This window comes from Pyrus communis, chromosome 17 (genome assembly GCF_041283825.1).
Source record: "Pyrus communis isolate YQ-2024b chromosome 17, ASM4128382v1, whole genome shotgun sequence".
NCBI classification, from domain to species: Eukaryota; Viridiplantae; Streptophyta; class Magnoliopsida; order Rosales; family Rosaceae; genus Pyrus; species Pyrus communis.
The window spans coordinates 14940490-15012578 of NC_142581.1; the positions used below are offsets into that span (position 1 = coordinate 14940490).

The 72089-nt window shown below is 36.3% G+C and overlaps 1 protein-coding gene, 2 long non-coding RNA genes and 2 pseudogenes across 11 annotated transcripts; all 5 read left to right on the top strand.

Annotated features, from left to right (window-relative positions):
• The first annotated feature begins 8436 nt into the window (after nt 1–8436).
• Nucleotides 8437–15764, top strand: LOC148689529 (uncharacterized). Its single transcript, XR_015958599.1, has 8 exons — nt 8437–8823; nt 8958–9111; nt 9595–9663; nt 9762–9853; nt 10195–10247; nt 14142–14254; nt 15170–15216; nt 15456–15764. It is a non-coding gene; the product is annotated as an uncharacterized LOC148689529 (long non-coding RNA).
• A 437-nt stretch (nt 15765–16201) lies between these two features.
• LOC137749197 (uncharacterized) lies at nt 16202–19083 on the top strand (annotated as a pseudogene). The gene is made up of 6 exons (XR_015958598.1): nt 16202–16760; nt 16883–16923; nt 17734–17897; nt 18015–18118; nt 18214–18377; nt 18466–19083. The product of XR_015958598.1 is annotated as an uncharacterized LOC137749197 (transcript).
• Nucleotides 19084–19228: 145 nt separating this feature from the next.
• LOC148689530 (putative hydrolase C777.06c) lies at nt 19229–21460 on the top strand (annotated as a pseudogene). The gene is made up of 8 exons (XR_015958600.1): nt 19229–19762; nt 19795–19871; nt 20007–20127; nt 20342–20418; nt 20542–20597; nt 20725–20783; nt 20856–20902; nt 21024–21460. The product of XR_015958600.1 is annotated as a putative hydrolase C777.06c (transcript).
• A 25612-nt stretch (nt 21461–47072) lies between these two features.
• LOC137708555 (protein indeterminate-domain 7-like) lies at nt 47073–50403 on the top strand. Of its 7 annotated transcripts, none has more exons than XM_068447656.2 (4): nt 47073–47396; nt 47907–48189; nt 48299–48695; nt 49217–50403. In XM_068447656.2, exons 2-4 carry the CDS (start codon nt 47988–47990, stop codon nt 50196–50198), a joined length of 1581 nt encoding a protein of 526 aa, XP_068303757.2. In that variant the 5' UTR covers nt 47073–47396; nt 47907–47987; the 3' UTR covers nt 50199–50403. The 7 variants fall into 7 exon arrangements, with proteins under 7 accessions (XP_068303757.2, XP_068303755.2, XP_088544517.1 ...); XM_068447654.2 differs by having other exon boundaries at nt 47074–47396; nt 47879–48189; XM_088688391.1 differs by lacking the exon at nt 47073–47396 and adding an exon at nt 47433–47683 and having other exon boundaries at nt 47879–48189.
• Nucleotides 50404–68180: 17777 nt separating this feature from the next.
• On the top strand, nt 68181–69747 carry LOC148689531 (uncharacterized). Its single transcript, XR_015958804.1, has 3 exons — nt 68181–68680; nt 68769–69231; nt 69324–69747. It is a non-coding gene; the product is annotated as an uncharacterized LOC148689531 (long non-coding RNA).
• The last annotated feature ends 2342 nt before the right edge of the window (nt 69748–72089 follow it).

Consider the following 72089-nt stretch of genomic DNA (forward strand, 5'->3'; position numbering starts at 1 on the left):
TTTACAAGCTTCTCAAGGTACTTTATCCATGTGGTGCAATCGTTGGTTGTGTGCCCCGGTTTTCTGTGGAATGCGCAGTGCTTCGTTTGGTCCATCTTGGAGGTGTCCCCTTTCATAGGTGGTGGCATCTTGAACCACATCTTATCCTTGAGGTCACGAAGGATTTAGTTGATTGGGACTGAGAACTTGGCGTACGTCTTCGGTGTCGTGCTTCCCTTCTTCGGGGATTGGTCCCTACGTCTGCTTCCTGGCTTGTTCTTATCATTGAGCGGTTTATCGTTCGCCTTCTTCTGAGTCGGCTCTACGTCTTTGCACGGCTGCTCAAGCGGCTTCTGGGAGCACTTGGCCTTATCCCAGAGGGAGTGCTTTTCTACCAAAGCATAAGAGTTTGCCAAGGTTAAGTTCTCACCCATGATCAGTTCTTCGTAAAGTGGGTGATCTGCTGGGAGCCATTTTCGGAATGATGAGCATGCAATATTTTCACCGCATCCAACAATCTTCGCCTTCTCCGCCTTGAACCTCTTGACATATGTGTAGAGTGACTCCTTCGGGTCTTTCTTCATGTTGAAGAGGTATTTAGCTTCACCATAAACTCTTGTTGCTCTCTAAGTTTTGATTTCACTACGCATGCGTGATATTTGCGTTCACGTGGCATTTTCTTCAACTTTGTATCAATTGACTTTACTCTATTCATCCTTGAATTTATTATTTCTAGTATGCAAACATGATGTATGCTGCAAAAGAAATTCTTCTTCATTGACAATGCAATACTTGTGTTATGATTCAAAGATCTTCATCACTTTCTCTTTCCATAATCTTCTTAAATGCTTTTTCATATTTGGCGACAAACTCTCTAAGATTTGTTGTTGGTGTGACAAATCCACCAAAAAAAGAATTAGTACCCTCACTACGTCTAGAAGTATTCATTCCTGCGAAAAATATTCTACAATTATAAACATGAACCCTAAAAGAACGCATCTCATATAAACTTTTTAGCCACTCGTTGATGCGAGAATTATACGCACACAAATTAAACCCTCTTTTTATCAATTGTAGTATAAGTATAAGTAGGGATCGTTCTGGACCAGGGATTAGGGGGGATTGTTAATCACTTGGATTTGACTCAAAAACGTAAAATAAAGTTTAAAACACTATACTAGACTCAAAGAATGCAAAACTAAACTTTAAAACACTAAGACAAACCAAAAACTCAAAATGCTTTAAAAACACAAACTAAATTGATTTCTAACTAAATTGAACAATAAAGTAAATGGGGATTGAGTTTTGAACGAAATTAAACTAAATGGACAGATTGTATTTAAGGCAGAATGTAAATATGAATGTGATGAAATGGAATGGATGGATGCTAGCCAAGGGGTTCATCTCCACACATGTTATACTTGCATAATAAAATGATTTCCAATTGCATTTCAATAAACCATGAATTCTCAATGCTCCAAGTTAATTAGGTCCACTTAAATTAACTTTCAAATCTTCCTAGCGTTATTGAATTGGATGATTGCATACGACAACCCAAAACATTCCCCACAAGTTCCCTACATGAATTGCATAATAGAGATACAAGCAAGAATCATTACGCTTTATGAAAATTATAAGTGTTGACGAGGCATTCGTTACTATGGAATACGCATGAAACTTATGCCAAGAATTCGTTTAACGCGATTGTTTATAAGCAGCCTCCACTACTTGTGAATATAAGTTCGTAACTATTAGGTGAAACTCACTTATATTCTAGCGTCATATTCATGCATGAAAATTAAGCGTGCACTCTCAATAAACATACGTAAATAAGTTATCAATCAAACGGTTAAAGAAATTGAATCCACAACTTATGAAACGCAATTAGAAGTAATCAAATCAAAATGCAAGCATAAACATATATTTCAAATCCCCCCTTGGCCAAGGGGGGGTTTAGTTCCTCATACGTACAAAACAAAGAGAATTGAAATTAAACATTGAATTCAAAGGAAAAGAAACACCTAAACATTCCAACAACTCAAACTTGAATTGTATGAACGTTTAGGCCCGCTTCTCTTCCTCTTTGTTGTAGCACAAGGTCTAAGGATAGTTTGATGGTGTGAGGAGTATGTGGAATGGAGTGGGGAGTGTGTATGAAGGTTGGATGGTGTTTGGATTGGAAGGGAAGGCACGGCAAGGGTGGTTTGATGGTCTACATTCTGAATATGGAAGAATGAGTGAGAATGTGAATGAATGCATGGGTTTTTATAGGGGGAATGAGAGAATATGTGGCTGCAATAATGATGGAAAAACAGCTAGGAATGGGATGGGAGTGCATGGCAATGATGGGAAAAAAAGGATGGTGGATGAATGATGAAGAGTTGCATGTGGCTTAGTGATTAAAGAATGAATGGATGTGCTGGAATTGGTTGTGAAAAGCTGGAAAAGGGTATGAAAGTGCACGGCATGGGCTTGTTGTTGGTGTAAATGTGGCTGAATGGTTTAATTAATGGGAGTGTGCATGTTTGAATGATTAAAGGGATATGTGGGGTGGCTGGAACAAAGGGGGAAGCACGGCATGGGTTGTTGTTGAATGATTATGGGTGCATGTGGAAGTGCAAAGGGGGAAAGCTGGAAATGGGATGGGATGCATGGAATTAGGCACGTCAATGATGGTGTTTTTCTGTGGTGAATGGTAATGCAATGTGTTTGCATGTGAATTAAAGGGGTGTGAATGATTATGGGATGCTGGAAATCTGGAGTGGAGGTGGGTTATGCACGGCATTAAGTGGAGTGAAATGATTGAATGTTTAATGGTTGCATGTGAATGAATTGGTGGTGCATGTGTTGGCTCAATTATATTGTTGGGAAAGCATGTGGATTAGGTGGAATGTAGGGGGAATATGCACGGCAATGATGGAGAAAGAATGCATGTGGCTGATTTAAAGAATAGGAATGCATGTGATTAAATTGTTTGTAGGGAAAGAATGGGAGTGACACTAGGTTGAATGATGATGAGTGCATGTGAGTTGAAATGCATGTGGAATGAATGAAATGCATTGATATGCACGGCAAAGGAAGTGGATTTTCTGCTGAAAATGAATTAAAGGGTGCATGTGTTGATGATTTGTGGTGCAATGATGAAGAGTTGCATGTGGAATAATGATTAAAGAGTGAGGGGATGCATGGCAAAGTGTTTGTTGTGATAAGTGATAAATGTATGGTTATGGTTATGATAAGGAGATGAATGAATATGTGGTTATGATAAGGAGACAAGGCCCTTCCTTGCATGGCAAGGAAGGGAAACACCAAGGGACACACGACAAGGGTAACAATGTTGGAAGGGACATTGTTTTGTGACCTAGAATAGGTAGGATTCCTTGATATTGCTCAAACAAAAGGTCTTTAGGTCTTCAATTTCGTCTATTCCTTTTGCTCCAAGCATATGCTATCCATTCCAAGCCCAATTTTGCTCCAAAATGCTCCAAAATGCATCTTTTTGCTTCCTTAGCCATATGAACCTAAAAACACACGAAAATGGCTTAAACTACTAAAACAACTATGAATTAACAATATAAATGCACGAAAACAAGCTAAGTAAGTCGCCTAAATATGCTCCTATCACTCGTCGTTTTCCAACCTATATTCTTTCATCAAACGCTTCCACTTTGCTTTAAATCCATCTATCCTATGTCTTTCGAGTACATATTTTCATCTCAATCTTGAACTTGGACTTCTTAAAGTATAAATGTGACAACTTTTCAGCAAACTTCTTCTTGTTATGCCATAGGCATAATCGATGATGAGTGTTTGGAAAAACCTTGGCAATTGCTCATTTCATTGCCAAGTCTTGGCTAGTAATAATTGTAATTGGATGACGTCCTCCCATTGCTTAATGTGATGAAAATTGTATATCATACTTGTTTGTCTTGTGGGTTGTATCGAATGTAACAACCTCACTAAAATAGTGATAAGCCATGTGGGATGGAGCATCCACTCAAAAGAAATTAGTTGCTCTTCCATTTTCTTCACATTGGATTGCATAAAAAATTATGGATTTTTAGCTTGATTTTTCCAAAAATAAGTAAGCACTGACTAAGTATCACCTCCATCTAGTTGTCTATGTAGAACATTTCTCAAGTGGTTATAGCTATCTATATTGCTAAAGCCAATATATGCACCACCAAGAATTGAAGAAACTTTTACGATTGACAAATTTTCTTCATGAAATGTTTTAGTGAGAATTCTAGCAACTTTGGGCATAACTTTATTTGACTTCATTTCCATTCTTCTTTCTGGTGTAACTAGTTTGTGGTTATGAACGTCTTTGAACATTGAAACTTTCCATTTGTTTAACCATCTATCATGCACTGTTTAACCATCTATCATGCACAATTCGCATACTTGCTTTATAACCATATTTCACTGTAGAACAATTCTTATTCATTTTCTTCATAATCTTAATCTCATGTTGTCTATCTTCATTCTCTTATGAAGGCCTATGTATTTTCCCTTGATGTGCACAAACAAATTGTCACTTGTTATATCGTATGAACGACTTGTTGTCTTGGATGAAGATTAAGTTCGAATCCAAAATCCCCCTTGTAGGCCATAATCTTGATAATAGTTTCTAGCCTCTTCCATTGTTTCAAAAAGCATCCCTAGATATGGAGCTTTCAAGCCTTTTAAATTCTTATTTGGAATACTTGTTTCAACATTCTCGACTTGAACCGTGTCTTGTACCTATTAACATATATTAATCATGCTTAATGATCCAAGTTAAAAAATAATGATAAATATATGGATTGTTAAAATAAATAGGGACTGTGGTCATAGGCATTTGGAATTTTAGTTATAGAATAAACAAAAGGCTTAAGTTCCGAACAATCTTAGTTCTCCAGATGAACTACTGACATAAATGATGATGAAGTACAACTATAAACTTTGATTAAAATAAAAACCAAAGGATATTAAATTGAGTACATACTTGAGCCATGGAGGGAGAGTTTGATAAAAAAAATCTACCACGGCCGTCATTTTGAATGAGAATAGATTTTTTTTTTCTTCGAAATGTACGATATTCATTAATAAGAAATGGACGTACATCAATAAGGATAGAGTGCTAACAGAGGTCTTCGATAAAAAGAGTGTCCTGCACCAACATAATTAATTAGGAATTACTATCCTCAATGAGAAGATCAAGAATTACATCAAGGGGTTCCTCAAACCAAGTCAATAACTCAAGCTCAAACGCGCAAGCCTGTGTGCCACCTTGTTCGTCACCCTTCCACTTTGGCAATGAATGAATAATTGAACGCATGTCATTTAGAATGTTTCCAAAATGCGAGGTGTCATCACTTCCTTCATTTTTTAGTCCTGCCATCACAAGCAATGCATCACCTTCAAGAACCAAAGCTGGGAATTGCCATTCCCTGACAAACATAGCCGCGTCCCTTGCTACCATCATCTCAACCAGCTGCAAGGAGCAAATGGCAGTGTGTTGTGTCGCCTTTGCTGCTATAAACTCTCCCTTCTCATTTTGAATCACCACCCCAACACCGCCTACCTCATGTTGTTCATCCCAGGCCAGTGATGATAAGAAAGAAAAGCTTGTTAGGTTTGCATAGGAAGAACGTGAAACGTAATTAGAGTTTTTGTTAGGGAATTGTTATTACCACTCCAAAAATCTCATTCATTCCAAACTTTCTATATTAGAAAAGAAAAATACACTAGTAAGGAGTGTAGAATGAGATTTTTGGAGTGCCAATAACACTTTCCTTTTGTTATTGCTATTCACTGATTAGTAGAAATAAATGAGAAAAATATTTGATTGAAATACTTTCCAAAAAAAGGATTAGATGAGAGCGAGAATTTATAACTAATGATAGATGAGAGAGAAAGAAAATTATAATTGTAAAGTTTTATTTATATTAAATATGTATTTTTAGGAAATAGAAATAAAATTAATTGCCATGTCAACCTACATCTCAATCCTTAAAAATGGACTAATCTAGTAGTTCAAAATTTGTGCAAATATTATGTAAAAAATATAGTGCCACGGTGGATGGATCCCCCAAAACAACAAAAGACACACACACACAAATATGCATGCATACAGACATACATACATGCATGCATGCATACATACACATATATATATATATATATATATATATATATATATATATTTCTGGTTCGTTGTTGATTATTATCTAACAGAGCTCTCTACATCTATATATAGAAATGGTGTGAAGTACAAATGATTTATTGTAGGTGACTCATCCTCCACGTGGTTAGTTGTAAGTGAATTATTCACGCTCATGCTTTAGTATGTTCATGAAATAATCATTATATGGGGTCATCCATAATTATAACATACAAGGTTTTAAAAGATACTAGGCACTAGTCAGGCAGTGAACTGAAGCCTAGCGTCTAGGCATCTAGCGGACTGAGCGGATTTAAGTAAATTTATTATATATTAAATAAATAAGTGTTTGTTTATATTTAAAAAAAAATACATCTATTGGAATGCATAAATTGGAAACATAATGACATAGATTATAAAGTACTAGAACATATTGAAAACATATGAAAGAAGTAAAATGAGTGTTCATCTAAGTATTTAACAAGTCTCTTACAATTTATAATAAAAATAAATAAAATGCAAAATGAAAGTTATCTATTTTCTGTATAAGTGAGAGTCGTGACTTAAGTAGGTACCTAGGTAGTATAAGCGGATGCCTAAACAAATATAGGCGTCATTTCTTAATTTTTAAATGACTAAAGATTAATCAGAGCGATTATCAACCATCCGTCATCGATTTTTTGAACAGTAACAACAAATAATCACTTTTACATGCATTTTACTTGTCAAAAAGATCTTTGATCAGTAGGACAATATTGAGAATTTCCTCTATTTATAAGTAAAGAAAAAGATTCAAAGAAAATCTAAAAGACCAGCCAACGACGTCGTAGCATAACGTACTACATTGTCTCGCCAAAGGCTTCAATATTATTCTCTATTCTAAAACTAGGGAGCAATTGACTGTTCATTGGGCTACAGTCAATTGTTTGCCCCTCGATTTCACGCTATTTACAACAAAACCATCAGATCTGAGCTGGGTTAGGAAGGTAATTCCCAAAATTTAGGGGGTAATTTTGTCCGTAGGATTGAGCCGAATTTCACTTTATTTACAAAATTGCCACCGCCTTTTCTTTCCCTCTTTCTCTCTCCCTGCTCTCTCGATAACCATCCATCAAATCCCCCGTTCTTCCCTTTTCTCACTCTGTAACCCTAGCACCGTTTCTCTCTCATTTCTCTCAAATTCGAGACTTCTCTCTCCATTCTCTCAACCTAGCCCCAGCGCTGCTCACCCGATTCCTCTTCATAATCTCAGTTAAATCCATCGTCATGGGACCTTCTTCCTCAGACCTTCATGTGTACGTTACCTTTTCATCTAAATTAGGATCAGGGTTCTGAAATTAATTTCCCCCCAATTTTCCCTCTCTCTTTGCAATGGAAGAACATCCATCGTCTTCCTCATCTTCTTCTTCTGCTGCTGCTTCGACCAGTAGGAATACTTCAGGCGGTGCTGCTGTTGCTGCCACTGCTGCTATGACGTTTGAGAGCTTCGCTAGTTCGGGAGGAGGACGATGACAATCAGTGCTACCAACACACCCATTTCTAGCATCCGGAGCTGGAGCAAAACCACGAAATCGGCACTTCGTACGGTGGTAATATGCCGATGAGGTGTCAACATGATTACAGATGACACGTGGCGTGGTCCTGCATCATCGTCCTCCTCACCTTCTGGTTCTTCGGTTTGTATCCAATTGTCAGATTATATTTTGGAATTTTGATGGCAATTCATTATTTGATTATCCATAATTTGATGGTAGTTGGATGTTCTGCAACATAACCCATTTTTTTTGCTCTCTATAAAAGTTGTTTTCGTTCTAATTTTACCATTTTCTATTTTTTACTTATAGGCCTGCTGCTTTTGCGGTGAGGAATTTGAAGGATATGTGCTTCTGAGCAATTCCTAGGCACTAATCACTCACCATATCCTTTTCCACTTACTGGGATTTTCTTAGTTTGAACTATTTTCTTCAGTTTAATTCAAAACTTAATAGTTATTTAAAGTGTTTTATCCATTTTTACAATTACTCTCATAAATTGTACCTGATTTGTGGTTCGGTGGGATTGAGGTGATGGGGACGATTCGTGAGGTTGCAGCCATAAGATATAGGGCCTACGCGTGGGGTTTAGGGGTTTCACGGGGGGAGAGTTCCAGAGGGAGGGGGTGCACACGTGAATTGCAGAGGGAGAGGGAGAGGGAGAAAGAGGGGGAGTAGGGTTGCTGATTTGCTATATTCAAGTTCTTTATTTATTTTTTTTTTTTTTTTTTTTTGTGACAGGTTGAGAATGTGAAAGCTTTGCTGGAGGTGGAGGTGAGAAGTTTAATTTAATTCATGATTTATTGTTGTTGTTGTTTTTTTTTTTTTAACTTTATTTTTGTGGGATTGTGCTGTTCTGGGGAAACAATATTAAATTGAAGAAAAGTTTAGATATTTATGTAATTGGGATTTAGAGTAAGAGATGAAGAACTTAAAGTGATTGCAAAATTAAAAGCTTAGAACTTTTTTGATTTGGAAGCTAATTTTAAATTCAGTTAGCTGATTAATTAATAGAGAAGCGTATAATGAATGTGTGATATGTTTTTCACTGCATATGAGCAGACATGAATACTGCTTCAGCGGCAGCAGCTGCTATATGGTAGGGAGCTGAAGAATTCTGAGATGCTGGGTGCTCTTAGTGTCTGAGATGCTGAGTCTGCATTCTACGTAACTTTTCTTGCAGTTACATGCTGATGAAATAGAATTGAATTTTTTCATTCCCTTCTTTTTTTTAATGCAGTTACATTTATATGATGATTTGCAGCATATATTCATCTTTTGGTTTCTAATTCTTCATGCAGTCTAAGCCATGAAGGATTTGATAAACCCACAATTGATAACAATGTGCGGCCGCACCAACGGTTTTGGACAAGGGGTGCCCCAGATAGGATTTAGGAGATTTGGTTTAGGGTTTGCAGAGAGAGAGAGATAGTGGGTGATGGTGAACAGGCGCAAGTATGGTCCCTTAGTCCGGGATTCACTCTTCATCGTCCATACTCTGTTGCATGCTCAGATAATTGTCTTTTTCAATTATATTTTGTACTAAAATCTCTGTTTTTTTATTGTTTCTTGCATTTATATCTGCGTGAATGTGCTGATTGAAAGCCCAAAAAAAAAAAAATCCAAATCTTTTTGTACTGTTTTGTTAGGATAGGCAGCATGGTTTTTGGTTTTTTTTTTTTTTTTTCTTTTTAAATTGATTGGGGGATTTTCTGGCCGTCTATTTATTTGTTTGCCCTTTGGTTTGTTTTTCATTATGGGTTCCCCTCTTTCATTAGAGAGTACAAAAATTCCAAGGGTAAACATCCAATCCCTTGCTTCGCTTTTCTGTCCATAGCTAAGAATTGGTGAAATAAGTGTGGTTCTTGGATCTGCGGTCTGAAATAAGAAAATTGTCTATTCTCTGTGCCAACTAATGTATCTGTGATTTCTTTGCAGGACGCTACTGCAACACTCAAGTCCGTTTGGAAAATGGAGAGCACACGACTTAAGGATCTCGGACCCAAGGTAAAATTTAATAATCTCTGGCTCCCTTGACTAATGTACGCTTGCATGCACTAGATCTGTGAATTTTAATTATGCATTTGCACTCTCTGTGCCAAAAGTTTTTAGATCCGAAGCGGTCAGGATGAGAACGATTTGGAGCAAGTGACTCAAAAAGTTAAACTTCGATATTGAAATTAATGGAAACCCATTGGTATGATTTCTTCATCTGAAATTTTTGATTGCCCAATTGGTTGTTTCATCAATTAATTGTGTGCAAACGTTTATGTGTAATTTTTTTGCTTCTTCCAATTAAATGGTAAGATCAAATTAAGCTAAGAACTTTGGATTTTGTAAATGTTGTGTAATTAAATTATTCATATTATCAATTAATTTTGATCAAACATTTCTGGGTAGTTGTTAATTTCCCTCAATATTTGATAATAATTAAATTAAAGCTGAGAACTTTGTATTTTGTTCATTACCTGCCGTAGATTTTACTTGACAGAGAAAATGTAGTTTCCTTGATATTATTCATGTTTTGTTTTCTTTCAGATCCCGTTGTAATGGGTCTCTTTGGAAAAACAATTCTTAAGACCAATTGTGAGGTTTGTTCTTATATAGTACATGAGTGTCTTTATAATTCTTTTGCATAGTTGTTAGTATTTGTTGTTATGATTGGTGTTGTCCTACATTTTGGCCTGAAGAAAATGAGACACTACTTTTGATAAACCATATTGAGAGTGAAGGAATCTCCTTTGGACCTGGTCATGTTGGAGTATATTTCTACTAACTTGGTACACTATGGAAATTCATGGACTCTTTTACTTGCCCCTTTTTATATGTATTTGTTAATTACATGACAAAGTTTTCAATCCGCTGCATTGCGCGGGCATGAATCGGGAATTGGCCTGTTCATGGCTACAGTAAAACAAATGCCCCTCGATTTCACCTTATTTGCAAGAAACCCATCAGATTTGGGGTGGGTTAGAAGGGTAATTATGAAAAGATAGGAGGGTAATTTTGTCCGTGGGATTTGGGTGCCCAGCTATACACGTGTTGGGCTGACCATTACATCGGGTTGCATTCGTGGGATCGACGGCTGTGTGTGGTGGGATTTGGTGAGGGGATGGGTTAGAGAGAGCCTTCAGCTTGTAGGGAAGAGAAGGATGGAGAGAGAGAGCCTGAAGAATTCCACTACTTATCCTGAATGAGGGTTAGCTGTGCAATTCCAGTTCTCTCTCCAAAAAAAAAAAAAAACTCTGCTTTCGTCGCTCTCGACTTCTGCTTCTATCTCACATAGGGTAGGGTTGCTATTGGTCAGAAGGAATGGGTGTGAGATTCGGTGAGAGGAAGGAAGGTGAGTGATAGGAGCATATTCATGCGACTTAAATGGCTTGTTCTCGTGCATTTACGTTATGTTTCTTTAGTTATTTTAGTACTTTAAGCTATTTTCGTGTGTTTGTAGGTCCAAAGGGCTAAAGGAGCAAAAAGATGCATTTTGGAGATTTTTGGAGCACTTTTGGGCTAAGGATGGATAGCTTATGCTTGGAGCCAAAGTGTTGGACGAAATTGAAGACCTAATTGGAGCCAAAGTGTTGGAACCTTGTTCTCTTTAGTTTTAGGACATTTAAACCTTTCCTAATCCCAATCATGCCATGCATAACACACATCCATTCTAACACATTGTCATTTCACATGCTTTCCTATTCAATTAAATCAGCCACATGCATTCATCATCATAACCTAGCTGTCATTCCACTTCATTGCACATGCATCTTCAAATAAATCAGATTTCCATCATATTCACATGCATTCCATCTTTTAATTTAATCACATGCACATTCACCTTGCTTTGCAGAAAATCCACTTCATAACACATGCATCTTGGCAGATTTCACATGCACTCATGCACATTCACCTTAATCATTCACATAGCTTTAATCCACATGCATTTCCACCTAGATTTCCACCTCACAACCACCAGAAATCAACCAAAACCGTGCATTCCCTTTCATTTCTGTCAAAGCACATGCATTTCCACCCTTTAATCACATGCACAAACAGCACATGCATCTCCCATCACCATTTCAGATTTCCACCAAGTTCCTAGCTGTCATGTTCCCCCCATTTCACCTATAAATACTCATTCATTCTCATTCATACACAACTCTTCCACCACAGAAATTCATCCATTCACTCCACCATTCCTTCCATTAACACACCTCAACTCATTCACTCTTCCATTTTCAGAATGTAGACATCAAACCACCCTTGTCGTGCCTCTCCCTTACAATCCAAACACCATCCTTCCATTTTCACCACTCCCCAAACCATTCACACCATCAAACTATCCCTAGACCTTGTGCTACAACGAAGAGGAAGAGAAGAGTGCCTAAACGTTCATACAATTCAAGTTTGAGTTGTTGGAATGTTTAGGTGTTTCTTTGATTTCAAGGTTTAATGTCAATATTCTTTGTTTTGTACGAATGAGGAATGGAAGATAAGAGGGCCTAAACGTTCATACAATTCAAGTTTGAGTTGTTGGAATGTTTAGGTGTTTCTTTGATTCTCTTTGTTTTGTATCATAAGGAACTAAACTCCCCCTTGGTTGGGGGGTGATTCGAATATATGTTTATGCTTGCATTTTGATTTGATTACTTCTAATTGCGTTTCATAAGTTGTGATTCAATTTGTTTAACCGTTTTATTGATAACTTATTTATGTATGTTTATTGAGAGTGCACGCTTAATTTTCATGCATGAATATGACGCTAGAATATAAGTGAGTTTCACCTAATAGTTACGAACTTATATTCATAAGTAGTGGAGGTTGCTTATAAACAATCGCGTTAAACGAATTCTTGGCAAGAGTTTCATGCATTCATAGTAACGAATGCCTCGTCAACACTTATAATTTTCATAGAGCGTAATGATTCTTGCTTGTACCTCTTCTATGCATTCATGTTGAGGACTTGTGGGGAATGTTTTGAATTGTCGCATGCATCATCCAATTCAATAACGTTAGGAAGATTTGAAGGTTAATTAGTGCATCACGGTTAACTTGGGGTGTTGAGAATTCATGGTTTATTGAAATGCAATTGGAAATCATTTTATTATGCAAGTATAACATGTATGGAGATGAACCCCTTAGCCATTCTATCATCCATTCATTCCATTCCATCAAATTCGTTTTACAATCTGTTTAGTTTATTAACTTGTTTTGTTATTTCAATTTTCGTATAAATCTAAATCCCCCTTTACTTTAATGTCCAATTTAGTTAGAAATCAATTTAGTTTGTGCTTTTAAGTGTTTTGATTCATTTTATTTCCCAATTTCGTCCAGATTCACCAAAGTGCTCAAAACTGCCCAGAAAGTGATTTTTAGGCAGTTTTGAGTGTTTTGGGTGATGTTTGAGTCTTTTGGTTTGTTTTAATGTTTTAAGTGTTTAGTTTTACATTCTTTAAGTTAGTTTAGTGTTTTATATTGTGTTTTTACGTTCTTGAGTCAAGTTATTACTTAATTTCGTCCAAATTTGTGTTTGTGCTCAAATCTGCCCAGAAAGTGGTTTTTAGGCAGATTTGAGTGTGTTTGTGTTGTTTTGAGTCTTTTGGTTTGTCTTAGTGTTTTAAAGTTTAGTTTTGAATTCTTTGAGTCTAGTATAGTGTTTCATATTGTTATTTTACGTTTTTGAGGCAAATCCAAGTGGTTAACAATCCCTCCTAATCCCCGGTCCAGAACGATCCCTACTTATACTTATACTACAATTGACAAAAAGAGGGTTTAATTTGTGTGCGTATAATTCTCGCATCAGTGAGGAGGAGGGAGATGGGCTCAAATAAAAACTTCCTCCCCTTCATAACCTATAGACTCAGCACTCATGGAATAATCATGGATTATTGTTGAGGTAATTTGATTGTTTCCTCTTTTGTAAGTTCTTTCTGTTAGTTTATTGTTTTTGAATTTTAATTTTTCTCTTTTCCGACTTGGAACAGTCGCCCTCGGGTGAGAGAATCATGATGTGACCATCATATTCTCTCTCATATCTCTCAACAACAAAATCGCGCAAGGCTTTGTCGATTTATGTCAACTCTAACCACGGCTAGCGTTGGGTTAGCTATCGACCACCCCCTCTCCACCTTCTTTTTCTTCTTCCGCTTCTCCCTGTGCATTCCAGTTTGATTTTAGCTCAGGTACGAATAGTGGAGTGAGAGTGTTTGGTTTTTGGCTTAGCTGGTCTCACCTCTAAATTTTCAACCTTTACACGATTTTCCCAATTGAAAAACCCTAGAAATTTCTGGGTTTTACTGTAATTATTTAAATCATTGTCAAAAATTTATTTTTTTTTCTTTTCTTTTATGTTATGTAATTCACACTGGGGTCTCTGCATATGTATATGGGTTATCGTAGGAAGGTCTCAATTGGGGCTCTCAGCAACATAAAGCATCGAGTTTTGTCTTCAGAAATTCAAGACTCTTTTGTATATATTGGTGGAAATGCAGAGATGGGTGCTCTTTGTTGCTGCCCTTGCGTTGAGGAATTCCAAGAATATGCGCTTTCGAGCAATTCATAGGCATTGCTTATGTCTGAGATACTTCTTCCACCAGCTAAGTAGGTATAAAAGCCATGATCAACTCAATACTTTGTCGGTTCTCCCGTTCAGGAACTCTCCTAGGAAATTTACATAGTTTTCTATTATCAGATGCATTTGGTTATATAAATGTGTTTAGATTTATTGTCTGAAAAAGAAAGGGCAGTGGACCATAAATTGGCATGTCAATTGGAAACTGAGGAGCCTGATGCAACTAAACAAATCTGTCTGCTTTACTTCTAAAAATTTGTAATGTTAATGATGGCTACAAAGTAAACTGTTCGAAATCATCTATCAGTTTTAAGTTTCGGCCAACGTACTTGAATAGAAAGACATTTTCAAGGTTATTGTTAAATGAAAATGTTTTGTTTCTTAAGCATATTAGAAAAAAAAAAATCATGTTTCATTCTAAGTTCCTGTTTTTTCCCAGTATGTCTAGAAGTATGAATTTTCCTTTTGATTGATTATACTACTGTGTTCTCTCTCTGTAATTTCTTTTTTTTTTCAATTTACAACACTTTTAAACATTGAAGAAAACCTAGGATTCTGTTTTTATATTTTTTGTGTCAAAAAACCAAGGATTATAGTAAGGTTTTCAATTTACAAATGGTTTTTCTGTTCGGATTTTCTTTTTGTGAGTTTTGTGTATGAATTTGTAGCATGATCTTCCACTGCATCATCCAAATTTTGCATTTGTAAATTGTCAAAGAAAAACGAAGTATGAGGAAATTATAGGAGATTGTGTCGGCTTTGGCCATGAAGGGTATCAACAGATTGTTCCCCCATATAGGTGATTAATCGTTTTTCAGTATGTGTTCTATTGGGATGAGAAAGTGAATGAAAAAAATGATTTTTTTATTTGTTGGTTGATTTGGGTATGGACTATGTATTAAATTATTATTTTATTTTATTTTTTTTGGAATTTTGTGTAATGTGTAGAACCAGCAATGCAAGAGCAGGATCTGATCAGTCATGCCCGAAAAGAGGTTTGTTTCTCAAATCACATTCATGAGTTTGATTATTAATGTAGTTTGGAAGGCTCTTCAATATGATTTTCTATTTTCTCCTTTCCAGCATTCTCTTTTTGGTTTTTGGAGTATGTATGTGATTTGTAGTTGATCATAGAATAAACATTAATAAACACGAGGTGCAGCAATTAATTTGCATCCTTATGACAACACATGTATGAGAGTGCATTCGATTTCAATGTGTGCATGTGTGACAGGATGTGTCTGCTTGCTGCTGCTGGGTATGCTTGCTGCTGTTTCTCGCGCTATTAATTTTTTTTATGTGTGTTGATTTGATTAACAATTCAAGCGTATCTTTATTTTGTTGGTGTGTGTTGCTTAGCAACCAGTTTTATATATTGGTTTTTTTATTTGGATTTATAGCACTGAGGGTATAGGTGAACAGTGAAGCGGTTTGTATGGGCTCATGTATCTTAAACATGTTGTGAGAAGTGAGAATTTTGTTTGAGTGTTTTAGACAATCTGAAGGAATATGTAGATACTATGATTTGGGGTTGCTTTCTTAAACCATGATAAAGTAGTCCAAGTAATTTTAACATAGATATCATTTTTTATGTAATGCATGAGTATATGAAATGTTAAGACGATAATATATCATGTGATTTAAAATTCAAAGAAAGACAATGAACCGTGTTTGATATTTTGTTTGTCTTGATTTGTTTAAATTTGGGTGTTTTTCAGTTGGATTCATGGGTTTTGTTTAAGATATCATTTTTGGTTTATAAATGGTTTGCCAATGCAAAAGTTTGCATCTTTTCTTTGTTGGATTCATGGGGTTTTCTTAAGCTTTCAAGTTTTTAGTTTTTATCAAGAAATTTTGGGTTTCATTTATTTTTCAAACTAGACACTTTTTTGTTAAGATTTTCTTTATACTTCAGTAACTGATTGCTTCTTTACCTGCAAATTTGACTTCTGTAAATTTTCAGGTTGTACCCGCAGCGAAGCGCAGGCAATTTTTCTGGTTGATAACTGAAAATGCAAAATTGAAATGTAAAATTGACGCCCGATTCTCCTTCCACGGCGCCGTTTCAAGCCAGGGCTTCTCTGCAACCACAAAACTCCCAATTCCAATTACAAGTTCCAACACTCTCGCTCTCACAAAAACCCTAGCTAATAAGGTAATGAACCCGAATCCTAATCTTAGGGTTCATCGTAGTGATTTCACTGAGAGTTTGAGCTTCTCCAATGGCATATTTGCAAGCTAAGCTAGGGCTTAGTAGCCTACAAACTGATTCCTTTGCAGGTCAATAGGCGCAGAAGCAAATAGGGGCCTAAGACCCAATGGAAGATTACCCTGAACGCAGTCGTTTCGACGACGACGACCAAATCGCATACAATGGAAACGAAGAATTTGAACAACCGGCAGAGCAGCAATTTGAAGAATTTGAGCAGCAATCGGAGCAACAATTCGAATCCGGGCATGGATTTCAATCGAACCATAACGTAGATGCTGAAGGCAATGATTTTAGGGATTCGTTCAATCATCGCGATTCAGCTGCGGGGTTAGTTAGGTTTTGAGTTTTCAAGCCGAGGTTTTGATATTTTACAAAAATTTTGATTTTTGTGAGTATGATTGAGAGTAGCATAAGGTAGTAACATTTGGGTTTGTTTTCTTATGTGGTAGAAAACTGTTTGTAGGAGGCGTTTCTTGGGAGACCACTGAAGGTATTTTGGTTAAGCTTTCGATTTTAGTGGTGCATTGAGTTTACTTGAAATTTGAAAAGAACATAGTTTTACATCTTGGGTCTTGTTGAGGTCATGGATTGTACATTTTTCTTTTAATCGGATTGGTGATCGGGCCAATTTTTGTGTAAAGCTTTTGGTATTCAAAATGAAATTGAATTTATTAGTTTGAGATATCGAAGAGTTGGAAGCCTCATATGGCTGGGAAATGTTGCTTTACTTTTCATCTTACATTGCAGATGTCGTTGTACGTCCGTGCATAACATTTACCAGATTAGTTGTGTTTATTTATTCAATATGGCTGTCTGGTGTAATTTTCGTGTGCACCATTAGAATTACGGTGGTGGTTGGGTAAAACTATCCATGTGAGGTGGAAAGACTGGGTGCCCAAGCAAGAAGGATTTGAACTTCACAAAACTTCGTTGCTAGAGTTTTCTGAAATTTCCCCTGGATGAGAACAAATTAAATAGTTTTTGTTTCAGAGTTTCTATTAAATGCTATTGGGACGTGTAGTTGTCTGCTATGATTTCCATTTAGTATGTGTTTGTTACTTACTATCTCACATATTTCTGGCTTTCTGCTAAAGTACATCATAAAACAATTTGCATCTCAGATAATATGATTAGATTATTTTACTATTTTTATGGTCGTGATGCCATTTTGATGTCCTTGTTAGACGTCACTTTCTTTTATGAATAGTAACGGTTCCCCATGTATCCTCACCATTAATAGTATAAAGGGGAGATCTAGTTGTTTCTTCATGACTAGTATTAACGGTGATTTTCCTTTCAGAGAACTTTTCCAATTACCTCAGCAAGTATGGAGAAATAGCTGATTCTGTTATAATGATCGACAAACATACTGGGAAGCCAAGGGGATTTGGGTTTGTAACATTTTCGGATCCAGTGGTTGTTGATTCAGTTTTGGAAGTAGAACATGTCATAGATGGCAGAGTGGTAAACATCTACTGCTTAATAGTGTAATGCCATCATTTTCCCAAAAATTGAAATGGATTGTTGGATAGTTTCGTCTAACTCAGCTCCCTGAGTGGTGATAAACTATTCTTGTACCAGGTAGAGTTGAAGAGGACAGTCCCCAGGGAGGATATTGGGTTTAAGGGGGGCATCGAAAAGAAAGAAGATTTTTGTTGGTGGCATACCAACGTTTTTGACTGATGGCATAGCCATAGTAGAACCTACTTTATATGTTTATTATGATTGCAATGAAATTGTTTTTTGTTTTCAATTTTGACATTATGTTAAAACATTGTAGACGAGTTGGGGGATTTTACATACGGTACCGTTGTTGAGCACCAGATTATGCTAGATCATAACACCGGGAGGTCTAGAGGATTTGGGTTTGTCACTTTTGAGAACGAAGATGCTCTTGACAAGATATTTTCTGAGGGAAAAATACATGAACTTGGAGGCAAACAGGTACAAGTCAAAAAATGGTTTGTTTATTTTTTCATGTATGGACTTCGGATGAGATTTTGTAATCTCTTCACCTTAATGTTGAATGTAGGTGGAAATTAAGAAGGCTGAACCTAAAAGGGGTGGTGGCAATTTCAGTGGCAGTGCTGCCAAGTCATATGGTGACCTAGGTGGTGCTGCAGCTGGTTATGGTGCATATAATTCTGGAAGTCAGCACAATGGAAAAATTGGCATGGGATTTGGTGGGATTGGGTATGGCCCTTACTGTGGCTACAACAATTACGGTGGAAATTATGCTGGAGTTTATGCAGGTTTCTACGGGGGCTATGGTGGAAATTATGGTGGATATGGATATGGATTCGGTTATGGTGGACCCATGTATGGTAATGCTGGATATCCAGCCGGTGGTTATGGCATGCCTGGTGGTTATGGTGGCAATACTGCCTATGCGGGTGGTAAAGGGTATGGAACTGGTGCTGCTGGTTGTGGTGTTAATAGTGGTGGAGGCAGTTATGGTTCTGGTAGAGGATACGATAGGAGTGGTGGTTCTACGATAGGAAGATATCATCCGTATCAAAATTGAGGAAATTTTTTGTCCAACTTCACACTTTTGTAATCAGTGTACACTGACTATTGGATCATCAACAAAATTGGCTGTAATTCTGAAAATTTTGTATGTTCATTAAAATTGTCGTAGTTTGGCCTACAAGGAGTTCATGATCTCATATTGCCTCTCACGTGTGACACATCTAAATTATCTGGATTAGTTGCAATAAGATCAGATACTAACATTGCGTGTTATGGTAGGAAACTTCAAGATAAAACTTTCAGACGTTGATATTGAGGACTGATTTCTTGTGGTCTATGAAATTTTGGTGTTTTGGTACTGTAATACCACTCTCATGTATTCCCTAGATTTATGCATAGGATGTTACGTAGGGCCACCCCTGATTGTTGTAGTTTCGATTTTTCAACATGTCTTGGATAGTTGGATTCAAGTTTTACATATCTTGAAGTGTCCTTTTTGGACTGTTGAAGTAGCAAGACTATGTTTTTCTTCAGCTTCTTTTATTCAAAGGGTTTCTCTGTATTCAAGGACTTACATATATGGTTAAATTAGTGGTGCTTCCATTAATATATGTGTGTAATTGTCTGGTATTTGCCTTGTCGTAACTAGTTGTATTTCTGTCAGGATAAGAACAATTGATGCGGTTATAATTACTCATTCTCATGCTGATGCTATTGGACATCTCTGTCATGAACACTTTCTAATGTTGTCATTTAAACTATTAACAAACTTACGATGGTGCTTTAGATCTTTTTCTCTCTTTTCTAATTCCTTTTAATTGACATTAATCATCGCTGAGGCTCTATTTCTATGTCTCCAGGTCTGGATGATCTTCGTGATTGGACAAACAATGTCTGGATGATCTTCGTGATTGGACAAACAATGTCCAACCCAGCATCCCGATCTATGTTCCCCAGCGTGATTTTGAGGTCCGAGCATCTTCCTTTCTTGCATTCCATTGAATAATGGGTAATATACTGATGCTTTCTTTAATCGTGTCTTCATAGCTATTTAATGTGCACCTTTCTTACACATGTGTATGAAACTGCGACAGTTATTGGCAGGTAATGAAAAAGACTCATTATTATTTGGTGGATACAAGTGTGGTTCCTGCTGGTGCTGCAGTCTCAGAGTTGCAATTTAAATATCATACATGAGGATCCATTTGTAGTACAAGATTTGAAGGTCAGAATTTATATCAACTTGGTTTATATCGACTTGAGATTTTCTTAATTCATGCTTTTAACGTAGGAATTGATTGACTTAAGACATGTAAGAGGAGTGAAAAAATGTATGTCTTGACCAATGTAGGAAGCAGTTGAAATTTAACAGGAAAGTTTTAGTAGAAAATATTGTCACTCAATGAATCTATTGTATGACTTGCCACTCTTACCAACTTTTTATTTTCAATGCTGTGTGGCATGGTCACGGTTATCGCTCCTTTGGATATCGTTTTGGTAATGTTTGTTATATTAGGTAGAGCTTCTCTTCCCGCAAATGCAGGTCTCAGATAACTGTCATTTTTATGCTTGTACTATCATATTTTATGTAGTGTTTCAATAGATAGCTAAATTGCTAATCATTAGTTTACATTTACAGTGAAGGTAGCGACATAGCTGAAGAAACTTATCCACTTCTGAAAGACTGCGAGCTCCTATTCTGGTGCCTATCCCTCTCTTTCACAACATGCACCCACACATTCATTGGTTATTTTATAGACCCAACTTTTACACAAATGCATGACAACTCTTCTTTTCTGACTGGGCTGATAAGTTGAATAATTTCTTCAGGATGCTTTACGGCCAGATCGGTCTTCTTCCACACATTTTGGACCCCCAAGGGTAAGCTATTCTGTGCCTTATTGTAATGATCCATCTTCAATAAGCTTTAAGATTTATCTACTTCCTTTTCAGGCTTTGGAGGAAGTGCGGAATCCAACCAAGAAAAACTTTGTTCACTGGTATGTGTTTGCCTCATTTTGTTCAAGATCAGTTGTTAGTTGTTACTGTTTTAATGACTACCGCGGCAGCCTATATAGAAATGAAAAATTCTGCTTCTTTTCGTTGTTTGCACCGATGAAGGTATGATGCATCTGATGGATCATGAAAAGGTGAACGATTATCTTTCAAAATTGAAGGAAACAGAGGTTCTTGATGTACAACTGAGCTATGATGGACTTCGTGTACCAGTAACGTTCTAGCCGCAAAATGACTTCACATTTGCATATTGTTTTCAATTTCTAGTTGATCTTTCATGAGCCCTGCATTGTCAATTTCAATTGCCACTCATTCTACCGAACTTTTTCGGTGGTTATATCTTGCAATCATCTTGATTTTCCCTGATGCCATTCACCTAAAAAAAAGTAGTGACATACATGTTACCATTGCCATTTTCATTTTATACTACTGTATGATGTAGTGCTATTTTGATGTTGCTTTAGTGTCTATGAAATTTCGGAAATTGGCTGAAACGATGAAAATACTAATCCGATAGTTGAAATTATCACCTTATTAGATTTTATTTTGTCATCAGTGTCATCAGGTTGATAATGTCACCAATATTAGATAAGTATGTTGTCGTTATTTAATTTTGATCATTTCAGCAATTGGAATTCGTAAAATTCCCCATAGGCAATTTTCCACAGAAGTTTTGAAATTGCGTGGATCATTACCAAAGTGAGAACCTCGTATTTTTGCAGTTTTCGTTTTCAAAGTGGTCAGCATAAATTAATAAAAGGGAGTGATTGCAAATTTCAATGATCAGCATGCATATGGAAACTGAAACCTTCAAAGTTTATACTAAATTCTAATGGCTTCGTGATCAACCAATCAACGACAATTCTACAAAGATTTTGAACACATATTTGGTTGGTTTCAACATGTTTAGGTACCAAAAGGATGGAACAAGTTGTCTATTGCCCGAAAGGTTGGGAAATATTTTTGTTTATCACGAACACGACTTGATACATTAGATGTCTTAATATAAGTGGTTGGAAGGTTTTTTTTTTTTTTTTTTTTCAAGTATCCAACCATTAATACTACACGACATTAAGTGTACCGGATCGTATTCCTAAGATACTAAAAAATTTCTCAATGGGTAGGTTACTCATACGTCGCGGGGTTAGACCGTCTCTTAGTATAAACGGTAGAATATGACTTGTACTAAGAAGATTCACAAATGGTTTACCGTGGTCCTTTTTTTCACGTGTGTTTGAAGCACACTGAAAGAAGACTCGTGCAACAATTAATAGGGTGCCTAGTGTGAAAGGAATTTGTGCTACATGATTCTCCTACGATTCATCATATGTATGTGTATAGTCCCATGATGTGCATAAACTGCGAGATTTATCTCCTTTCCTCTTTGGCGTACATTAACTTCAGAATTGCTCGAGTATGCCAATTAATTTAGATCAGAATTTATATATCTTCTTATCCAAAAAAAATGTAATTTTTGTTGGACTTTGGTATTTTATCATTATAATTTTCAATATAGAAACGAAGATATAAAAAAACACTAACAAAACACTAGCCACCTTTGTAAATTGTGAATTATATCATGAAATTATTATGAGTCGTCTATTATAAAACGTACGAGGGGATGAATAATATATATATAATAATCAAGGTTTTGGATGTCAACTAGGTAACATATCAATTAGGATCACTTGTAGAAAAAAAACAGTTTGCATGACGAAACTTTATGCGACAAAGACAAATTTGTGGCTTAAATCATGTTCGCGTGACTAAAATAGGAATATGTCGCACAAATAATAACATCTTTACACGACAGAGGAATTTCTTTGCTCGACAAACAAAACCCTTCGTTGCGCAAAAGGGAACAAAAAAGGTGGGTATGATGCGTTTTTCACGCCAACAACTTGCACGACAAATCTATCGTCGCGCAAAGCACTTTAAAGAAGGTAAATTGAACGTTTGATCCAATGTAATTACTGCATACGCGCAAAGGACCCAGGAGTCTTTAAAAGCACACGTTCTGCCTCCCTTTTCCTCACAGTGGTTTCTCAAAATTCTTAAAATTGTGTAGTAGAGGTGCATGGAGGGTTGCTCTTGCTTTTTTCATCCTTGACAAATTCACAATAATCTACTACACGCCGGGACCTACCATTTCCAATATCGTTTTCTGTGCGGCCTAAAGTACACAACCCCGTGAACTCCCAGTGCATGGGTAGAACATTTGACTATTCACTCTCCCTCCCTCTGTACTTGCTTCTCATTTGGGGCAGAAGAAGGGATATTCTCACTTGATATCATACAACCCAAGAGACGGTCCAATCAGCGTTTGGGGAAGAGAGGGTCCAAACCACATGAACTAAGGCTGCGCATGATTCACACCATCGAAAAATGTTTACATACATGCCTGCGTGTGTGTATAGAGGGTCAAGATTCGGGAATATACCTTTTGACACGTGTTTAACACATATTTTTGTAGAGTTTACTTTATAAAGTATTTTAACAATTTAAATCGTTTATCTTTTCTGTTTTATCTCAAAGATCATGTTTACTAAAAATTACCCAAATAAAAAGCTATATGACCGTTGGATTAAATTTAGTGTTTCTATGTAGAACCATATTCGTCTATTTTCTTCACAACAAATGAATGTCTTAATGGTTTTGAATTTGTTTATTTTTTTACACGAATGATCTATGAGAAATGTACTAAATAATATAGACAGTTTAAATCATTGAAATAAATTACAAAATGAATATATACTACAAAATTATTGTCGAAATATAAGTCAATAGTGTGTACCCTGAATTCTAACTCATATATACATACACAATACACTACAGTTGACTACAGCATTACCAGTGTTTTTCTTTTTATTTGTGGATGAGGATGAAATAAGACACAAAAATTGATTAATATGTTCCAATAAAGGATAAGGAGAGAAGCTTACGAAAGTGAGATAACATCGATATGATGCCTTTCCAAATGTTAAATCAATAGGTTGTCTTCAAAACTAAAGATAGTTTGAACTAGCTACATAGAGTTAGGCTTGCAAACTGCAATTTGTCGATTGAGAGAAAAATATCTCCACCATTACGTAGGGCTTAAGGACACATCTTACCTAGCACCCATAATTTCCAAAGAGTTTCTTTTATCTTTTCGCTTTTGTCACGAACCCTAGATTTACGAAACATATGATTTGCTTTCTGATATTGTATAAATGCAACATATAACGTGACTTGTTGATCATGCGATGAAGTTACGTGACAAATATTGAAGAAAATAGCAGAAGGAGAGGAGTTGGGAGCATTTGATTCACATGACCACAATGAGGTTAAATCCCCCTCTCTATTTCGACCCCAAAAGAAAACCAAACAAAAATAAAGACTCATGTTAAATCCTTTTGCAAGTAATTAAGGACGTGCATAAAATATTGTAAATGCATGGAGCATAAAATATTGCATGTGCATTAAGAAATGTTAATGTTTATCCAATAAGTATAGTGATTGGTATAGACTCTCAAGATAACATATATAAAATGATAAATACACAGTTTTTTAATATACAATTTGATAATTAAAAATAAGGAGCTGTATGTGAAAGGTTAAAAATAATGTGTAAAAATCAACTCCCATAACATACAAGTCGAGGAATTAATATTTGAGTTAGACAAGAGTGAAGCATGCGTATGCAAGTTCTGTTGTATACAAAAAGGGTAATATTAGGGAGATCAACTGGTTAGACCAATTTTTTAAACCCTATAACATGTTTGTTGATGATCGAATTAACGTGCTTATTTTTTATCGATGACGCATCATATGATTTACAAATGTGGTCTAAAAATTTGATTTAATTGGCAGAACTCTTCCATACAAAAATGGCAATCATCATGAATTGTCAATTCATAGCGTTAAAACATTTGGCAAAAGTGTCCAAGAGTTGTCTCACTCCATAGCTTGATGTGCTTGATGTGCTTGATGTGCTTTGCCATGTGGTGCAATTGCGTACTCGATGCAGGGTGTATGGTGCATACGCACACAGAGACATGTGATCGATGGGTATAAGTGATACAATACAAGTAGTCACATCGTGGAGGAGAGTAAAAGTGTAAAACCTTCGAATATACAGGTTTGAAGCAGTTGTATATATTGTTGGTTTTGAACATATAATATGAAATATCTTTTGTAACATAGAAAATTCACAGAAGAACCACGCATGTTAAAGAGAGGTCGGTCAAAAAATGACACTCTTTACTCAAATGGTAGATTCACATTTTTTATTTATTTATTTTATTATAAAAGGGGATCAGCCCCTTACGTTTTTAAAATTAATGAAGAAGAAACAGGTAGTACAAAGACCCGCCCCGGGGGGATAAAAACCAAACCTCGGAAAAGCAACTATGGCAATAAAATCATAAAAACTGATAACTAGTGAATCCTGAAAAATTTCTAGAATAAGATGTAGACGCAAAGGAAGGAACATGATCCCATCAATGAGAGCCAACATCAACCCCATAATTAGCTAGAGAATCAACAACATGATTGCCCTCTTGAAACATAAAACGGTAGATTCACGTAACTTTCTAAGAAACTATAATTTCTAAGGAAGTCAGAGAAGTGAACTTAAGGGCTAATAAAGTAAAATTAATAAGAGCTAAATGTAGAAACTTTAAGTTAGAACCATACATGTCAAAGGAGTCCGTAAAATAATGAAATGAGGGAAGTGAAATTAAGAGTTAGCTAGAGAACTAAAATTAAGAGTCAAACCATATCCTACTCTTTTATGTTTTCGGTGAATTTTTAATAAGGCTATTGAAATCGTTATAATTTGTGTCTTCTATCTATTTAACTGTAGGATCCTCGTTAAATCGTTGCTGTGGAAAATGTAGGACCTATTCCTAGGATGCCTAGAAGCCACGCAACAGTAGTACTCTCTGTAATTGTTTATCATTTTGGAATGTGAAGAATTAGGCTAGAGAATCAAAACCTGATGATGCAATATGAGAAACTTGAAACCTCGTATCTATTATGAAAACTACTACAATTCTAGAAAGTGTGAAGAGTCCCATAGTCCACATGTTTTCAGCACAAAAATTCATCAACTTAACATAAAAGTTAATTTGCAACGCGGCTAATCGCTTTAGATGGATATGGTACAAGAATGAAAATAAAGACTGAAAAAAATTAAATAAAAAATGCATGTGAGGAAGTTACCATATGTAGCAACTTTTGAAACAACACAAAACTTAGCCCCATCATTTTACCTCTCGTTGCACTTTTACTGCAATTAAGGGTCACTAATTATGTTAGCTCAAGGTAACAAGATGCTTACAAGAGAGAGATACAACTCTAGGGCGGGCTCTGTAAGAAGGCAAAATTGCGACCTCCCACGTACCTACCTACCGCTGACTAAATTTTTAAGTCCATATAGGCTTGCCGACCTTAATTTGATATGATAACTATTTGCAATAAAATTCTAAATATGTCCAACTCATATGGGATGTGATATTTTGTATGGTTCTAGTTTAGTGCTCATTTGGCTGGCGTGTGAAACCTTTCGGCTCACACATTTGTTCAATCTTAAGAATAAATATTATGAGAGATTTTTCGACGGTGTTATTCTTCAACTAATATTATAACATGTGTATTGTTTAAAAAAAAAATCTAAAAATTGGACATATTACCTGAATTTGTCGTTCACTTATGTTATAACATTAAGTGACACAACACGCGATAAGTGTTCCAAGTACACATAATTTTTCTCAAAATACTATGTAAAGTATGAACATCAAAATACACACACACATATATTATATAGCTCATGTACAAACTTCATTCTTATTACATTCAAACATCAAATCCAAGACGTACCCTTTTATTGAGATGTGAATCCACATTGGCAATTAAAGAGTGTGTTTGGATGAGAGGCTTTGAAGTTCCATGAAGCTGAGGCTATGCACTACAAAAGATTATGTTGAGGAACTTTGAAAATGACTTGATGCTATATACATTTGAGAGAGAACTTATAAATAAGGTGTCATTTTGAAATCTCTTTGCTAAGTGTCTTTGTAGTGCATTTGTAATGCTCTACAGTAACTTTGTAGTGTCTGAATTGTTCATTGGTAGTCTTCTTATAGTACAGTTTCTATGGTATTTATTGGAAGTATTCAAAGACCTCTAGGTAATTAGGGTCGCTGGGTAATTAGGGTTCAGTCAACTACAAGCTATTTTACCCCTAGGTATTGCGTTGGGTCTCTAGGTGGTTAATAGCTTGTTGTACTTTTCTTGTAATTAGGTATACATGTATAGTGGTTTATATAGTCAAGGCGTCAATCAAGGGGGTGATCAATATGTTGACCACGCCTCCTCTTATATATGTTATATCTCTGAGATAGTTTCTCCATGAATGAAATACAAACTCACAATTAGAAAAGCATTATGATATCAGAGTAGGAGTAATATCCTGCCTCCGCAATACTACTGTTTGTTCGTCTTTAACCTTTCAAAATGGCTGAAGACAACCTTTTTGGGTTTGAGGTAGAAAGCTCTCATGTAATCTCTCCCTCACACCAACCATGAAATGGATGTAAATCCAAATCAAAGATTAAGTTCAGTACTCTTGAATGAGTTCAATTACTTACCATGATCAAGAGCTGTCTCTCTTGCCCTCTGTGGAAGATCGAAGCTATGGTTCTAAATGGAAGTGTCGAAGAACTTGAGATTTCAACTCCCAACTATGAATCTTGGCTCAGCAAAGACTATTTGGTTATGTCTTGGCTCCTCAACTCTATAGAGTGGAAGTTGGCTGAGATTTTCTGCTAGTCCGAGTCAGCTTTTCAACTATGTAACGTTGTCAAGGAAATGTATGGGAACCAGACTAATGCAGCATGTGTGTTTCAATTGAAGAAGGATATTGCAAACCTTTGATAGGATGGGAAGCCATTTGTTCAACTTCTTGGGAGCATGAAAGGTATGTGGAATGAGTTAGAAGTCTACCACCCACACATAACAGATGCTTGATTCTTTTAAGAACAGCTGAGGAAGATAAGATTTTCGAACTCTTATCCAATTTAGGCTCTAAATATGAGGATCTCTGCAGCCATATTCTCATGAACCCTGAACTTCACTCATTTGTGAGTGTTTGTGCAACAATCCAACGAGAAGACGTGACAACTCGTCCCTAGTTCTATGATTTTATAAATTTAAAAAAAATGTAAATTGAAGAAAATGCCGTAGAGGCAAGGTTATTGACTTCCGTTGACCTTCATTTCATGACTCGTATGAGCTACTATTTTACCTTGTTCTCGAAGTACTCGATGGTACGAACGCATAGGCGAAAGCCGGTTGCGAATTGGGATTATAACGGAAAAGTTACGGACATTTGGAATCATTTTATTACATTTTAGATTAGAAATTAATAAACTCTCGTTTTGTGGGAAAGAGGTCCAATTAGATTGTTGTTGAGTGACCAATCAGAAATTGAGGGGGAAAAGTAAGAACCAATCAGGAGAAGAGAAAGAGAAGAAACTCCCTAGCCTGACATTCGACCTGTACACCCAACCTGTTCGACCCGATGTAATTCCGGTCAACTTCCACCATTTTTCAGGCGAAATTCATCCATCCATCACTTGCAATCTCTTCCTCAACCTCCCCTCTACCATTTCCGCCCAAGATTGAAAGGTTTCTGGTTCAAAACTGGGAAGAACAGTGCCGGAGAACCCCGGAGTGTTAAACGGCGATTCCGCTGTTCCAGCAAGTTGCACCACCCACAATCACCCTTAATCAACTCCCCTTGAGCCCAGGAGCAAACCCCAAACAACCTTGGAGGTGGTGGAGCACTGGAGAAGGCGAATCAAACACACCCATTTTTAGGGTTTCTGACAGCTGCGAGACAATCTAGGGCCTTTCTTAGACAAATTGGACTTGGCCACAAGTATAAAATTTTCTCTACTCATTGAGATCTTCATTCCTGTAAAATTTGGGAATGTTTGAAATTGTTCGACTTTCTGGCGAGTCGGGGCAGCCGACCGCCACGTGCGGCGACGAGTGGCCAGTGGGCCGACGCTTCCTTTTTGAGTTAAATTTGATGTTCTGATGTCAATTGGATAACCGTTTGTTATAGTTCTATAGTTTAAACCTACTAGTATGGAATACTAAATCACTTGACCATTTTATGTTTCAATGATCCGACCATTAGATTGTCACCATACTTTAATGCGTTATAGTATGTAATATTTGAGGACATTAGGAACTTATGGATCAGGAATCTGATGTACAGATATTCTTGAATTGGATTGGTAAGTTGGTAAAATAAAACGTTGACCGCCACATAAATTGTGATTGGCGAAGATCCGACCATCGGATTATGGTAAGATTTTAGTATGTGAATCTTCCGGATCGAGTTACGTAGGGTTGTGGACCCTACCTTCGACCTTTGACTAATGGTTGACTTTTGGTCAATGGGTTTCAAATCATTCTAGAACGTCCTTGGGGATATGTTTTATGTAAGTTACGTGTTCTATCAATAAGAATTCTGAGATGTGATTTGATATTTGTTCTAAACGATGATCGTTTGTGATGCCTCGATATTTGTGCTAGGAAGTTGTAGTACGGACTTCAGGTAGTAGGTCTTTTCCTTTTTATAATGTGTGTGTATATGTGTGTGTGTGTGTGTGTGTGTGTGTGTGTAATTGATAGTTTCCATTTATGCATTTGAAAAAGAATTTCTTACGTACGCCTAGATTAGACTAAAGTTTATAAGAATTAGCGAAATGACGAAATTTATGAAATATGCTACATCCTACGGGAAACACATGTATGCTTATAATCTTTGATGCCATAATTATACCTATGACTATGAATGTTAGTATGTTGATTAGAACTATCAAATCATTGTGACATGACTATATTCGTGCTATCTGTTCATTATTTGCTGCACCCGGTGTGAGTGCTCGCCCAGGGCCAAGGCCAGTCTTTTATGTGTATGTTCACATCCACACCGCACGCTCGTCTTGGATCCAAGTAGGTGTCAGTCCTATTGTACAGGTTGCAATATGCAACTCCGATTCGTATGTGACCGCGAATAGCGCCAGTCTTCACATGATTGTAGCACTAGAGTGTATATTATGATTACACCCAGTCTTGTTCATGTCAGAATACCTCTGCATGAACTCTTGTGTCAGCATGTGTCGATGAACACTCGATATAATGTGTTGCTTATGTGAGATTTTGTGATTTTGGATGTCATGCCCTTAGTTACAAGATATTGTGCCATAATGAATTTTTGAGATTTTGCAGATTACTGCAAGTATTTTTATACTATACGTACTAAATATATTTTGGAAACTATACTTGTTTTACGGTGAGGGGTTACAATGTTTTCAGAAAGGTTTTTATTAAACTTTATTTTCAGGCCCACTCACCCTTGTTTTTTGCCCCTCCAGGTTTTAGTAGCTAAGCTTTCGTGTTGACGAAGATTCTTGGGAAATCTTGGTATTGGGATCACCTTCTTTGGTACAATTCTCATTCTACCTTACTTTACTTATGCTCTAACATCACGTGTGAAATAAGTTCATTCCCACTGATGCGAGATTTATACGCGCATAAATTAAACCCTCGTTTGACAATTGTAGTAGAATGGATAAGTGAGGGATCGTTCTAGACCGGGGATTAGGAGGGCTTGCTAAAACCTTCTAAATTGACTTAAAAACATAAAAATACAATATAAAACACTAAACTAGACTCAAAGAATGTAAAACTAAACTTTAAAACACTAAAACAAATCAAAAGACTCAAAATGCTTTTAAAAACACAAACTAAAATGCTATACTAAACTCGAAGAATTCAAAACTAAAAATAAGAAAGATTAAGACTAAGACTTAAACGAAATATGGGGGGATTGATTTTGGACGAATTTAAACTAAAATGGATAGATTGTAAAGAAAACAAATTGTAAATATGAAATTGACGGAAATGAATGGATGGTATGGCTAGCTAAGGGGTTCTTCTCCACACATGTTACACTTGCATAATAAAAAGATTTCCAATTGCATTTCAATAAATTATGAAACTCATCACCCCGGGTTAATTAGGTCCGCTTAAATTAACCGTCAAGTTTTCCTTAAGTTAATGAATTGGATGATTGCATACGACAACCCAAAGCATTCCTCACAAGTTCCCTTCATGAATTGCATAATAGAGAAACAAGCAAGAATCATTAAGCATCATGAAAACTATAAGTGTTGACGAGGCATTCGTTACTATGATTGCATGAAACTTATGCCAAGAATTCGTTTAACGCGATTGTTTATAAGCAACCTCCACTACTTGTGAATATAAGTTCATAACGATTAGGTGAAACTCACTTATATTCTAGCGTCATATTCATGCATGAAAATTAAGCGTTCATTCTCAATAAACATACATAAATAGGATATCAATCAAATAGTTAAACAAATTGAATTCACAACTTATGAAACGTAATTAAAAGTAATCAAATCAAAATGCAAGCATAAACATATATTTCGAATCACCCCCTAGCTAAAGGGGGTTTTAGTTCCTCATTACGTTGAAATCAAAGAAACACCTAAACATTCCAACAACTCAAACTTGAATTGTATGAACGTTTAGGCACTCTTCTCTTCCATTCCTTATACGTACAAAACAAAGAGAATTAAAATGAAACATTGAAATCAAAGAATCACCTAAACATTCCAACAACTCAAACTTGAATTGTATGAACGTTTAGGTCCTCTTCTCTTCCTCGTTGTTGTAGCACAAGGTCTAAGGTGAGCTTTGGGGATTATGTGAAGTGTTTTGGAGGGATGGGAAGTGGTTGGATAGTGGCTGCAATGAAGGAGAAAAACTGCACAGAAAATGGGAGTGTTTGTAACTGAAAATGTGTATGGAAGAGTGAATGAATTTTGAGGAGTGTTGGATGCTTATTTATAGGTGAAATGGGGGAACAAAAGAGGGAATATTGCAGCTAGGAGGGGATGAATGATTATGGGTGCATGTGTTTGGAATAATGAAGGGGGAATGTATGTAATAAAACAACTAGGAAAAGTTATGGAAAGCTGGAAATGGGAGTGGGAACTCACGGCATTGTTGGGTTGTTTATGGGAGAATAAATGTATGATAATGGCTAAATAATTAAAGGGAATGAATGGGAGTGACACTAGGTTGGTTATGCATGTGAATGCAAGGAGGAAAGCTGAAAATGCAAGGGAAGCTCACGGCACAATGTTGTTTTGCTTCTTGAAATGCATGTGAATGCATTTGAGTGTAATATGAAAAGAATGACTAATTAATGTATGTAGGGTTGATATGCATGTGAATTAGGTTGGAAAGAGGTGGAAGTGGAATGTTATGCAATGATAATGTCTTGTAAAGATGCTAATAAATAATGCATGTAGGGTTAGCTAGGTTGGCTTTGTTTGGGTGCATGTATGTTAATGGTGGTTTTGCATGTGAATTGATGGATTGTTTTTGATGGAATGGATGGTTCTTTGCATGGCTATAAGGGATAGAATAAGAGAGAATGGGCTAGGCCCTTTGTTTTATGTCCAAAGTGAAAATAAGGCCTTCAAATTCGTCCAAACTTTGGCTCCATGGATAAGCTATCCAATCCATGCCCAAAAATGCTCCAAATGGCCTCAAAATGCACTTTCTTGCTCCCTAAGCCCTTAGAACCTGAAAACACACAAAAGAAGCATAAAGAACTAAAATAACTAAAGAAACATAACGTAAATGTACGAGAACAAGCCATTTAAGTCGCATGAATATGCTCCTATCAAATACCCCCACACTTAGCTTTTGCTAGTCCTCGAGCAAAACAGAATAAAAACAAATAAACAAAACGACACTAAACACGTAAAACACAACCTAAACCTTCCAACAACCGTCTTAGGGATTTCCAATGCACATGACATGTTAAAAATCATCATTCTCACAGATTTTTAGTCATCTTCACACTTAAGTACATTCTTAATCATAGTCACCATATACTAGTTCACAATTAAGCATTTAAAACCATGTTTTGAATGTAGTAACATGCCTTAGAGAATTTGCTCAATTCCTTACAAGATATGCACTCGATTTTCACTCAGAATTTCTAACTACACACCCTAATCTAGTCATATGTGAGAAGATTGATGTAAACATGAAAACGAACACTCACATATATGTATCATAAAGAGAGCAATTTCTGGAGTTAATAAGCATGTTTAGGTATGATCTCATGAATGGAATGCTACTACTTAGAATGAGAACCAGTGATTCCATAAGCTCATATCAATTTCAAACTCCGCAAATTGAAACACATAACACTCAAGATAGAAGTTGAGGGATGTAACGGGGCTAAGGGTAATGGTTTAACAAAGAAAGGTAGAGTACACAAACGTTCTTAAAGCAATAGTGAGCAAAGTATTGAATTAGGCACTTAGAATTCCCTTTAGAACGAAAACTCAACTTTTGAACAAAAAGGGAGAACAAGCTCTTTTTTCTTTCTTTCTTTCTTTTCTTTTCTGTTTTTCTTTTTCATATGTTTTTCACAATTTTTTTTTCTTTTCTTTTCTTTTGACTCTCAAAACATACATAAACGCTTAAGAACAAAACATTCTCCCCCACACTCATTTTCTTTCATAATGTACTCAAAAGGAATTCATTTAAGTCATGCTCACTATCATTTAAGAACAAGGGTGTGGACTGTCCTACACTAGGCTCGGTAAGGGGTGAAGTGGTTAGCAAAGAAAATAGGCTAAACGAGGCTCAACGGGGTTAAAACTAATATATACGAAATATGGGAAGTAAGGCTATTTGGCTATGGTGGCAACTACACAACTTCATCTTGATATATGTTATGCAATTCAATGTCATGCTTTGAATGAAACGGATATAAGTTCTAGCATTTAGATCTATCATGATACAATTGCATTCTAAGTAGCAACCAAGCAAGGAATAATGAGATCATACAACAACTTTAGAAAACAAAGAAATCACAGATTATACTCTCCAAAGAACGTTATAGGCTCAAGTCTCTCAGGGTTGTAGCGTTTGTTTGAGTTCCTTCCTTCAAGCATGTTACATAACTAATTTTTTTCTTTTATGATTGCATGTGAAGTCATACATTATAACCATAACCAAGCATATACTAAGAGTAAATCAAACTTTTCTCCATATTCATAACTCTTTTTAACAGTCATGCAATTAGAAACCAAATCTTTATCACTGTGTTGGAAGGTGACCTACGACACAAAAACGACTCAAAACACTCTTTTTAGGATTTTCAAAACATGTTTTTCAAATTTTTATGTGATTTTTGAATTTTTAAGTCAAAACAAAAAAAAACACCTTAAAAACATTTAAAACAGCAAGGAACAACACTTGAAGTTATGGGTGATAAAATTCAACGAATTTGCATCAACATACTTAGTTACCCCCCCACACTTAAATCAAACATTGTCCTCAATGTTTTAAGCATAGATTCACACAAAGCATAAGTAAATACACAAAAAGCACTTAAACATACTAAACATGGCAGAATGTAATTAACAAAGAGAAGAGTTTAGAGACGCAAATCTGGTTATAGAGTGTAAATTCCATCTTCTCCTTGGTAATTGCATTGAGGCTTGATCTTGATGATTCCACAGGCTTACTCTCGAACTGGTTGCCGCCCATTGTTGATTTTCCTTTGTGCTACTTCTTGAACTGGGCAGCAGGATTCTTTTGGGTCTCCCCTGAAGGTCTGAGCTTGGTCTGAGCTTCCTCCTTTTATCTGTTTCTTTGTTCAATCTTTCCAATTCGTATTGAAGAGGGTTAGAGGATAGCTCAGCATATGCAGTTGTTGCTTGTCTCCACATGCTTCAATGTATCATTTTCACTTGCCTTACTTGCTCCGTTGAAGATGACTACTCGAGAGCAACGCTAGGTAAGCAATCAGGAATAGATTCCAGGCAGTTGGCTTCAGATCGGAAGACTGACTCCAAGTGCCGGCTGATTGCTTCTTTTACTTTGCCATGCGAGTAAGAACAAGGACAAAGAAAAAGACAGGGAAAGAGCATGATATGAGATACTTTTGCTTTTGACCTTGATGATATGAGATACCTTTGCTTTTGAAGAAGCGGTGAATGAATCAGCACATGTATTTGTTGTGCTGCTTCCTCCTGGGTCATATGTACTCCAGGCATCTGGTATCATCTTTGGGGAAGAAGAAAGAATTGAGTATTTCGAAAGGCTTTGCTGGGAGTGCGCCCTCAGAGGTGAGAGAGAGTTGGGCATTTTCTTCAGGTTTGCCCTGCCATAAAAGACGAAGGTCGACATATATAGAGATAATAGCAAGTGGTGGTACTTTTTACCTTTGTCGACAAACGTTTTGATCCCGCAACTCCGGCTTTTTGAAATAGTGGCGCCTCTTCGATCTTTGAATTCGCCTCTTCGATTTCTGAGCAGGCGCCCCTTCGATTTCTGAACGACGCCCCTTCGCTTTCTGAACGACACGTGGTAGTGCAGATGCGGCTCCTTTTGACAAAGCTGCACGCGTTTTCTGAAAAGCAGAGAAAGCGTTGCCGAACTTTGCGCTTGTCGGCTAAAGATGTGTAGTTGCGATGATGGCCTCCACGTGTTTTCAGCTTTGTCAGAAATCTTTTGACAAAGTTGAATGCGTCTTCTGAAAAGCCGAGAACGCGTCGCCTAACTTACGCCGGAAAATCCGGCTCTTTGAATCGGTGGACGCGTCGCCTTGGCTTTTTATAGAGTTATCGATCACCGCCAACATACACACTCTGAAGAACTCCCATTCTTGAAAATTGTCTCCGGCCCTTCGAAATTTAACTCCATCCACTCTTTCTCTTTGAACACTTTTGAAAGAAAATGGCAAACTCATCGAACCTTAGCTTAGATTTGAGTCTCAGCAGCGATCCGGTTGCGCCCCGTCAAGGTAATGTATGGCGCCCTTCTTTTTTATCTTCTAACGGTCCTCTTTCAGGTGAAGACTCTGTGATGCAGGACGCCACAACAGCTACAATAGTAGCTAAGAATCTCCTCACTCCGAAGGATAGTAGGCTGCTGTCAGGACGGTCCGATGAGTTGGCCGTTCAAGAGTCCCTCGCACTTAGTGTTCAGTGTGCGAGCTCTGTGTCCAACATGGGCCTACGCCTGCTTGCTCGGTCCCGCCAGGTGGAATCGTTGATGGCAGAGGTGGAAAGACTTAAGCAAGAGATCCAGCAGCTTAAGTACGAGAATAGAAGTTTGCATGTGCTTGCAAATAACTATTCGTCGGGGATGAAAAGGAAGCTTGATGAGCTGCAAGAATCTGAGGGTCGAATTCACAGTGACCGTCAAAGGCTTGCGTCTTATCTCCAGAGGCACCTTTTTCCTGGGTCATCCAGCGCTTGGCCAAGTATTGAGGCCTGGAATGCTCTAGCTCCGATGCCTCCCGCTCCGATGGCTTCCGCTCCGATGCCTCCCGCTTCTATGCCTCCCGCTTCTGCGCCTTCCGCTTCTGCGCCTCGTAGTGGGGCTTCACGCAAACAACCTTTGTGAAGCTCCACCTTTCTCCATGTTTAGTATCTTTCTTTCTCTTTTTTTTTTTTTTTTTTTTTTTTTTTTTTTTTTTTTTTTTTTTTTTTTACATAAATAAAATCAAACGGCATGGAATTTATCTTTGAATGGGCGGTGATACTTGAAATGATCCGGTAATAGTTTAAATTCCAGATTGGGTGCCTGAATCATTAACCACATGTTAGTATAAAAGAAAATTGAAATTCGGGGAGGCGGCTTACCTGTGTGCTCCAAAATGAACTCCAGAATAAACACCCCTTCGAAAGTTATGACTTGTCCCGTGTCATAAAATCCAACTTCCTTGGGAATTGTGGTTTCAAATTTGTCCTCTTTGATGCCTTCTACATCTTCTCCAGCCACTACCTTCTCTTGAATCATTCTTCTTGGTGTACAAAGTCCTTTGAAGAATTCAACACCATCTAAAACTTGCTGTGTTGCACCAAGAATTTGAATAGCATTTTGCACCTTTGGGAAGGCTTCCACGATGTCCTTTTTACTCTCTTCTTGGTTGGGAATCAAAAACCTGCTAGGAAAAGGGACATTGGGTGGAATAACATCAGAATAACATGGAATTGGGACGTCCTTACTTGTGGTGGGTGGTTTAGAGGTCTTAGGGGGTTGCGGCAAGGGTTGTTCTACCCTTGCCGTGTGCATGTCTTCTTCCTCCTCCTCAATTAGCAGCTCCTCATCCACTTCTAGGCTATGTTTGGACATTTTTAGGTCAGCTCCAACCTCCATAGCACTTCCCAAAGTGATAGCATTATAGATTTCAAAATCTTCCTTCGAGTTTTCAATAGTTAAGTTGGAGAGTTCACTTTGCTCTTGAATTTGTTTCATGAACTCCATAATCTGCCCAAATTGCTCGTCCAATTTACCCAACTTCTTGTCTTGATTTTGTTCGTCCTGCGTAGGTGTTGTATTGAACTCCTCATATGGTTGCCAATATGCTTCTTGTTGAGCCTCCTTGGCTTGATTTTGCGACCCCTGCGCCAAAGAATTTATTTCATTAAGAATTTGAATATAATCTACTGGCGAACTTGAATTTAATTGAGCATATTGCATATGAAGTTGTGGTGGCTGCATAGGTCTTGAATAGAACTCCTCATATGGTTGCCAATATGCTTCACGTTGAACTTGTTGATCTTCCCACCACATAGAGTTTGAATGATCCCTCCAATCTCTTTGTGGACATTGATTGGCTTGAAATCCTTGCCTATATGAAGCACCAAATGTAGGGACACTCTGCATTGTGGTCCTTTCGGCATACGGCGACAATTTAGAAGTAAGATTTGCCAATTGAGCTTGAATGCTAGCAAAATCCATATCTTACTTCTCTAGTACCTAAAATCAAAGAAAGAGAACTAAATCAAATATCAAAAGTAACAACAAACAAAGAAACAACACTAAGTTAGAAACTAAAACGAAAACAACTAAACCAAAAAAAAAAAAAAAGAAAAGAACCAAGGGATTAGCAAAGTTGCTAATCCCCGGCAACGGCGCCAAAATTTGATGCGAGATTTATACGCGCATAAATTAAACCCTCGTTTGACAATTGTAGTAGAATGGATAAGTGAGGGATCGTTCTAGACCGGGGATTAGGAGGGCTTGCTAAAACCTTCTAAATTGACTTAAAAACATAAAAATACAATATAAAACACTAAACTAGACTCAAAGAATGTAAAACTAAACTTTAAAACACTAAAACAAATCAAAAGACTCAAAATGCTTTTAAAAACACAAACTAAAATGCTATACTAAACTCGAAGAATTCAAAACTAAAAATAAGAAAGATTAAGACTAAGACTTAAACGAAATATGGGGGGATTGATTTTGGACGAATTTAAACTAAAATGGATAGATTGTAAAGAAAACAAATTGTAAATATGAAATTGACGGAAATGAATGGATGGTATGGCTAGCTAAGGGGTTCTTCTCCACACATGTTACACTTGCATAATAAAAAGATTTCCAATTGCATTTCAATAAATTATGAAACTCATCACCCCGGGTTAATTAGGTCCGCTTAAATTAACCGTCAAGTTTTCCTTAAGTTAATGAATTGGATGATTGCATACGACAACCCAAAGCATTCCTCACAAGTTCCCTTCATGAATTGCATAATAGAGAAACAAGCAAGAATCATTAAGCATCATGAAAACTATAAGTGTTGACGAGGCATTCGTTACTATGATTGCATGAAACTTATGCCAAGAATTCGTTTAACGCGATTGTTTATAAGCAACCTCCACTACTTGTGAATATAAGTTCATAACGATTAGGTGAAACTCACTTATATTCTAGCGTCATATTCATGCATGAAAATTAAGCGTTCATTCTCAATAAACATACATAAATAGGATATCAATCAAATAGTTAAACAAATTGAATTCACAACTTATGAAACGTAATTAAAAGTAATCAAATCAAAATGCAAGCATAAACATATATTTCGAATCACCCCCTAGCTAAAGGGGGTTTTAGTTCCTCATTACGTTGAAATCAAAGAAACACCTAAACATTCCAACAACTCAAACTTGAATTGTATGAACGTTTAGGCACTCTTCTCTTCCATTCCTTATACGTACAAAACAAAGAGAATTAAAATGAAACATTGAAATCAAAGAATCACCTAAACATTCCAACAACTCAAACTTGAATTGTATGAACGTTTAGGTCCTCTTCTCTTCCTCGTTGTTGTAGCACAAGGTCTAAGGTGAGCTTTGGGGATTATGTGAAGTGTTTTGGAGGGATGGGAAGTGGTTGGATAGTGGCTGCAATGAAGGAGAAAAACTGCACAGAAAATGGGAGTGTTTGTAACTGAAAATGTGTATGGAAGAGTGAATGAATTTTGAGGAGTGTTGGATGCTTATTTATAGGTGAAATGGGGGAACAAAAGAGGGAATATTGCAGCTAGGAGGGGATGAATGATTATGGGTGCATGTGTTTGGAATAATGAAGGGGGAATGTATGTAATAAAACAACTAGGAAAAGTTATGGAAAGCTGGAAATGGGAGTGGGAACTCACGGCATTGTTGGGTTGTTTATGGGAGAATAAATGTATGATAATGGCTAAATAATTAAAGGGAATGAATGGGAGTGACACTAGGTTGGTTATGCATGTGAATGCAAGGAGGAAAGCTGAAAATGCAAGGGAAGCTCACGGCACAATGTTGTTTTGCTTCTTGAAATGCATGTGAATGCATTTGAGTGTAATATGAAAAGAATGACTAATTAATGTATGTAGGGTTGATATGCATGTGAATTAGGTTGGAAAGAGGTGGAAGTGGAATGTTATGCAATGATAATGTCTTGTAAAGATGCTAATAAATAATGCATGTAGGGTTAGCTAGGTTGGCTTTGTTTGGGTGCATGTATGTTAATGGTGGTTTTGCATGTGAATTGATGGATTGTTTTTGATGGAATGGATGGTTCTTTGCATGGCTATAAGGGATAGAATAAGAGAGAATGGGCTAGGCCCTTTGTTTTATGTCCAAAGTGAAAATAAGGCCTTCAAATTCGTCCAAACTTTGGCTCCATGGATAAGCTATCCAATCCATGCCCAAAAATGCTCCAAATGGCCTCAAAATGCACTTTCTTGCTCCCTAAGCCCTTAGAACCTGAAAACACACAAAAGAAGCATAAAGAACTAAAATAACTAAAGAAACATAACGTAAATGTACGAGAACAAGCCATTTAAGTCGCATGAATATGCTCCTATCACCCACTCACAAGCGCACTCTTAAAGTTACGCACTTTTAGGTTTAAATTTATACACATTTTCCACATCACTACACTTTATGGCTTCGTCATCTTCTAGGTGTCAGCCAGCACAGCTTGATTCGAAGTCCAAATGGGCATTCCGGGTCGGGGCAAAGTCATGAATGTTGATACAAAGCCAAATGTTTCAGAAGTAAGAGCTTATTCTCCAACAAGATGAAGTATAAAGGGAAGAACCCACATCTCAAATGTCAACATTGCAATGCCATTGGACATGTGAAGGAACGTTGTTGGATCTTACATCGAGAGCTCAAGCCAGATTTTATGAAGAATGACAAGTTTTTCCAAAGAAAGCCTCAATACTTAAGCTACAAGGCCAACCATGACATGACTTCAACTTCCTCAACTCAAAGCTCAGAGGCACTCATGAACTTCACCTCCAATCCCACCGATCTCATAAATGAGTTTGTTGTGTACATTCAAAGGAAGAAAGAAGTCCCTAGAAGGGATGAAGTTCGTGACATTGGAGAAGGAAATTCGACGACATTACTAAGGAAGTTTGTAGGTTTTTTGGCTGACGCCCAAAACCTCAACCAGGAAGATGTGCAAGGTATTATGATTGCCCTAAAAAATGCTCTAAATATTAAACAAATGCATGATTGATGGGTTATACATTCTGGTGTCACATACCACATGACTAATCAAGCATCTAGACTACATGACTTTGAGAGATTTCCAAACCCTTCTCATGCTTCTATTGCTCTTGGTGAGGGAGCTATGGTACTAGAAAAGGGAAAATAAACCCAGTGTTAGATAAAGTTGAGTCTATGGCCTCGTATTCCCATCTTTTCCTTTTCAATTGCCTTATGTTGGAAAAATGACAAACTCTTTGAATTGTTTAGCTATCTTCTCCCCTTACAATGTAATTTTTCAAGATTGTGTCACCAAGAAGAAGATTGGTGAGGGGTTTTTACCTATAAGGGGTTTTACCTAGATGGTCTTTATTACATATCAAAGGATTTCAAGTCAAGCCTAGCCTAGCTCAAGATAAACACTTGTGGCATCAAAGATTAGCTCACCCATCCGATCCTATTTTGTCAAGTTTGTTTCTAAACTTATGTAAGGAAGTGACTCAATGTGATACTTGTCACTTGTTCAAGTCCACTAGGTTACCTTTTAGTCTTTCTTCAACTAGGACTACGGAAGCTTTTGAAGTTGTACACTCAGATGTATAGGGACCATTTTTTGAGTCATTTGATGATTATAAGTATTTTGTGATGTTTATTGATGATTCTCTTGAGTCACTTGGTTGTACCTTTTGAAGTCTAAGAGTGAAGTAATGGAAGTGTTCAAAGACTTTCATAACCTTGTTAAAAATCACTTTACATCTCAATTTAAAACCCTAAGGTCTGATAATGGCAACATAATATGTCATATAACATGAAACAATATTTGAGCATGCACGATATCATGCATCAAACAAGTTGTGTGGGCACTCCACAACAAAATGGCATAGTTGAGAGAAAGAATCGTGGTTTGCTTGAGAACACACCAGCCTTAATGTTACAAATGCATGTTCCCAAAAGATTTTGGTCCCAAGGAGTAATGACTACATCATACCTCATCAATAGGTTACCAAGTAGGGTGTTGAATTTCAAATCTCCAATGGAGATATTAAAATGAAGGGAAATTAATTTATCTCATCTTAAAATATTTGGATACACATGCTTTGTACACATACAACCTCTTCATAGGGACAAATTGGATCTAAGAGCTAACAAGTGTATTTTCCTTGGCTATTCCTCAACGTATAAGGGTTATAAGTGTTACAACCCTGAGTCGAGAAGATTTTTTGTGTCAAAGGATGTTCAATTTGACGAGATTAATCATTTTTATAGCAAGCAATCCGATGCTACAACTCAGGGGGAGCAATTCCTTGATTTTTCCCCTTTACCTAGGGTTGAAGTGTTACCATCTGAGACACAATTAGCTGAAGCTTTTTCCTTTGTTGATAATGATACTATCATCAATGGCAACAACATTGAAACTACAAGCAATGATGAGGAAGACACTTCACATCATGTGGAGCAAGAAATTATGGAAAGTTCACCAATTCTAGTCAAATGCAACCCAATGCATAACAGGCATCCTGCTACAAGACTCAAAGATTATGTAACTTTCATTGCAAGGCATCCAATCACGGAGCTAATGTCGTACTAAAAGATCTCTCCCACATATGCAACATTTTTAAACACCATCACCAATCATTGTGAGCCTCAAAGTTTCCAAATTCACAAGGTGTGTGGCAAGCTACCATGAGAGAAGAACATGAAGATTTTACCAATCACAAAACATGGAGCATTGTTAAACTACCAAAAGGAAAAAAGATACTTGATAGTAAATGGATATACAAATTCAAGTTTCATTTTGATGGATCCATTGAGAGACACAAAGCTAGGTTAGTGGCTCAAGAATTCACCCAAACCTATGCAGTGGATTACAAGGAAACTTTTGCATCTATTGCACAAAATGAATATAGTGAGGGTGTTATTATCTGTGGTTGTCAACAAAGGATGGTCCATGTATCAAATGGATATGAGAATGTATTCTTGCATGGTGATTTAGTAGAAGACGTATATATGAAGCTTCCACCATGACACCCTCAAAACAATGAAGCTGACTTGGTTTGTAGGTTACATAAATTGATTTATAGGCTAAAGCAATCGCCTAGGGCTTGGTATGCCAAGCTTAGTTTAGTGTTTGAAGCGGCTGGGTTCAAAAGGAGCAATGCAGATTCATCTCTGTTTGTTTGAACTGGGTCTTTTGTGAAGCTGGTATTGTTGATTTATGTTGATGATTTAATTATCATAGGTGACAATGGTGAAGAAATCACTAATCTCAAGCACTCTCTTCAACAAAAGTTTGCAATCAAAGACTTTGGAGTGTTAAAATATTTTTTTGGGATAGAAATGGCTACATCAACCAAGGGGCTGTTTTTAAACCAAAGAAAATATGTTTTGGACGTTCTAAAGGAATCCAATATGAATGATGCCAAACCTGTGCATACTCCCCTTAATAGCAAGCTCAAACTTAGCTTAGAAGGCAAGCTTCTCCCCAACGTGAGTTATTATCAAAGGTTAGTGAGCAAGTTAATTTACCTAACTATCATTATACCTGATATCATATTTTCTGTTAGTATTGCAAGTCAATTCAAGCATTACCCTATAATGGAGCACTTTAATCTTATTAAGAGGATTCTAAGATACCTCAAAAGGTATATTGGACGAGGAAAAATCATGAAACAAAATAAAAACACCTAGGTAATGGGATATTGTGATGCTGATTGGGTAGGAAATGCAATTGATTGCAAGTCTACTACTGGGTATTGTACTTTCGTTGGAGAAAATATGGTCACATGGAATACTAAAAAATAAAGTGTCGTTGCCAGGTCCAGTGCTGACACCGAGTATCGTGCCATTGCATCAACTGCATGTGAACTAATATGGCTTAAAGGACTCTTGGGCGACTTAGGGTTCCATACACACCAACCCATGTCCCTATTCTGTGACAAACAAGCGGCAATGCACATTGAATCAAACCCAGTGTTCCACGAGAGGACTAAACACATTAAGGTAGACTGCGACTATGTTCATGCTCAAGTTCAAACTCAAGTGATCCAAACTCATTACAAAGGAAGTAGTGACCAGTTGGCAGATATTCTAACCAAACCCTTACCCACAAATCAGTTACAATGCCTTCCCTCCAAGCTTAGTTCCATCAATCTTCTGAACCCAACTTAAGGGAGAGGATTGGAAGTATTCAAAGTCCTCTAGGTAATTAGGGTCACTGGGTAACTAGAGTTCTATCAACTACAAGCTGTTTTACTCCTGGGTATTGCGTTGGGTCTCTAGGTGGTTAATAGCTTGTTGTACTTTTCTTGTAATTAGGAATTCATGTATAGTGGTTTACATAAGTCAATTCCTTGTTTTAAGGAGCTGCTTATAGTTATGTTCCCTAAGCAGATGTTAAGGTGTCAATCAAGGAGGTGATCAGTGTGTTGATCACGCCTCCTCTTATATATGTTGTATCTCTAAGATAGTTATCTCCATGAATGAAATACAAACTCAAAATTAGAAAGGCATTAGTATTAAAGTAGATTAACCCACGTATCACAATTGTCTATGTACTCTAATGTGACCCAATATATATATATATATGTGTGTGTGTGTGTATGTATGTTGTCACATTTTAGACTAAACATCATATGTTAAGATGGCGCGTTAAGGGTATGGCATATGGTTTAAATTTATTTTACTTGACACTACACACTTATTTCGGATTCAAATAATTGTAATTAGTTTTTTGTGTATTTTTCTAGCATTACTTGTGCAGAAGCAGTATTAGAAACACCAAATCAGTATTCCTAAATTTTGTGTCCGATTTAAGTGGCTGTGTTTTATCTAGGCCAGCTTCCTTTGTGCATGTATTTTGACAATACATATTGTATATCATCGTCATCATCATCATTATAATACGTTTGCATCATACATCAAGGCAGATGGTTCCAAATGTTTGTGTACATGTAAACTTTTCTCGCACTTGTCCTGGTGTTCATCATTTTAAAATTTCATTCTTTTATTATAAGCATGCATTTGGGTTATTATAATCACACAGATTAGGTGGGAGAGCATATTGAGACTTTGGTCGAGCCACATCGATCCCATTTCAAAAACTAAATCATTGAGGAATAAAACAAGAAAATGACAAAAATTATAATATTTCTCTCTTTTATTTCTAGCTAGTACTTTTTTAAACCTCTTATTTTACACAAAGCTTATCGAAAAACATGAACTAAAACAATGAGATGATCGATGTAGCTTCATATGTAGCTGCATTTTTATATTCTGCACAGACGCGTAGCTTGACAAACATGAACATAGACGAGTATATTTACAAAGTATTATTATATATGCAACTATTCGTATCTGGTTGCAAAGTATCTTTTTATGGTAGTCATTTGATTTTGGTTACAATTTTGCTTTCATTCCTTTTGAATTTAGGGTTTTCTTTATGAAAAATTTTGTTGTGTTGAACTGGTCAACCCTTGACTAGTGTCCTTTCACCGTCTAAGCCTCATAACAATCCGGACAAAGATATATGTAATTAATTGAAGATATTCTTTTTTTCCATAACTGAACAAATTCCAATGGGAATAATGGTTGGTGTCATTGGCACGATATATATCAAGTGTTTGGGTCTGTCTTTTTTCTTTGGACTATTGAATCTCTTAAATAATTGACTTAGCACTATTGAGAATTTTAGTAAGATATTCAAAATGGTGGTTAGGGGAGGCTAATAATGTCTCTATAAGTGTTTTCGGTCGCGGAAGGGGATTGTCAGGACGAAACTACCAGCTGGTCCTCTTTTAAAAAACAATCATTTTAGAATGATTACGTACAATTAATGCTTAAGCTATACAATATGATAAATTAAGCAGAGAACAAGGCGACATTTCATTCTACTTGCAAGAGACCTCGATGTGAATAGCAATGATTGTGAGAGTCGGTAAAAATATTTCTAGCCACGAATACAAATTTGACTGAATAACAGCATAAACCGGAAGATTCATAATAAAAACCTCATAGAGATAGAGAGACTACAAAACATACATCGAACTCAACCTAAATTTCTGCAAATTAATACTGAAAAAACGGACTAAACACTAAAGAGCTCTTCAAAAGCACAACGCTACATATTAGCATGGATATCAATCCCATTCATCTTCCTGCCCAAAACGCTATATCTTGTCAGCCCAAAGTGAGATAAACGTTGATCCTAACATGATGATTGGGGTTTAATACAATTAATAAGGAAATAAAAGGAGGACGCAATGTGAAGAGTAACATAATGTAACCAAACAGTGTGACCATAACATGTAGTTTATTGATGTTTTAGCATTACTATCCAATGTTATATCCTCTCATAATTATTTTCTTCAGTGTTAGATAATTTTCTCTTTTTACTAAACTTATAGGAAAGGTGTTATTTCACACTATTCATTACTAGAAGATATTATTTTGCCCACAGATTCTAAGCCGACAAAGCAAAATTTTATCAGTGAGTTGATCCTAACCTGATGATTTGGGATACTTTGGAAAATCAATAATTCCCATTTACATAAGAAGAAGAAGAAGAAGAAAATAATCCATTTCCACCCTTTGTTTTAAGTCAACATAAACACTATCTTTGCACAAGATTGAAGTCAAATTAGTATGATTAATTCCGTTATAGGGTCACGCACATTCTTGTTCTCTAGCTCTCTTGACGTTGCTGTCAATAATTGTACCTTTCTATAGCTATATTCTTCGAGGCCCCTTGCTTGAATTAGTCCAATTAGTTTTTAACCTTTTCTCCTCTGGAGAATTAATTAATGATAATATTGTAGCTTAGCAGCCTAACCATTGTTTTACGGCTCTTGTGAGAATATGCATGACCGATGTATCTTACGATAAAGCAAAAGAGGCGGCAAGCAGCAGTGGTGTAATAGCTTTATCATGGAGATTCATAATCTGATCAAATCTGCATCTTATACATATTTTTATTCTTCGAACCATGCAAAAATGTCAGACATATATATATTCAACCATCTTTTATCTTGGTAAGTAATATTCAGCTTTTAAAGCTTTTAAGCCATGCCCTCATACAAATTAATCAATGTTCAATCATACCACTGCAATTATAGAAAGTTTGGGATAAAAAGGGACTACTGCCCATGATGTAAAACATACATTTCAAAATCTCTTTCTCTCTCTCTCATATGTATATATAAATAGATATACAAATATACAAATAATAGTCCTTTTTACAAGGTTACTTTTTAAGCTTTCTTTTTTTCCTGCTTACTTTTTTAGAGGTAGAAGGGAAAGGTTGGAGAGCACAGTAGTTGATTAGTTTAAAGGGTTTTTAGCATTCAGAACAAAAAATATAAACTTTATCTGAAAAGCTTTTGTTGCGCGTACAAATAATAAAGAAGTGTGTGAGTTGAGAGAGAAAGGAAAGATTTTTATTTTCTTTCTGGGGTTTGTGTGAAAGAGAACAGAGGAAAAGACAGAAAGTGCAGACGTCAGAGGTTTGGCCGTAGGGTTGCCTTCCCCTTTGGTTGTGGTTTTCGTGATTTTTTTGTTTTTGGACTGGGGATTCAGGATTACAGAGGTATCTCTCTTATCATCCACATCTCTCTCTCTCTCTCTCTCTCTCTCTCTATCTCTCTCTCTCTAAGTTTTTATCTTTTGTGTTCATATATGTTTGTGTGGCTATAGTTTGGATCTTCTTGGTGTTTCCAAGCATATGGCTACTGAACCATATTGGAGGAGAAAAGTAGCTACCTACCTATACATACAGGATCTCTCTCTAAAAACCTTCAGAAAAACAAAAATTGTCAAAAGCAAAAATTGTCTCTAGGGTTGGAGCCAAACAAATTTATGTAAGAAACAATCAAGGTGTGAATGTGTCCATAGTGGGTGTTATTTGGTTGAAAGACTTCGACTAAATTATCTCCATTTTTGCATCTTACTTTGGTTTCCCTCCCTCTCCGTCTCTCTCTCTCTCTCTCTCTCCCCCTCCCCCCTCTCTCTCTCCCTCTCCCTCTCTCTCTCTCTAGTTTTCTGGTTTGATTTGTTTTGTCTTTTAATCAGATCCTGAACTCTTCTCACCCTCAATCAGAAAAATCAAGAGCCTTATATACGGGGGACCTAAAGATGCAAGCTTCCTAGTAATCCAAAAGTTTTGGTACCCAACAAAAAGATGATGCTCTTCCATCAACAACAATCACAGCAGCTGGTCGATGAGAACATTTCTAATCTTACTTCAGCATCAGGTGAAGCTGCTAGTGTCTTATCTGCCAACAGAAATGAAATTGGTACCAGATTTTCCCAACAGTTTTTTACCACACCACCAGAAGCTCAACCAACTCTCAAAAAGAAGAGAAATTTACCAGGCAATCCAGGTATAATTAATTAATTATTCACAAATTACAATCAAAACCCAAAATAATTCACCCTTAATCTCTGTCCTTTTATTAATTTCTGGATGTTTTGATTGATTTTTTGGGTCAGACCCAGATGCAGAAGTGATAGCCTTGTCCCCCAAGACACTAATGGCAACAAACAGGTTTATCTGTGAGATCTGCAACAAAGGGTTTCAGAGAGACCAGAATCTACAGCTTCACAGAAGAGGGCACAATTTGCCATGGAAGCTCAAGCAAAGAACAAGCAAGGAGGTAAGGAAGAAGGTATATGTGTGCCCAGAAGCCAGCTGCGTCCACCATGACCCTTCAAGGGCTCTTGGGGATTTAACTGGGATCAAGAAGCACTTTTGCAGAAAGCACGGTGAGAAGAAGTGGAAATGTGACAAGTGCTCAAAGCGGTATGCGGTTCAATCGGACTGGAAAGCTCATTCCAAAACCTGTGGTACTAGGGAGTATAGATGTGACTGTGGAACCCTTTTCTCGAGGTAAACCAATTAAGTACCCTCAAATTCATCATCTTTTCTAAGCATTTACATTCATGAAATCGCGACACTCTCTTAATTAGTAATTAATCCAAATACTAATTAACCAGGCCTATATCTTCATCTATGAAATAATTAAGGACTTGGGTCATTAGAAAAAGATGATTTCTCAATAACCCAGATTTCAAAATCGTAAATTTAATTCAAATAAGTTACTTGTTTTGGACTTGGGTAATAATCAAGTTATATATTCTTTATTTGGTTCGTTGAGTGAACCAAGATGAAACATTTTAATGCACACGGCCTAATCTGGACTGTCTTTGTCCTTTGTTTGGCTCTCTGAATAGAAAAAAAATTAATGAAAACAGAAAGAAATGAGAGCAAAAGAGAGTGTATGTGGGAAGGAAGTCAATATATTTCTGTCTGCAAAAAATGTGTTTTTATGCAAAAGCACTTTTATGACATGGGTTTTTGCTTTTGTTTGCTTGTGGTTTGTCTGCTGTTGGGGATTTTCATCAAAACAGGAGGGATAGTTTCATCACTCACAGAGCCTTCTGTGATGCTTTAGCAGAAGAGAGTGCAAGAGCCATCACCTCAGCAAACCACCCTCATCATCTTCTCATCTCTCAGCAGCAACCACAGATGAATCTTAATCAAGTGCAATTAGGGCACCAATTCAATCAAGACATCCATGGCTTTTCACTGAAAAAAGAGCAGCAGAGTTTTACAACCCTACGGCCAGATTTACCACCTTGGCTGGGCCCACCAAACTGTACCATTGACCTCTCCTCATCCTCCTCACTCTTCTCCCCAACCCACCACCAAGATTTATCCCTCCATGATTCCCACAATGACACATCCCAAAACCCTAACCCCAGCTCACTCCCACCCTTCCAGCCTGCGCCTTCCCCACACATATCAGCCACTGCATTGCTACAGAAGGCAGCTCAGATGGGTGCAACCATGAGCAGCAAGAACAGTACTACTGCTGCTACTACTTCAGAAGCAGCTGCAACCTCTGCATCTCCACAACCCATGGTGAGGGCCCACCAGCACAACCCGGGTCACGTGTCTGATTTTGCTGCAGCAGGGGCCAATGCTACTACTGGCACAACTGGTCCTGCTGTCTCAAGTGTTCATCATCACCATCAAAATCAACATCAACAAGCTTCTCTGCTCCATGATATGATGAACTCCTTGTCATCCGGAACTGGGTTCGAAGGGGCGGCTTTTGAGCTGGAGCCTTTCGGGTCCATCCCCAACATGTTGAACAACAATGCGAAAAAAGACTCGAACAATTTGACCCATTCCAACGTTAGCGGCAGTGACGAAGGCGGTGCAAACTGCGGTGGAAACGGTGAAGGTTTGACCCGAGATTTCTTGGGACTGAGATCACTGTCTCACAGTGACATTCTGAATATTGCTGGTCTTGGAAACTGCGTCAATACTGCTAATGCTCCTGCTACTACTGCTTCCCGTGACTACCAAAAACCTTGGCAAGGTTAAGCTAGCTCTGATATACGGATCATAACTAAACATTTATTTTCGTTTTTCACTTGAATATAATTTTGAGTTGTTAATTATATAGTTGGTTTCTCTTTTGTTAATTACTCTCTTAAGACTCGATCTTCTTCCCGAAGGGAAATTAAGGGCCTCGTAAACTTGATAAAATGCCAACATTTTGATGGCTTATGTGACTCTTTTTTAAAAATTACTTCTTGCCTTTGTTTCAGTTGTTTTGAAATTTTAATTCATCATGTTATGTGCTTCTATATATGTATTTAGAGTAAACATGATAGGGTTTAGGTTTTATAAAAAATTAATATATTTTTCCCATTAGGCTAGTTCTTATTTTATAATCGATAAGTACATCAAATTAAACTAAACTATGAGAATGAGAATTTGATTTGGGGGCACTAATATACTTGCCTACTGTAGCCAAATTAATATTAGACTCTTTACTAAGTACAATATACATATAGTAAGTTTACTTTCCCATCGATATAAAAGAGGGGATAATGATATCTCCAAATCTCCGGCCTCGCTTTTCTTAGTCTATAATTTCTTAGGTTTCTACCCAACAAAAATTTATGGATATATTGATGCTCTAATAGTCAATGCATTATTGTATTGTAGAATTTTCCTCTTTCCTAACCTTAGTTTTATTGGCAATTTACTAATTCTGAGTAAACGTATACATATCTTTTAATGCTACAAGTGTTTTAGCCATTATATTTAATTTTCACAACTATTTAGATCTTCTATTTTTAATTTAAGCCATTCATTTCATTGTATCATTCAATGTTACGTATAGGCTTGGCAAACGGATCATGTTTGTCGTGTTTCGTGTAACATCTGTTATCTTAATGGGTCGTGTCATGTTATATCCGTTACCGTTATCTTAACGGATCCTTAACAAGTCAGGTCACTTTACCCAACAGGTAAAATGACCCAACATGTTAAGAAAAATATATAGATTTTTTTAATTTACACGTACTACATTGCCACATAAATATTACTTCAAAAGATAAAAACAAATTTGTCGTTAAGTACTACATCTACACTCCAAAATAATAGCCTAATAAAAAAGCACCAATAAAACTAATAGTGTACTACAAAATATCAAATGTGCAAGGACATGCAAAATGAAGGCGTTTTTCTTTTTAAGGTTGTGAAGCCTTTCTCAGAAGTTAAAACTTTGCCAATGAAACTCAAAGTTTGCACGTTATTCCTTTTACAAAATCGTTCAATTTTCATTGATTATCATGGGAAAATTGTATTTGAACTTTGGCTTGATCTATTACCTTTCAAGAGTTTTGTTGATGATGTCTTCAGTAGGTTTTTCACATCAGAACTCTCTTCCGCATAAACTAAGTGTAGAAAAATCAAACATTATAAACCATTCAAATTATGAAAAGAAATAAAACAGTAGTACTATACCATATAAAAATATATTACCTCATTCTCCAAATTTTCTAAATTTAATATATATATATATATAACTAATATATTTTTTAGGGGTATAATATTATGTATCAAGTTACCTATGTGTATAACCAGAGCAACTTGCTGTCTTAACAGGTGCCTATTGGGTTACCCGATAACGATCCGATTCGTTATCGTGTAGACCCGATAACCTATTAATTTTGTGTCGAGTTAACGGATCGTGTCAGAAATTTGGGCCTAGTTATGTAGTATTGAAAAAAAAAATTCTAAAAAGTTGATGCCTCATATTTGATTGAATAAGATACATCGAGCCTTCCATTCAATTCATGTAAGGCAAAATGATATAACGCCATTTGTAACCAGAGATGACTGGAGATCTGGTAGTTCCATCTCCAGCCATATATGGCTAAATCTTTCCATCTTGACTTGAGATGCACATGTTGGTGTCCTGTTGAGGAGCTTGAGGGCTTGCTACATGTACCCAGCCCTTAGCTAAGTTTAGCCCTAATTCTTTTTAGGAGATTCATTTTGGTCCTTGGTTAGAGACGAGTTTTACTATTGTTAGTCTTTCTTGTCAAATTACGATTTTTAGTACATGTACGTACATAGTCTCATAGTATGAAATTTAAAAATTATCGATTTAGTTTATATATCAAGAATTCATGAAATGCAAATGTTTTGTTAGTACAGGAAAATGAATCCATGAAATGGAATGAAGCTAACTATTTTTCCTTACATTCTTAAATCCATCTTAATCTCAGATGGGTTCCACAATACTAAAACAAGATGTTGAATAAAAAGTTAGTTGGACTGCAAATTAGTGTCAGTTGGAATTGAAATTAGTGCAGGAGTTCACATTCTTGTTACTATACTAGCTATTTACTTTGCTAAACAACAACCATGCAGAGATCAAATTTTTTTTTTTTTTTTTGTGTTAAACGATAGATTTGTTAAATTAGAGAGCCGACATGATTCGAATTCACACCGTGATGGAATGACAACACTCCTCTTCACCATTATAGTAGAGAGCTACTTGTGTTAAATTTCACTCTCCTATACTATATATTTTGTTGGTATTCCCCTCTAAAGCCAAAAAATAAACTATGCTAGTCACTAACCCCAAAATCATGGTGGTCTAATTTGTGGGCCCATTTCAAAATTTGTAAAAAGTAGGAATAATGTGTCTAAATCATTGGCTAAAGTTTAAAGGTGTACAAATCATATGTTAATTAGCTCAATCCTTATTCTACGATGCATGTTAGCCCACAAGAGCACCCTCTCCCTCTTGAGAGACTTGGGAAAGGGGAAAAAACTTGAGTAGGGCTACTTGAGGATTCAAGCTCTTACAGTAAGATTAATGTAGTGTTAAATGAGATTAAATTATAAACAATCCTATATATCTTGTGAGATATACCTTACAAATGACATGATAGGCAACTCTTGTTTTAGTATACTTTACAGATGACATGATATGCACCTCCCGTCTTTATTTCTTTCTCTAACTACGAATCTAATTATTTTAATCAAAGTAGTAAGCTTTGAATATGCCAATATATGCATGTTTTTTTTTGTTTTTGGGGGGGGGGGGGGGGGGGGAGCGGAGTGGGGGAGGGGGTATACGGATTATGGGTACAAAAAAGCATAAGATTCGTAAAATGTAACATGTAAAGCCTGAGCAAATTAGCTTTGTTTTGGTTTAGATATTGCTGGATTTTGTTTGGGGGTGGTGGGGGAGGGGGTATACGGATTATGGGTACAAAAAAGCATAAGATTCATAAAATGTAACATGTAAAGCCTGAGCAACTTAGCTTTGGTTTGGTTTAGATATTGCTGTATTTGGATCTCATCTGGATCCAAATTGTGAGAATTTTAAAGATCCTTCCATTCTACTCGTTTATCGTAAATCGTGCGATTAGAAATTATTTTAAATTTTTTTATTAATAGTATTTAACAAAAATTAACTGTAAAATGTACGATTAGCGATTATAATATAAAAATTCCTAAAATCTTTACAAAATTCAAAAAGATCCTCGATATTGCTGCAGCTGTTCTGCTCATATCAACACACAAAAAAGAGATGCTGTTTGACACCTGTTGTGGGTACAATGCAAGTGGGATTCAATCCCGAGGGAACATCACTCTTTTGCTAAATATACAGTTTTTTTCTTCTTTAATTATAGTTTATCTCCGTCAAATAGTAATTTTAACTTGCATCATATTTAAAATATCTATTCATTTTATATATATAATATACATATTTATACATGTGTTTACATCACAAATTATTTCAGAAATTGACTCATATCATCAAAATGATTATTAAAATTGAAAATCAATCAATATAATTTCACAATAGATGTCTCAAATCAATATAGTTATTCCATTGTAATTTTTTCAGAAAATTTGTTATGTGCTAATGTGGCACAATTGATTTGTGCCACTATTTTCAGAGATTATATTCATCTATTTTCAATTTTAAAGACTTTTTTTTAATAATGTGAGTTAATTTCAATAACCTTTTGTAATAAAAACAATTAGGATGATAACATATTCAAAGTACTATTCTTCTTTTTTGGTTTGTGGTATATTTATAAAGTGCATGATAAGTTAGTGCTTCTTTTAAGTGACTTGTAAACAAGCCAAACACGATTGATTGCCTCATGATACAACTTCCCTAGAGACTCAAGGTTCATTCAGAAGAGAAATATGAATCTTAATGCTGCTTCCTTGTGTGTCCACGTGCGACCCCGAGAGAGAGAGTTAATATTATATATGTCGTGTTGAGTAATCAGTTAAGATATGATTAGCCTATCATCAGATAAAGTAGATTTTTATAAAATCAAAAGGTGTAAAAGAGATTCTCATCGTGAAAGAGTAAAGATCATTGCAAATTGTCCACGTCAATGTTGCAGGTAGTGTAGTGCATGTATAGATGTGTCTGAGCTACTTTGGCAGTGGTCTAATTTGCACTTGTTCTTTCATTGGTTTTCAAAAAGTAAACAAATTTAGGTTACCAAAAGAATATTCCTCTCAATTCCCACTTATCTAGGCATGGGTCGCGTGCAACCACATGGAACAAAATAAGGTTTTTAATGTGAATGCCATATATTTACGTAACATTATCAATTCATTTGTACAATAGTAGTGCATCTGTTCATTGGTATTACCCTTTAAGTTCATAAACCATAATCTCTAAACCCTTCCCCTCGAACCCTAGCTTCGAAATATTATGGGAAAGACAAATTTTGAAGTGAATAGTGTTTCTACGATGAATTGATGAATTTTTTTTTTTAATTTTTTGGTGTCTATTTCAGTCCAAGATATTTTTCTAAAAAAGAATGATGAAACGAGCCCAACACACAACTATCTTGCTATATAAGATGGATTTTGTGGTTTTAATCACTTTTAGTAGGTCAAGAATCGCTTTTAAGTTATTTTTGAAATTTCATTATTTCTCTTTTTGTTTTATTTTCATCCTATTCATGAAAAAAAGTTTCTATCAAACTTAGGTTGAAAATTTTTCCCGAAAATTACAAATCAAACCATAAAAACCCCGATCCTATATCGAAAAATTTCTAAACCGATAACACCAAAATTTTTGGGTTCCATACTGAACTTTTTGGTATGGGAGATTACATATTCAATGGTTTGGGAATCCCAAACTAAATCGAAAATATATATATACATATTGTATGTCACATCCCAGTCTTGACGTCGTAGCACGATATTGTCTGCTTTGGGCTTATCATTCTCTCACGGTTTTATTTCTGGGAACTCACGAGCAACTTCCCAGTGGGTCATCCATTCTGGGATTGCTCTCGCCCAATCTCGCTTAACTTCGGAGTTCCGATGGAATTCGAAGCCAGTGAGTTCCTAAAAGGCCTCGTGCTATATAGAGGTGGGCATGTACATATACGGCACATCAGCCCCTCTCCATTGGTCGATATGGGATGTGATGCGAAAATTAACTTAACACACAAATTAACCCTCTTTTGACAATTGTAGTATATAAGTAAGTAGGGATCGTTCTTAAACCGGGGATTAGGAGGGATTGCTAAACACTTTAAACTGACTCCAATAACTAAAACTAAACTTTAAAACACTTAACTCAGCTTAAAAGACTCAAAACAAGTTCACAAGACTCAAAATAAGCTAAAAACACTCAAAACTGTCTAAAAACACAAACTGGGCAGATTTGACTCTAAACACAAATTTGGACAAATTTTGGTTCTAACTTGACTCAAAACACTTAAAAACACAATCTAAAACATATTCTAACTAGTTAGACACTCTAACATAAAGGGGGATTTGGTTTTGGACGAAAATAAAGTAAACAAAACAAGAATTTAAACTAGGCAGATTTGCACGAAATTGGTGGAAATAAATGGATGATGGGCTAGCTAGGAGGTCCTTCTCCACACATGACATACTTGCATACAAAACAATCTCCAGTTGCTTATTCAATGAATCATGAACCTCAACACCCCAAGTTAATTAGGTACGCTTAAATTAACCTTCAGATTTTCCTTAAGTCATTGAATTGAATGGAATTAGCACATTGCAATCAAATTATTCCTCAAAAGTTCTCTACATGAAAGCACATAATAGAGAAACAATCAAAGATCATTAAATTCTATGAAAATCATAAGTGTTGACGAGGCATTTGTAACTATGAAAGCGCATGATACTTATGACAAGAATTTACTTAACATGATTGTGACCAACAATCTTTACTACTTATGAATATAAGTTCCCAACGATTAGGTGAAGTTTCCTTATATCCTAGCATCAGATTTATGCATGCAAATTAAGTGTGCACTCTCAATTCATATACATAAACAAGTTTTAATTCAAATAGATAAGTAAATTGAATTCACCGTTCATGAAATCACAACTGGAAGTAATCAAATCATAATGCAAATATAGCCATGGTTTCGAAATTCCCCCTAGCCAAAAGGTGATTAGTTCCTCAAACTCGCAAAGCAAAGATTCTTGAAATTAAACATTGAAAACACAAGAAAGATTACACCTAAACGTTTCAGCAATTCCAGGTTGAATGGCATGCACGGCTAGGCTTCCCTTCCTCTTCTTTGCTGCGGCACAAGTTGTGGGTGGTGGTTTTAGGGGTTTTGAATGGTGTGTTCTTGTTTAGGATGATGAATGATGGCTGGTTATGGTGGTAAAGTGCGGCAGGTTGTGTATGGAGGTGTAGGGAGTGGATGAAGGATGAAGAATGGAGGCTAGGGGTTGCGGCAACAAGTTTACTGAATAGCATAAGGGGTCATACGAAATTGTGGCTGAAATTATGTTTATATAGTCCTAGGGTTAATTAGATTAGGGTTACACTTAGCAGATTTACTGGATTAGGGCCCTAGGGTTCGGCAATAGGTGAATAAATCCACTTAGCAGATTTACAAAGAATGAGGCCCTATAATTCAGAATCCAAAAGGAAAAAGGTTTAGGAAATTCGTCCAAAATTGGGCCTTCTATAAACTAGGTGTTTTGTGGCTGATTTTGGGTTTTCTAGAAGAGATAAAAGGGGGAAGGGTGCAGCACCCTTTTAGGGTTAGATAAGGCTTCTAGAAATCATGTTTTTAGGTCCACTTGCAGCTAGGATTAAGGTGGAACAAGATTAGGTTAGGATAGGATAAGATAAGATAAGGTTTTGGATAATGTTGCATAAGGTTTTGGATAATGTTTCCTCTTTTTAGCTAATTCCTTATCCACTTTGTCTTGAGTTTTCCTTTTCTGATCTGTAGCATGTTTCTAACCTCTTTTGACTCCAAATTCGTCCATCCACCTTGCTCCATATACAAGCTATCCATAATAAGCCCAAAACTGCTCTAAAAGGCTCAAAATTGCCTTTTCTTGCCAACTTTGTCATTAGGACCTACAAACAAACGAAAATAGCTTAAAACACTATAATAAGTAATAATTAGCTCATAAATATGCTCCTATCAGGATGTTACATTGTAGTTGAATGCATGTTGAATGTTGAGTTCAAGTAGTTTGATGGTAGACTATATTAGAAATAGAAGTACAAAATTAAGTAGTTTGGAACTTTGGAATGTCAATTTGACTTGGTATGAATGAAATGGTATTTCAATTGGTATGAAATTTCAAATTTATAAGAGGTAAAAAGCCTAAATTTCAATTGATATGAAATTTGGCAACAAAATTTCAGGCCAAAAGCCTAAATTTTAGCCCACAATCCAAAAATCTCAAATTTCAACCCAAAAACCCAAAAGCCCAAAACTCAAATTCCAGTCCCAATCCATCTCGAAATACCAAAAACATTTCGGGAATCTCGAAAATTAGGAATACCGAAATTTCGGTTCGGAATTAGTCTTCAAATTCCCATCCCAAAAGTTTTCGGCTTGGGATCCTATACTGAACCACCCCTAGTCAAACTTCTAGTATGTCAAAAACTTATCAAAGATTTGTTTGTGATCCATTTATGCTAAATCTTCCCCTTTTCCATTTTGGCACTTCTATTGCAATATGCAGCACTTCAAAATGAATTATTTTATGAGTTTTTATGTATCCAAGTTGATAGAGAGAATTGAACAAAAAAAGAGTTAAGAGACACTACCAGAAATACTATTTGCCCTACGAAATTGTTAGAACCAATCAAATGTGAAGTATATATTATACAACAATTGCACAGTTTATTTCGAATAGAAATTTCACAAGGATACAATATATATATATATATATATATATATATATATATATATCTCACAATATATACAATTAATAAAACTAAATTAATAAACCACAAAACACTGACTTGGTTAGGAAGATAGAGGCTTGCAATAGCAATCTCCTAAGACAGAAATACGCCTCTACACCAGTGCAGTAGTTCAAATGGACGTCTATCTTGCAGGATACAACTATCTAATCCAAGTTCTTGCACACGAACTTGGATTCTTGGCGAATTGATTGAGCGTTTCTCTGTGAAATATGGAGAAAGGAAAATGAAATTGATCATTGAGTTTCTGATTTTATTGCCATATATATAATGGCATAATTTGAACAAATACAACCGTTCATGCTTATCAGTTTTTAAAAACCGAATGCAACTGTTCAATCAATTTTTAAAAACTGAACGTAATTGTTCAATCAGTTTTATCCTTTCGGAAAAAATTGAATCCAAAAAATAAAAAACGTAACTTGTGTTTTTCGTCCATCCGAGCCCAAAAGCCCCAAGGCCCATGATGCGAGTTTTATACGCGCACAAATTAAACCCTCTTTTTGACAATTGTAGTATAAGTATAAGTAGGGATCGTTCTGGACCGGGGATTAGGAGGGATTGTTAATCACTTGGAATTGACTCAAAAATGTAAAATAAAGTTTAAAACACTAAACTAGACTCAAAGAATGCAAAATTAAAGTTTAAAACACTAAGACAAACCAAAAACGCAAAATGCTTTAAAAACACAAACTAAATTGAATTCTAACTAAAATGAACATTAAAGCAAAAGAGGGATTGAGGTTTTTACGAAGATTGAAATAACGAAACAAGTTAATAAACTAGACAGAATGTAAATATGAAATTTATGGATGAATGCTAGCTAAGGGGTTCATCTCCATACATGTTACACTTGCATACAAGATTGATTCTCAGTTGGTCTTTTGATAAATTATGAAACTCAACACTCCGGGTTAATTAGGTCCGCTTAAATTAACCGTCAAGTTTTCCTTAAGTTAATGAATTGGATGGGTTAGCGCAACGCAATTCACAACATTCTCCAAAAGTCCTTTACGTGAACAGCACAATAAAGATACAATCAAAGATCATTAAGCATCATGAAAACTATAAGTGTTGACAAGGCATTCGTTACTATGGAATACGCATGAAACTCGTGCCAAGAATTCATTTAACGCGATTGTTTATAAGCAACCTCCACTACTTGTGAATATAAGTTCATAACGATTAGGTGAAACTCACTTATATTCTAGCGTCATATTCATGCATGAAAATTAAGCGCGCATTCTTAATAAACATACATAAATAAGTTATCAATCAAACGGTTAAACAAATTGAATCAACAACTTATGAAATTCCAACGAAAGTTAATCAATTCATATTGCAAGTAATAAACATAGTTTCGAATCACCCCCTAGCTAAAGGGGGTTTTATTTCCTCATATCTTTGAAATCAAAGAAACGCCTAAACATTCCAACAACTCAAACTTGAATTGTATGAACGTTTAGGCACTCTTCTCTTCCATTCCTCATACGCACAAAACAAAGAGAATTAAATTTAAACTTTGAAATCAAAGAAACACCTAAACATTCCAACAACTCAAACTTGAATTGTATGAACGTTTAGGCCCTCTTATCTTCCTCGTTGTTGTAGCACAAGGTCTAAGGTGAGGTTTGGGGGATTATGGAAATGGATGAGGAGTGGTGTAGAAGTGGAAGGGGAATGGAAAAATGGTGTTTGGATTATAAGGGGGAGAGATGGGAAGCTCACGGCTAAGAGAGAAAGGGATGTGTTTGTGGTGTGTTGTGTATGAAAATGAGATGTCCATGAATGAATGAATGCAAGGGTATTTATAGGAGTAGTGGAGGGAACATATGGCTATGTCATTTGTAGGTGAAGTAGGTGGATGTTGTAGGTGAAGTAGGTGGATGTTGTAGGTGAAGTGGATGTTGTAGGTGAAGTAGGTGGATGTTGTAGGTGAAGTAGGTGGATGTTGTAGGTGAAGTGGGTGGATGTTGTAGGTGAAGTAGGTGGATGTTGTAGGTGAAGTGGATGTTGTAGGTGAAGTAGGTGGATGTTATGTTAAGTGATAAGTGATAAGTGATATGATATGTGGTTATGATATGATAAGTGGTTAAGTGGTGATGATAAGTGATAAGTGATTAAGTGATATGATATGTGGTGATGATAAGTGATAAGTGCATGTGGGTTAACTAATGAAGGAAATGCATGTGCAATGACAATGTGTTAGAATGGATGTGTGTTATGCATGGCATGATTGGGATTAGGAAAGGTTTAAATGTCCTAAAACTAAAGAGAACAAGGTTCCAACACTTTGGCTCCAATTAGGTCTTCAATTTCGTCCAACACTTTGGCTTCAAGCATAAGCTATCCGTCCTTAGCCCAAAAGTGCTCCAAAAGTCTCCAAAATGCATCTTTTTGCTCCTTTAGCCCTTTGGACCTACAAACACACGAAAATAGCTTAAAGTACTAAAATAACTAAAGAAACATAACGTAAATGTACGAGAACAAGCCATTTAAGTCGCATAAATATGCTCCTATCAGCCCAAGGCCCATCTTTGACATTTAATATATACACCGAAACCCTCCAAGTCTAAGGCCCAAGGTCCATTGCTTTGGCCCAATTCATTTCAAACTATAAGTGAGTGAACTCACTTATAAAGATGTAGTGTTAAAGTTGTTTGGGTGATGTGGGACTGGCAGTCCCACATAACACAAGTTCCAACAGAAATTTGGCCCGACAAACCATATATTCGTTGGGTGAAGTTATTTTACTCGACAAAATTTCCAATTTGTCAGGCAAAACTGGTCAACGCTTATGGTTTTGCTTGCATGATGAAATAATTTTGGAGGGCAAGAGTATATTCGTTGGGCAAACATTTGGCGCCAAGGGAAAAATGAGGTGCATTACGTCAAATCTTGCTTGACGAACCACAAACGTTTCGTCGCGCAAAGGCTAAATTAAGTTTCAAGTTTTAGGCTTTAGAGTTTAGGATTTAGTGTTTTATTTCATTGGGCCAAATGGATATATTCGTCAGGCAAAGTCAGAGACATGGTTAGCATATATAATTCTTTCATTGATTTTTGCAATCTGCGAAACTAGTTTCCACAATTCAACCGTCAAACTTGTTTGTACGTATATACTCCAAGATCTCATATGCCAAAAATCACCAAAAACAAATGTTCAGAGACCAACTAACGAGACGAAATCCTTTGATGGTTACTAACAAGAAATCACGATTTAACGGCCACTTTACCTTCGATTTTGATGATTTTTTATAGCTACACTCCTTGACCCTATAAAAATAAAATGAATGAACACGATTATTAATATAAAATATTTAGACTAGTGGATGTTGGATTTCTAGGCATATTATTAGGATAAATTTAATTCGAATAATTAAATACATAGCGAAAAATAATAAATAACATACGATATGTTATCCCAATTATATATTTGGTTGGCTGTAATTTATATAGCAACAAATTAAGAAGTTGTAGAGATTAAATTACTTGAATCTTTAATTAGCCATGTGCTAATAGGAGCATATTTATGGGACTTTGTTAGCTTGTTTCTTTGTATTTAGTGAGTTAGTTTTGTTATAAATAGGCAAAAGTTAGAGAAATAACCTTTTCTAAGAGCGAAGACGAAGCGGGTGCAAATATTACACTGTTTAGTTTTTTAATACAACCAGAAAATTATTGCAAGTGTGAAAATAAAAGATACTGAAAGTAGTATATTTCTTTCCTTTCTCTTTGTCGGTGTTCGTCCACTTTGAACAATCGAAGTGCTTTATTTATAGAGCCACTTCAAAGGAAACTTACAAATGGGTTACTATTTAGCATATGAGTCTTTACTATACACATGTGGCAAACATACCCATTATTTACAACACTCCCCCTTGGATGCCCACATATCAACATCAGTTGCCTCGTTAAAACCTTGCTTGGAAAAACCCAGTGGGAAAAAACCACAGCGAAGGAAAAAGAGTACAACTTTAGTCAGATTGTTGATATGGTGTTAAGCATGCTTACATTGCCTCGTTAAAACCTTGATAGGAAAAAACCCAGTGGGAAAAAATCCTAATCGAAGGAAAAAGAGTACAATATGCAAGTGTCATGGATGCTCCCCCTGAATTGTATCTCCCCCTGATTCCGCATTCTTCAAATTGGTAAGCCAACGTAATCTGATTCCCTGCACTAACTTCTGAAATGTGCACTTTGGTAGAGACTTGGGTGAATAAGTCTGCCAAATTTTCATTAGAACGAATTTGTCTGACTTCAATAACTTTAGCCTTCTGAAGCTCATGTGTACTGAAAAATCTTGGAGATATGTGTTTAGTCTTATCGCCCTTGATGAATCATTATTTCATTTGGGCAACACATGCTGCATTATCTTCATGGATGATAGTTGGAGTGTCTGTCTTTGAAGGTAGACCACATGAATTCCGGATGTGATGGATCATTGATCTTAACCAAGAACATTCATGACTTGCTTCATGCAAAGCAATTATTTCCGAGTGATTGGAAGATGTAGCAACTAATGTTTGCTTTGTTAAGCGCCATGAAATTGCAGTCTCTCCATTATTGAACACATATCCAGTTTGTGAGTGGGCTTTGTGTGGATCAGAGAGGAAACCATTATATGCATATCCAACAAGGATCTGGTCATTTGTGGACTTGTCTGAGTAGAAGAAACCCATGTTTGTTGTCCCATAAAGGTATCGTAGAACATCTTTGACTCCCTTCCAATGATGAATTATTGGAGCAGAGCTATATCTTGCTAACAAGTTGACTGAAAAGCTATATCTGGTCTAGTACATTGTGCTAAATACAATAAAGCACCTATTGCACTCAAATATGGTACTTCTGGACCAAGGACCAGTTCATCATCTTCTTTTGGACGGAATGGATCTTTCTTAATGTCTAAAGAACGAACGACCATTGGGGTGCTAAGTGGATAAGCCTTGTCTATGCCAAATCACTTCAGTATTTTTTCAATGTAAGCTGATTAATGGACCAAAATTCCATTAACACAATGCTCGATCTGCAAGCCGAGATAATATTTTGTTTTCCCAAGGTCTTTCATTTCAAATTCGCTTTTTAGATATTTAGCAGTTTTATTGAGCTCTTCAGGGGTTCCAACTAGGTTCATATCATTGACATATACTGCCACTATAGCAAATCCAGTATTTGATTCTTAATGAATACACAAGGGTAGATGACATTGTTGGCATATCCTTCTTTAATCAAATACTCACTCAGACGATTGTACCACATTCGTCCAGATTGTTTCAGCCCATATAATGATCGCCTTAATTTAATTGAGAACATACCTCGTGGTTTGTTAGTTGCTTTCGGCAACTTAAGTCCTTCTGGGACTTTCATAAATATATATATATATATATATATATATATATATATATATGTCAGTATCTAATTCTCCATATAGATATGCGATGATGACATCCATAAGTAGCATGTCAAGTTTTTCTAAAACCACCAAACTTATTAAGTAATAGAATGTAATTGCGTCTATTACAGGAGAGTATGTATCTTCATAATCAATTCCAGGTCTTTGTGAAAAACCTTGTGCAACGAGTCTTGCTTTGTATCTTGCAATCTCATTTTTCTCGTTGCGTTTCCTTGTGAATACCCATTTGTAACCCACGGGGTTTACACCAAGCAGGGTTTGGACTACTGGTCCAAAAACACTTCGCCTTTCCAAGGAATTTAATTCTGTCTGGATTGCATCTTTCCACTTAGGCCAATCTTGTCTCTGTTTGCATTCTTCAACAGATCGGGGCTCAATGTCATCGCTTAATATAATTTCAGTGGCTATTGCAAATGCAAACATGTCATCGATGATTATTTCATTTCGATCCCACAATTCATTAGTGCATGCATAATTTATGGATATTTCTTTTCTTTCATATACTTCTATCTCTTCAGGGACAAATGTCTTATCAAGGACATATTCTTTTTCTGGAAGTACAGAATTATGAATTGTGAATTTATCATTCATTTTCTTTTCCTGAATGATTTCATTTGGGTTCAATTGTGCCCTCATCTTTCTCTTTCGAAGGGTTGAATCTTTTGAACCTGGGGGTCTACCAAGCTTCAGGCATGCACTAGATGAATCATCAGGCGTTCATAAGATCATATACATGTTTGTTTTAATAATTCCAGAAAGTGCCTTCTTTGATATAACATATGTGAGTGCTAGTCTACATGTCTAAATCAATCTTCTCACATATACTTAGTATAGGGAGTGTAGTCAGAAAATTTGTGTGAAATTAGAGAGTATACTGGTGAGGAATTGAGTGAATTCTCTAAGGCATGTTACTACATTCAAAATGTTGTTTTAATTGGTTAAATACGAGCTAGTGAGTGGTTACTGTGGTTAAGTATATGCTCAAAAGAAAGGATGGCTAAAATCTATGTAAGTAGTAATTTTTAACATGTCATGTTCCATTGGAAATCCCTAAGGCAATTGTTGGAAGGTTTAGGTTTTGTTTTGTTTCTTTGTTTTGCTCAGGGACTAGCAAAAGCTAAGTGTGGGGGAATTTGATAGGAGCATATTTATGCAACTTTGTTAGCTTGTTTCTTTGCATTTAGTGAGTTAGTTTCTATTTATTATAGTGATTTAAGCTATTTTCGTGTGTTTGTAGGTCCAATTGGCAAATATGACAATAAATGGCTAAATGGAGCAATTTGGAGTAGTTTTGGACTTGGATTGGATAGCATGCGTGGGGAGCACTTTGGATGGATGTTTTTGGTGTTCAAATAATGCTAGAAATGTGCTACAATCTGGAGGAATTAAGAGTGAGGCTTGGGAGACAAGGAATCAGAAATTAAAGGGAAACCTTATTCAACCTTATCATTAACAAACCTTATCTAATCCTATCCTATCCTCATTCTATCTTACCTTATCTCCAGCTGCAAGGGGGATTCCTTATCACATTCAACCACTTCTAATCTGATTTAAGAAGTCCTAAAACACTGCAAACAACTCAATCCTTTTCCACCACAAAGTAGGCCGTGCCCTAGCCTTATAAATACAAGTTATTGCCATAGCTTTCAAAAATAAAAATAAAAAAGAAGACAGAAAAAAATAGAGAGAAATAAAGGTGTGCCACAGCCTTGGGAGGAGAGGAGGAGCCAAATCTGCCATCTAGGATAGGGGGTGCCGAATCTGCCATTGCTGGAGCTTTTTTGGGTTCTTTCTATCCTTAGTTTTAGTTTTGATGTTTATTTTAGATTGCTTTTCAACTATGACGAACATGTGTAACTAAATTTCTTTTTAGCTAGAGGTGAATTCGAAGCCATGATCATATGTTTTATATAAATTGATTACATCCAGTTATTGTTTCATAAGACCTGAATGCAATTTTTCTTATCTGTTTTATAGAGAACTTATTCTTGTATGTTTATTAAGGGTGCATACTTAGTTTGCATGCAAGGATTTGATGCTAGAATATAAGGGAATTTCACCTAATCGCTATGAACTTATATTTGCAAGTAGTAAAAGTCACTAGTTATGATTGTGTTAAGTAAATTCCTGGCAGGAGTATCCTGCTGTTGATAGTTACGAATGCCTTGTCAATGCTTATGATTTTTATAGAACTTAATGATCTTTGATATGTATCTCTATCATGCTGTTTATATAGGGAACTTGATAAGAATAATTTGATTGCGTCGTTGAGTCCAATTCACTGAAATTAGGAAAATCTGAGAGTTAATTATCGTTGTTCACGATTAATTTGGGGCATTGTCATTCATCGTTTATAGGAATAATAACTGAAAATCGATTTGTATACATATGTTTCATGTGTGGAGAAGAATCTTCTAGCTAGCCTCTCACTTATAGCTCTTAAAAGACTTAATTCGTTTGCTGCAATTTACTTTATTTTTGTTAAAATTCATCCAAAAATCCTCCTCAGTTCTTATTTTGTGTTAGTCTAGCTTAGTTTTCAGTTTTTAAGTTTAACTTGTGTTGATTAGCATCCCTTCTAATCCCCGGCCAAGAACGATCTCTACTTACTCATACTACAATTGCATAATTTATAGGGTTTAATATGTGTGTTAGTTTCTACCACATCACATGCATGTTGCTTGATTGGATCATCCATTTGTTTGCAATCTTCCCCTTCATGAATAATCATGCAAAGCTCCCTAAGTGTTAAGCCTCTAAGAGTGTCCACAATGATAAAACTAGCAACAAATGATAAAGTGATTTATTTGATGTGCTAGCAATATCTCTCACTTAGTTCAATATAGAATGGGCGGCACATAAGGTGTTTTGGCTTAAGGTTTTTCTCTTTTTTCTTTGAGAGACATTATTGCTTCCATACCTTAAGTCCTATGTTTCATAATATATTATTACTATATATAAAGGCAAACTCATGAATGAATAAAACTTGCCCTTTTATTAACTAATATTATGGAGTTATTACATAAATTAGCTTTTAGAGCATAACTCCAATAGTGGATACCACAAAAGCTTACGTTTTATTTAATGGAAGTATAAAATAAACTCTAAATGCTTGTTGAATCTATTGTTTCGATGGGATACACAATCTTTGAAACTAGTTTTCACGATCCAACCGTCAAATTTGGTTGTATATACTCCAAGATCTCATATGCCAAAATCACCAAAAACAAACATTCGGAGATTAGGTACCGGGACGAAATCCTTCAACAGTTAGAAATGAAAAATCACAATTTAACTGTCATTTTAGCTCCCACTTTTATGACTTTTTATAATTACACTCCTCGACCCTAGAAGATTACTATGAACGAAACTGATCAACAATTTGAAGTATTTACACTAGTGGACACTAGAAAAGCTTATGTTTTATTTAATGGAAGTATAGAATAAATCTAAAGTGTTTTTTGAATATATTGTTTTGATGGGATATGCATTCTACAAAACTAGTTTCCACAATCTAACCTTTAAACTTGTTTCTCTATACTTCAAGATCTCACATGCCAGAAATCACCAAAAACGAATGTTTGGAGATTAGCCAACGTGACTAAATCCTTCGACGGTTACAAACGAAAAATCACGAATTAATAGTTATATGACCTTTGATTTTGATCATTTTTTTAAGGACAATAATTGACAGTAAAAAACAAACACACTAAATCGACCGATGAAATAGGTGCAAGTCGTCGGGCAAACATTGATAAATGTATCGGACAACACTTGTAAATTCGTTGGCAAACCTAAATATTTTCACCCAAATTTTTGCTACAAAAAAAAAAAATTTCCACCAGAATTAAAGGTTGCCTGACGAAATTGGTTGTGATTGGGGGAAGGGGATGGGGTGGGTTAAGTGTATGATGGTGGGGTAGGGGATACAATGGTGGGGGTTTGGAGAAGGTTTGAGGACTAGTGAGGTAGGGTGGTGGACGAGGGACAGGGTGAGTGTTTACGAGGGTGGGTTTAAATGGTCTTGGGGGACAGGGGTGGTGGGTTTAGGTGGTTTGTGGAGATAGTGAATATAGTGAATTTTGTGAATATTTGGAGGATTTGTGAATATTTTAGGAATAATGTGATTTTTGTGAATGATTAAGAATAGCGTGACTATTAGGAATATTGTGATTTGTGAATATTAGGAATATATGATTTTTGTAAATTATTAGGAATATTATAAGTATTGTGATTTGTGAGTATTATGAATATTGTGATTATTATGAAAATATTGAATATTGTAGGAAAAAACAAAAATTTGATAAAATTGTAGAACTATGTGAAATTGTAAAAAATATGTGAAATTGTGAAACTTTTTCACATATGTCATCGCTCTTGGTCACTAGAGGGCACTGCTCTACCTCAACTTGGTCTTCTGGTCAAAGTGACCATTCAGCCTCCAGCGGCCCATCAACCATTACTGAGTCGGCAACCAGCTCCAGTACTTTTGCTTCATCAGGGCGAGTGGTCTGGTTTCCTAGGCGACCTCACAGCAACAGTCGACATAAGCATGTGGCTATCCCAACCTACCCTATTAATGCCGCAGAGGCCAATTTAGCAACCGCGCAGCAGGTGGAAGATAGATAACACCCCACCGGGCCGAAGACCAAAGTGCCAGGGATATGTAAAGGGTTGGCAAGCAACCAGATCACCTATATATTGTAGGCTCAGATCTGGATTCATTACAACCCGAGTCAACGGCAAACAAGCCTGAAAGTCAATAACTTGTTAACTCACGACATGAGTGCCATCATTTTCACTTAGTGCCCCATGGGCATCGATTTGTGGAGAAAGCACACTTGCATGATCCATGCCAAGATGATAAGATAGATTTTGGTAAGCGTAGAACTTTCTTAATTATTTATTTATTTATTTTTAACTAATATATTTGAATTTTTTTTTTCTATTTCTGGCTAACTTCGAGATTAACATGAGGATTTGGGGACCGCTAAGTACATACACCAGGTTTGGACTGGTACAAGGAGTGAAAATACAAGCTCCCTTCTACTACAAGACTTGTCAGTCTCCTGATGCAACTCCTATTGATCCACACAAGGAGTTTCAAGATAGGCTTGACGAATGGGAGGGCTATGCACTCAATTTTAGAGCCCGACATTTTTGATAAGTTTTATTTATATTTTAATTATAGTTCAATTTTTTTTTTTAAATCTAAGTTTTTTAATTTTAATTGATCTTTTTGAATTTACAACGTAAATCAACTGCAAATAAAGGTAACTAGGAAACGAAGCCGTACTTCATCATTCATGTTCTCAAACCCTATCTTACCAGGTCGAGAAACGGCAAGCGAAGGGATAACATTTCTCAGAAGTGAAGGCTTGAGGGGATACGCATGCCAATTATGGCAACCCCATCACTGACGACAATATGTAAGTATTTCCTTTTACGTTTTAAATTCAAATTTCATTACACTAAAAATGTTTAAATTCGATAATCTTAATTGGGTTTTTTTCCCTGTAAGCTTCTATGTCACAGAAGAAGGATGAGTACCTCATCAACCTCTCACAATAACAACCGGACAAGTCAATGGAGGAGATAACACCTGATCTAGAAGTGCCTTTATAATTGCTAATAGACGGGGTTGGTCGACGAAATGGCAAAGAGCTTCATGGCCAATGAGCGGGTCGCATTCAAGATCTTGGGGGTCTTCTTCTTCTTCTAGCTTTCATCCTCCAACGGAGATGTCTTCCAAACTGCAATTGCAGATGGACCTAGCAAGGCAACGAAAAGAAGTCGAGCTCAAAGAGAAGAAACGGCACACCAAAGAGAAGAAGTTGCTTGCGAGCGTGAAGCTGTGCGCCAATAAACGTGACGAACGTATTCGATAATGCGTTGCTCAAGTAGCCCAAGGAATGTCAGCTTTTGGGATTCGCATTCCGGAGGCCTCTAGCTAGTGACGGATCTAGAATTTTAAACTCGGAGGGTCCCAATAATAAATGTCAAAAAATTTATAGACAAAAATAACGTCGAAAAGTTAAATATAATACATTTCATTCAAAAAGCATGTGCAAAACAACATTACAAGCTATAAAATCCTAATTAAAGCGTCCACGACGAGGTTTCATAGTTTGAAAATGTTCCATGATAGCTTCATTACCAATACATGAAAAAACATCTTTCTCAATGTAAACAACTAAGCTGTCATTCAACCATTGATCTCCTATTTTGTTGCGAAGTGGACTCTTAATGATATTCATAACGGAAAATGTCATATCCACTGAAGCAGTTGCAACTGGTAAAACCAAAGTCAACTGAACAACCAAATATACATATGCATATGTTTGATGCAACCCTTTCTCCACCATTTTCTTAGCAAGCTCATTAATCCCCCCCAATTGAGAAAAATCATTATCAAAACGCACAAAATGGGAACTCATACTTTGTAGGCCTACAAGGTCCCATTTGCAAATATGCTCTTAGGACCTCATCTTGAATATTAGAAGGATAGTCTTTCATTTGAATTCTTTTTCACGGGTCTCTCTCAAGATTATTAAAATCAATGTCACACTCATTTTGTCTTGAGCTTGAACTATCCGAACAAGTAGATGGTGCTATTGGCTTTGGCTTGAAAAATCTTTCCATATTTCTTATTTCTAAACTACACATTTAACCAAAAACACAAAACATATACCAATCAACCAATAAACAAAAATTCCATCTAAATTTCAATGATAAAATGAGTATACAAACATAAAACATATCAACAATCATATCAATAATAGACTAAAAATCTCCACCAATATCTAATATAATTTAATTGAGATTAGATTAGAATACCAAAAAGTTTACTTCAATTTTGAACCAAATGGTGGTGGCTTGGAGAATTGAAACAAGTGGAAGTATGATATTAGAGTAATGTAATTATAATATGGGATTGGGTGAGATTAGAAATTTAAGGTTTTGGAATTGGGTGAATATAAGAAAGATGGGGGGATTAGGGGGGCAAAACAGAGGAATAGGGAAAGGACTCTTGGGAAAGATAGCCCGTGTGGGGCTAGGCCTTAAAAAAGAGAGTATGGAATCATAGACAAACGGCACCGTTTATCTCATACTTAAAAAATTATAAAATATAAAAAATAAACAAATTAAACAAATTGGCCAAAACACTGCGTTTTGGACCAATTTTTTAAAAGGCCTGTTTGTTTTCTTTCTTCTCCCCCGCGGCCCCGCTGTCTTCGTCTTCGTTGCAAGCTACAACCTTCAAGCTGGAGCCTGCAGTACAGACCTCGTGTTCAAGTACGAGGGTTCCTCCGAAAAATTTCTAGCAGTATTTTAGAATCGCCGAGGGGTCCTGGGACCTCCCAGGTCCCTCTGTAGATCCGTCTCTGAGCAATCTTTAGGCAATATTCCATTAGGCACCTTAACAGCCACCCGAGTAGTTATAGTTAATTAGTTTAGTTTTTTTTTTTTTTTTTTTTTTTTTTTTTTTTTTTACAAGCAATTGCACGAACAATTTTATTTTCAATATAATTAAATAAATTTTTTAAAGTTGTGAATAATTTTTGCTTTTAAGATTAATAGAAGTAGAATTAAATAAAATATTGTTTTAATTTCGGATATTTTAAAATAATTAAAAGGGTTAGACCGACAAATATTATTCGTTAGACAAAATTTTATTGTTTTTTTTTTCTTGGTTTAAATTTTTACCCGACAAATATTTTGTTGGCAAAATTTTTAATAATATTTAATTAATTTCTAGTGAGACCACAAAACTATGTAGTGTAAGATGTATTCGTCGAGTAATTTAACCGATGACCTTTTTCGTCGGACAAAACTCATTTAGCCCGACAAATGCCCCCGATAAATGGTTACCTTTACAACAACAAACAACAATAAAATCTTATCCCACTAGGTGGGGTTGGCTATATGAATTTTAGAACGCCATTTTGTTCGGTCTGTGCCACGTCTTTCGTTAGATCCAAATACTTCAAGTCTTTTCTTAGAGTCTCTTTCCAAGTATTCCTAGGTCTTCCTCTATCCCTTTCGTCCTAAACTTTTGTCTCGTAATCACATCTTCTAACCAGAATATCTGTAGGCTTTCGTTTCACATGTCCAAACCACCTTAACCGATTTTCTCTCATTTTTCCTCAATCACGACTACTCCTTTACCTTGGATATCCTTATTCCTAATCTTATCCTTTCTTGTGTGCCCACACTTCCAACAAAGCATTCTCATCTCCGCTACACTCATTTTATGTTCATGTTAATGCTTCACTGTCCAACATTC

Excerpts from the sequence above, each read along its gene's own strand:
- LOC137708555 (XM_068447656.2), top strand. The coding sequence starts at position 47,988 with ATGATGCTCTTCCATCAACAACAATCACAGCAGCTGGTCGATGAGAAC. Across the intron at positions 48,190-48,298 it reads AAATTTACCAGGCAATCCAG|ACCCAGATGCAGAAGTGATA; the intron begins GTATAATTAATT and ends TTTTTGGGTCAG. Across the intron at positions 48,696-49,216 it reads TGTGGAACCCTTTTCTCGAG|GAGGGATAGTTTCATCACTC; the intron begins GTAAACCAATTA and ends TCATCAAAACAG.